This window comes from Ornithodoros turicata, chromosome 1 (genome assembly GCF_037126465.1).
Source record: "Ornithodoros turicata isolate Travis chromosome 1, ASM3712646v1, whole genome shotgun sequence".
Taxonomy (NCBI): Eukaryota; Metazoa; Arthropoda; class Arachnida; order Ixodida; family Argasidae; genus Ornithodoros; species Ornithodoros turicata.
Window position 1 is genome coordinate 119,658,067 of NC_088201.1, and position 72,089 is coordinate 119,730,155.

Here is a 72,089-nt window from a genome sequence, read left to right on the forward strand (position 1 = left end):
CTATCTTCGAAGCAGGAGTCGCTGCGAGAGGATGGCGCCAACCCTGCATGTCTATGAAGGCCTGTGTTAGGGCTGAGTACGTTCTGAGGCGGTGGATTGTCGCGGCTTCTTTCCTTCTCAGGCATGGTCTTGGGAGCGGATGCTCAAAATGTTGTGTTTCCGGGAAGGCGGCAAGCCGGATCTCGTAAATATACCTTGCGAGGCGTAGTCTGTTGGCCTCCTGTCAGGTGGTGGATAGCCACTTCCAGGGCTAAGCTGTGGGCTTCTTTGGCGAGGGCGTCTGTTTTTTTTTTTGTTGTTGTTGTTGTTCCCTGCGATTCCAACGTGGAGTGGGATCCATTACAGGGCAATCCGGAAACCCCTGTTGCTAAGGTCCTTCAGGGTGGCCTTGATCTGCTCCGTGAGGGGTTCCTCGGGATGGGGTCTTTCGATGCGTTGATGTGCGCACCTGGAATCAGTGGAGATGGCTGTTTCTTGTGCTAGTTAGGTGGCCAGGCGTTTGAGGGTCTTGTATATGGCCACAAGTTACGCCAGGGTGGACGACGCTGCATGATACAGTCCGCCCCTCTAGCCATGATTAAACTCCGAAATCCAGAATGCCGCCGTGCTCCTTTCAGCCTATGGGTTGATTGGCCCGTCCGTGTAGATGTGCAGAACGCCTCCGTGTTTGAGGTATACGACCTCTGACGCAATCTGTTTGGCCTCCAGATCCGACGTGTCCTGATTCCGCTTTAGGCCCTAGAGTGTGCAGGCGATTTCCGTGCCGTCTATGCTGAATGGAGCTCGGGTGGTCTGAGGGCTCGGCTTTGGCAACGCTAGAAGCCCTTATCTCCCTTTGTCCATTTCTTAGAACAGGGATTTGTTGTGGGTATGAACCTGCTGACTGTTTCCCTCCCAGTTTCGTCGTCGGCGTAGATGGATAGGGAGGTGGGTGGCTTGATCGGTGGAAGGTGGGCTAGAAGGGATGACAGGGCTGCATTGAAATCGACCGGGCTCAGTACAGGCCTCCTATGGGTCGTCGGGTGCTTAGGATCGAGCCAAGTCTCACTCGTGCTGTGCGGTCTGTCAGTAGGTTGGCCACAAAACGGAGGGTCCGTCCTATCACTCTGGTGGTTGGGAGACTGGGCTGCTACCTTGGAGTACATGTTGTCGAAAACCTACCGTAAATCCAGGAATAAGGTCAGGGTTTGGGCGTTCTGTTTTTGGCGTCGTCGACGGCTGAGCAGAACTCGAGAATGTTGTAGGCAGAGCTGAGACCTCTTTTAAACCCAGTCATGCAGGATGACAGGATGCTCTTGGTGTCCAGGATCCAGTGCAGCCTAGCCTGCACCGGTCGCTCCATCAGGTTAGTCATGCGCTATGTGAATTACACCGGGTTGTAGGACAAGATTCCCTCCTTGAGCTTGGGTACAGGTACGACGTGGGAACGCCTCCTGACTTCTGGATGTTGTTGAGCAGCTCCAAAAGCCGGATTTGGCAAGGTTCCCCATGTTTTTGAGGGCCTTATAGCACACCATGTCTATGCCAGATGAGCTTCTCAGCCGCTAGCTTTGGACGGTGAAGTTAAGTTCCGCGCAGGTGAAACAGGCGTCCAGCACGTGTTTTGTTTTCGTCACACCGTCAGTTGGGTGTCGCATCGGTACTTGCGATACCGCCTTCGTGCTTGCCGTCGTGCTGCCAGCTGATTGAGTAGCTTTAGTTCCGCGGCCGGGTCGCTACGCCTGGTGTTGACCACTTTCGTTGCTGAGGCTATGCATTGTGAGATGGCGTACACGAATGGGATGGCGGAGGTGCTGATGAGCTTTCTGTACATGTCCGAGGCCACAACTATGTGCTGAGTCATGCGGCTAATTGGTGGCAGGTTTCCCCAACCGTTGATAGCAATAAGGGCTGGGAAGTGGTCTCTGCCCTATGTATCTGGTTCGGCGCGCCAGGAGAGTGGCCTGTCTTGTGAATGAACGCATAGATATAGGGCGCTGTAGGTGTCCGGCTACCGGAAAAACGTCGGAGAGCCGTCCTTTGCAATGAGTAGGTTCAGGTATTCGATCTCGTGCATCAGCTCTTTCCCTCGTCTATCGCTGCGGCGGCTGCCCCATGCCGACCTGTGGCTATTAAAATCCCGGAAGACGACGAGTTGTCCGGTGCAGATGCTGCGGACGTGGCGTAGACATGCGGCGACGTCGACTGGTGAGGTCGGCTGTATGTAGCAGGAGACAATGTCCATGGCTGGATAGTTGTGGCATATCTGTGCTCCGACGAATTCCACGTGAGGACCGCAGGCTGTTGTCAGGTTGAGTTGGCGGTGCATGATGTCCTTTCCTACAAAGAGAGCTGCGTTTCCGGTTGGGAAGGTGGCAATGCTTGGCCATGTGGGCTTCGTATATCTGGTGACACCTGCGCTGGTGGCTATTCCACATTCACAAAGGACGACGAAAGGGATGGGGTGGGGTTTCAGCCTGAGCTGGGGTTCAGCCAGCTTGCCGCGGCGCCGTTACAGTTCCACTCCAGCAAACTGGGGAGACGTTGTGCTGGTTTGGTCCTGGCCATGGCGATGCTAGGCCTGCATGGGAGTCTGGTCTTACTCAAGCTGGGAACATGGCCCAGAGAGTGTCTTCAACGGGAGTAAAGGGATTAGGAAATTTCGTAGAGCCACGGGAATCCAAGCGCAGCTGACCAGGGTCCTTAGTGTCAGGATGGCGACTCTGACGAACGTACGAAGTGTGGACGCGGAAACCGGGTTTGTGGCCTGTCTCTTGTGGCTGGTTGAGCGGCTGGTTGGTCGGCATGTGGTTTCTAGTTGTACTGGGGGAGCAGTCCGTCTTCCTACCGGGCCGCGGGCGGTAACGTGGGCTGTTTTGCAGTAGGGGCAGCATGACTCGGCGCTGAGTCGCTTGAGACCTCAGTGTATGTGTACTTACACCCAAGCGTTTGGTCCTCGCTGTTAGGTTTGGCTGATTGTTCCCATTGCGGAGCGGTATCACCAGCCTTGGCGGGTACGTCTTTGCGTTGTGGTGGCTTGGGGGACAGTGCGCGGATGGCTCTCTTCGCCTCCTTGGCATGCACGTTGTTTTTTTGGTTGCACCTAAATACCGCCGTGGCTTCTTGCTTCACACGGCACACGTCGTCTTTTGCTGTGTGTTGTTGTCTGCAGTTCGAGCACTTCCATGTGGCGGGTTCCGTGCAGGACTGAGTGCTATGACTTCCGGCGCAGGTGAGGCAGACCTTCCTGTGGCTGCTGGAGGCAGTAATATGGCCAAAGCGACCGCATTTGAGGCAGTGTACGGGACGGTCCTTGTAGGCTGTGGCAAGAAGTTTCACTTTGCCGACATGTACAAACGGGGGTAGAGGGCTACGGGTGAAGCACATTTTGACAATCATTCCTTGAATGCCTAGTCGGCGCACATTTCACACGATAACCAATGAACGGATGAGCTGTGTCAGGTCCTTATTGCTGAGTGAGGTACCCCTGCCCCGTGATCACTCCAGTGGAAGCGTCGGGCGGAAGGGGGAGGAAAGTCCTGACGTTGGTGCTGCATAAGCGGGAAATTCCGAGCAGTTTGTTCAATCCGCCGGTTGCCATGACGTCAACGACGATAACGTCCGTGGATCACTTTACACGAACCTCTGAGATTTCGATTGGGGCTTTTGATTCTAGGCGCATTTCCAGCTTACGCAGCTGAATGTTGCCCACTGTGTCACCCTTCTCAGAAGGGCGGAATAGGACGGTGCTGGTCGACGTTGTCGTGAGGTATCCCGCGTTGCTCTTCACGGTTTCCGTGCTGGAGGACCTGAGCAGCCGCTCGCAGTTGCGCCGGCACTTTCCTTGGTGGGCCATGACGAAGCCCTCAGTACCGCTTCCAGCGTCAGACATTGCGTCGTCGCCAGTGAATGAGTCCGAGTCGTTGTTGCTCTATGAATACGTACACACATCCGCAAAAGAACAAGATCACCCGTTCACAGCCCTGTCAAATCAACTCAACCAACTGCTCCAACAGCTCGCCGATGATTTGTCCAAGCAGTTAACAACAAATGACAGCCCTCCGAGACCGCCAACCTGCATGACATATGGCGCTGACTACTAGGAGGATCTCTTCACGCTCAACCAGTTGACAGATGTCCCGGACTCTTGCCCTACAGCGTCGTCGCCCGGTCCTGACGACATCAGCTACCAAATCCTGAGAAATCTTGGAGAAAACACTTTGGCCAATCTGCTACAGCTGTTCAACGACATCTGGAATTCCGGCGAAACCATCAAGGAATAGAAACCTCCCTGTCCCCCCCCCCCCCCCCCCCGTATTAGGTCGGTTCTCAAGCCCGGGACGGAGTCCAACATGCATTCGATCGCGCTGAGGAGCTTCATTTCAAAGCTGCTTGAGACGATGAGACCCGACGTCTGGACTGGTACCTTGAAAGCCACCAGCTGCTCCCGGATTGCATGGCCAGTCTTCGCAGACATCCCAGCGCAATCGACGCCACCGCGGACCTAATAACCGAAGTCGAAAACAACAAATACGTGGGTCTCACCACTGCCTCCCTGTTCCTGGATATCCAAGGGGCGTTTGGCAACGTATCCCATGCTGTCATTATCACTGCCCTGTTGGATATTGGCATCCGCTGACGACTCCTGGAGTGTGTCCGAATAGTTCGAAAGGCGTCACCGCGCACCGCACACCGGAAGTGCCACCAAATGATGTGATGTGTCATCCGAATTCTCACCACAATGAGACGAGGATCATCCCCCATCGCAGCCTCGGGCTGGCCGTTCTCTCCTGGCAGTTTATCGTTACCCTCTCCAGCGTCAACATATCAAGTCGCGGAAAAGCTAGAATTAGCAAGTGAAAGAAATAGATCCATGAAGGGAGTGCACGAGTTCGCCCTCGGTGGTTCTCATCGCGTCTACCCACGGGCAATTTTGCCCATCTTCTGGGAGCAGGCGCCCGGGTTTACTTCGTAGCCGTGCTCAAATTCCTGGCTTCTGACGTGCTCCTGTCATAGGGCAACGCCGCTGCCTATAATGAGACGAGGATCATCCCCCATCGCAGCCTCGGGCTGGCCGTTCTCTCCTGGCAGTTTATCGTTACCCTCTCCAGCGTCAACATATCAAGTCGCGGAAAAGCTAGAATTAGCAAGTGAAAGAAATAGATCCATGAAGGGAGTGCACGAGTTCGCCCTCGGTGGTTCTCATCGCGTCTACCCACGGGCAATTTTGCCCATCTTCTGGGAGCAGGCGCCCGGGTTTACTTCGTAGCCGTGCTCAAATTCCTGGCTTCTGACGTGCTCCTGTCATAGGGCAACGCCGCTGCCTATAATGAGACGAGGATCATCCCCCATCGCAGCCTCGGGCTGGCCGTTCTCTCCTGGCAGTTTATCGTTACCCTCTCCAGCGTCAACATATCAAGTCGCGGAAAAGCTAGAATTAGCAAGTGAAAGAAATAGATCCATGAAGGGAGTGCACGAGTTCGCCCTCGGTGGTTCTCATCGCGTCTACCCACGGGCAATTTTGCCCATCTTCTGGGAGCAGGCGCCCGGGTTTACTTCGTAGCCGTGCTCAAATTCCTGGCTTCTGACGTGCTCCTGTCATAGGGCAACGCCGCTGCCTATAATGAGACGAGGATCATCCCCCATCGCAGCCTCGGGCTGGCCGTTCTCTCCTGGCAGTTTATCGTTACCCTCTCCAGCGTCAACATATCAAGTCGCGGAAAAGCTAGAATTAGCAAGTGAAAGAAATAGATCCATGAAGGGAGTGCACGAGTTCGCCCTCGGTGGTTCTCATCGCGTCTACCCACGGGCAATTTTGCCCAATTTCTGGGAGCAGGCGCCCGGGTTTACTTCGTAGCCGTGCTCAAATTCCTGGCTTCTGACGTGCTCCTGTCATAGGGCAACGCCGCTGCCTATAATGAGATGAGGATCATCCCCCATCGCAGCCTCGGGCTGGCCGTTCTCTCCTAGCAGTTTATCGTCAACCTCTCCAGCGTCAACCCAAGAAGCACGCCAATATTGGTCCAATATTGGACCCATATGGGCTGCCAAGATTGCCAATATTGGTCGAATATAGGCTGCCAATATTGGACCAATATGGGAGCGCAGCCAGGCTCCATATTGGACCAATATGGGCTGCCCATATTGCCAAGCCCATTTTGCGCAAATATTGCCAATATTTCTGTGATAACACCAACGGGGAGTCCGTGTAATAATTAAGCATTATTCTGGATAATATTCACCACTGACATTACTTTTGTCTGATTTTTGCTTTTTTATTTCTGCGGATCTAATTGATTCACGTTCACATCACTGCAAAAAAAAAAAAAAAAAAGGAAATGAAACACGGCATTGCCAAAAAAAAAAAAAAAACGAAGAACAGGTGCTACGACCGCCTTGCTGAAGGACACAAGCAGTCCCACAGAACTGCCAATGCCAAAGATCCCACAGAACCCTTCATTGCGATCGCTATATTCTGTGGACTAACAATATCCAACCCGCTCCGAGAATACAAAGCAGCGAAACACTTTCGTGGAGGTGACGGACAGACGCCAGAGCAATTTACACTGCTTGCAGCAACTTGAAATCATTTAACTTTACAGAATAGCCGTCACTTCCTATCAAACATTGTGTTTTTTTACTTGACCTGCAGCAATTTCGTTATCATTACAGCACCCAGTGGCATTTCAGCCGTATGAAACGTCCGTTCAGGCTGTCGCGCATGCGCATTAGTTGTAGGACCGTGATTACGCTCAAACAACTTGCTTGCTCTGAGTCGGCTCGACCGATTGGCATTGGCATCGCGAAGGAAGATGGCGGCGACAATCAAGTTTCAAGACGTGGAATGTTGAGGTGTCGAATTCTAGCGAATTTCACGTTGGGAATGCCAAGTACGTTGACTGTTTCGAACAATGTGTATCATCTGCGGGAAGTTGTTGAATGTAACGATGTAGTGAATTGGGTATTTCACACGCTTCAACGTTCAATCTTGCCGTGCTGCTTGGGCATTTGTGCAACACGGCTACGTACCCTGTTCAGTCAATATGGGGTGTACGCGTGCAATATGGGGCTCATATTCCCAAGATTTTCCCAATATTGGCTCAAAGTGGGCAATATGGGGCCCATATTGCCAGGATTTTCCCCATATTGGCTGAAACTGGGAAATATAGGGCCCATATTGCCCATTTTCAGCCAATATGGGGAAAATCTTGGCGAAACGGGTCCCATATTCGACCCGTATCGCCAATGGCCAGCCAAAATGGGCCCAATATTGTGTTCTGCTTGGGAACATATCAAATCGTGGAAAAGCTAGAATTAGCAAGTGAAAGAAATAGATTCACGAAAGGAGTGCTCGTGTACGCCCTCGGTCGTTCTTATCGCGTCTACCTAAGGGCAATTTTGCCCAATTTCTGGGAGCAGACGCCCAGGTTTACGTTGTAGCCGTGCTCGAATTCCTGGCTTCTGACGTGCTCCTGTCATAGGGAAACGCCGCTGCCTATAATGAGACGAGGATCATCCCGCATCGCTGCCTCGGGCTGGCCGTTCTCTCCTGGCAGTTTATCGTTAACCTCTCCAGCGTCACCATATCAAATCGTGGAAAACCTAGATTTAGCAAGTGAAAGAAATAGATTCACGAAAGGAGTGCTCGAGTTCGCCCTCGGTCGTTCTGATCGCGTCTACCCAAGGGCAATTTTGCCCAATTTCTGGGAGCAGGCACTCAGGTTTACGTCGTAGCCGTGCTCAAATTAATGGCTTCTGACGTGGTCCTGTCATAGGGCAACGCCGCTGCCTATAATGAGACGAGGATCATCCCCCATCGCAGCCTCGGGCTGGCCGTTCTCTCCTGGCAGGTTATCGTTAACCTCTCCGGTCTCAACATATCAAGTCGTGGAAAAGTTAGAATTAGCAAGGGCAAGAAGAAGACCCGGTCCATGAAAGGAGTGCTTGAGTTCGTCCTCGGTCGTTCTTATCGCGTCCTACCCAAGGGCAATTTTGCCGAACGTCTGGGAGCAGGCGCCCGGGTTTACGTCGTACCCGTGCTCAAATTCCTGGTTTCTGATGTCCTCCTGTCGGCGGGCAACGCCGCTGTCTGTAATGAGACGAGGATCATCCCCCATCGTCGCCTCGGGCTGGCCGTTCTCTCATGGCAGTTATCGTTAACCTCTCCTGCGTCAACATATTGCCACGTTTCGTCTTTGGGACGACCACACGCAACATCAACAACAGGCATGGAGGTGTCGAACGACGGGCTGTGGCCCGCGACACGTCGCGCTACATGGCAACCCATCCTTCTGGAAGCCATTTGCTCCTTCGCTCACATGAATCTCAAGGACGGGCCGACGACCTTGGAGAGGCTTCTGTATTTCCTTCTCTGCACCGACGCGCGCTTTCTACAATGTTGGCCGCTGTGCATAAAAGCTTGTGAGCTCCCAGTCGGAGCATTATTCCTTTACCTTAGTACTGTCCAAGAGCTAGCCCTCTTGTGTTAACCAGCAAAGCAACTGAATAAAGTGTTCGCCGATTATTCGCGGTCTCGCTCGTCTGTTTTTCATCCGTGACAATATCAAGTCGCGGAAAAGCTAGAATAAGCAAGTGAAAGAAGACCCGGCCCATGGAAGGAGTGCTGGAGTTCGCCCTCGGTGGTTATTATCGCGTCCTACCCAAGGGCAATTTTGCCGAACGTCTGGGGGCAGGCGCCTGGGTTTACGTCGTAGCCGTGCTCAAATTTCTGGCTTCTCATGTGCTCGTGTCGGCGGGCAACGCCGCTGCCTATAATGAGACGAGGATCATCCCCCATCGCCGCTTCGGGCTGGCCGTTCTCTCCTGGCAGTTTATCATCCTCAACAACACACTGTTGTCCTAGGGACATCCGACGATTGTCTCACTGGGACGACGAGGGTATCCCCAGGATGGCGAAATCAATCCCCAAGGTGTCCCGGAAATGTCAAAGTGGGACTCTGAAGCGTCCCCACAGGGCTGGCCGTTCTCTCCTGGCAGTTTATCATCCTCAACAACACACTGTTGTCCTAGGGACATCCGACGATTGTCTGACTGGGACGACGAGGGTATCCCCAGGATGGCGAAATCAATCCCCAAGGTGTCCCTGAAATGTCAAAGTGGGACTCTGAAGCGTCCCCACAGGCACCCGAAGAACGTTCAGTGGGCGTCCCAAAGGACACGTTTGGGAGGCTGCGAGGATGAACCCAGGGTGATCCTTCTCTGTCCCAAATGGGTCTTGAAGGACAGGTCTGGGAGGTCATAAGGCTGACTATACACCGTCGTCTCAGTTTTACTGTTCCTGCTTTGTACCATGTGGAATCATCTGACTTCAGTATCATAAGGCTTGAATGACCACAACATAAATCTGAAGGCGCATGTGGAACCTTTATTGCATGAACTCCGCACAGTTTTTTTGCATGTACACTGCATGGCTTTGGTTATGCATGACTTATCAAAAGAAATTTTAGCAAAAACTGAAAATGCCTGTAACAAAGGAATTTTATGCTGAGTATAGAGGAATATTGTAAAGATAGCACATAGTGCCCCAGTTAAAAGATACAGTACGTGCTGTCTGCAACATTTACATATTCTTGATGACAATAAGTATATACTAATATGTAATAACATATATTAATGAATTTATAGCATGTTGCTAGCAGGCTTTAACCCTTACTCATTCTTAGTGTGCGAGAAGTCTTGGGCACAGTTTGAGAAAGCTATAAAAATTGTATGAAACACGAACAAAACTTTGGCACGAAAATTTTAGCAAACATCTTTTGGTGTGCGAGACTCGTTTCGATGACGTAAACTGCTGTAAATATGGCATAACATGATGCCGTTTCATATTCTGCCATGCTTTAAAAATAGTGCAACTTTTAATGCAGCCCGTGGTAACACATAATGGAGCGTGAAGAAGCGTGCTCAGTCTCGTCCCATCAAATGCCTTTTCTCTTACCTTCTCCAACCTGCAGCTTCAAGGTTGTGTGCCGAAACATGGTGCCATTAATAAAGACACTATACATATGACTAGAATCATCCAGCAAACAGTGCTCTGCATTATCATTCATTGCACATTCTAGTCAGTGTTCGTCTTCTCTTTCTTGTCCGCCCGCTCCCGTGCGTGCCGGAGCCAAGTTTGAATTGCCTTTTCAGTGTCTGCATCTGTGCCACTAGAAGTCTGGCGAACAGCACCTGTGTGAATGCATCAAGAGTCCATTAACTGCAAGCACTTGAACAGTGGAGGTTACTTCAAAGAAATTCTCTGATGTACATTAGATTGTAAATTTGTGCAACGCGTAGTGCTGAACACCTCAGCGCAGAATATTACATGATGCTAGAACATTGCAGGAGCTTGACCCCTATGTAAATTTGAAATTACACCATCAAAATGAAAACACCTGTGTAAAAGATAACTAGAGAACCATTCATATAGAACTGCTGATTGCATGTGACCCTTTTTGTAGGGAACAGTTTCGTCCCAATGGCCTCTGCATGTAAATCCTGTTAGTCATTATGACATTTTGTTTAAACAATGACCGGGATTCTCTACACAAACAGGGGTGAACACGTGTATTTGGCTCCCGTTACTATGACTATCAGTAACTGAACCAGTGGTCCTGCTGACCGCATAGCGACGAACCCGCGACCCTCATGGTGACTCACGATGCCTTTTCTGACACACCTAAAAGGATGCTGTCGTTATAGTCATAGTCCCACGCAGCTTGCCAGTGCGTCTTACATGCGCACATAACAGCATCATTCCAGTCACTGCACAGGTTCAAGATGTACTCGCCATCGACAGTCATGCGGTTGGGGAAAAAGAGTACAGGATAAGAATTCTACTACGTAAACATATTTCACAGGCTTTCTACGGAGGTAGAGTGCAACATTCTTTTAAAATGCTTCATTGATCGTGCTCTGTATCGCAGCTTGACCTTACATTCTGCGGTTAATAGGGATGTGCGAATAGTAGATTTTTTGAATACGAATCAAACATGAACAATTGGGGCTGAATATGAATCGAATCATCTGCATACAGCGTGTGGATACACACTGTATGCTGATCCTGTATGTGAATACTGGATGAACATAGTGAAGTAGAAGCATAGTTTATTGAGTCTATTGTATAAGCTAGCCTGCACATACAAAAACTTCCGTTCGCAGTGAAGTACCTTGTGTGCGTGGCCCCTTGTCCCAAAAAGTAGGGCTAGGAGGCGGTGAACAATCCTGCTCAGACAGGTCCTGAATCACACGGCGCTTCTTTTGCGCCTGCCCTACAATTGCCGCATTTACTTTCAGGGTAACGAAATTAAGCATTTTGAATATTAAATCGGCATCTTGAAGAAAAGGAGATAGGGATGCTGCTGACAATTATGGGTGTACACATACAACACTTAATTTGCACCTGAATCTATGCTTCACTAGTGCCAGCCCTGCCACGTCCCAAGACACTCACAATCAATAAAGTTGCTTACGCCTCGGTTGTGATTGACTGGGAGGAGTCACAGGGGAAGAACTGTCATCTTCTTCATCAGACAGATGTTGAAAATGTACATGAAGACGACGAGGTGGTAATCGACATGGTGATGCGCGTTGGACAATTTGGTTTTGTTTTTCTTCTTCACTTGTACCTAGCTTTGCTCATGTACGGACATACGTATGAGTTTAGTAAAAGCTTTCTGGGAGTTCAGCGCTGTTAGCTTTTCTCCTCCTGTTGGGCTGGCCTAGGTCTGTCAGTTGCTCCATTGCCGGTTAAAAGTTTACCGTTCAACATGTGGTGCCGAAACCCGGGATTCCTCCGCTCTTTTCATTTCTTCATCAACCAAACAACCGGATTGTCGGTTTTCCGGCTTCCGCATTCGCAATTGTAGCAGTCGTCGATCCGTCTTCGTTCTGCCCTCGGAGGTACGCTACAGCACCGTAACCCTCCGGGCTGGCGTCGCAGAAGATATGGAGTTGAGGGTTTCTGCAACCACTGGGGAACATACAGCGATCCACGATGACCTCAGCAAGTTCCGGTAGCTCCCTGCACCATTGACTCCACTGGTCCTGCTTGTCTCTCGGCATCTCCGCATCCCAGCCAACCTCCTCAACCCACAAGGCCTGAAAAATGCTCGAACCGTGAAAGGGTGTAGAAAGCCAAGAGGGTCGTAAATTCTAGCCGATGCTTGGAGTACGTTTCGCTTGGTGCCTGCAACATGATGCACCGATTTAACAATTGAGTCCAAGCTGCACGCAAGTGTGTCGTTCCTTTTGTCCCAAACAACTCCAAGCACTTTTGTAACTGGATTGTTGTTCGTACCGCTCTCCTCTTCATATCTGAAAACGCCTTCAAGCGCTGAACAGTTAGACGTCCATTTCCGCAGACGCATGTGGGCCGTTTCCATGACCTCGTTGGCGTCGTTGTAAACCTTCACTGCTGACTCCAAGTCTTGTGCTCCAGTCAGCAAGTCGACCACGTAGAATGAAGACGCCAAGACGTCTGCAGTGTCCTTTAAGTCGCCGGTGACTTTACGAAAATGATGCTCCAGAGTCGCTGCTAGCAGGAACGGACTGGCCGATGTCCCAAAAGGCACCCGCCGCATGCGTCATTCCACCATTTTGGCGCTGTATGTAATGGTTTTTCGAAGTGGCACCCGATCAAACCACAAAAAACCTAACGCATCTCTGTCGCGTTCGTCCACACTTATTTGCAGAAACGCTTTTTCGATGTCTGCAGTGATTCCAACCGGATGCGTTCTGAAACGGAGTAGCGTATCTAACAAGTCAGGTTGAACCTTCGGCTCTTTTTCCAAGTGATCGTTGAGCGAAGCACAGTTGCTAGAATGCGATAAAGCATCGAACACGACCCGCATTTTCGTAATCGTAGACTCGGGACGGATGACCTCACGATGAGGCATGTAGTAGATGCGTACCGGTGTCTTTGCCTCTGAGATAGGTACTGGTTCCGCGTGGTCGTTCAACAAATACGCGCGAATGTTCTTGTCGTATTCTCTTACCAAGGCGTCGTTCACGGCGAGCCGTTTCAGCATTCGATTCAGTCTCCTTTCTGCGACAGCACGGTTACCGTGCAGTGGGACGTCGACGTTGTTCCATGGGAGGCGCACCTCATAACTGTCGTTTGCCATCTTTACAGTGCGCTGGAACTCTGCTAGCACGTTACTCCTCAATGCCGTCGGTGGGGCGCCTTCGTTGATGCCTGTATTTTCGATTTCCCACATCTGCCTTATTTCTTCATCGTGCAGGAGCACGCAGTTCACGTTTGTTCTCAGCACGCATATGAGGCTGTCTGCTTGTTGCGCGACGAGAGCTTTCACTTGGCTTGGGCCTTGGAACGTCCATCCGAATATCGTTTCGATGGCAACGAGCTCTTCCTGCTTCCCGTAGCGGCGAATTTCGCCGAGATCAGCTTTCAAACTTGATCGGATCCAATAAGCAGACTGATGCCATTTTACTTGCCGCATACCAGGAAAAGCCACAACATCGGCGATTAGTTCACCACAGTACTGAAGTGCAAGTACGTGTTCGTTGTCCACCGGCGATTCCTGGATATCTCTGCATATCACTGGTATGACGATGGCTGCTAGCTTGACGTCTTCGTGGGTGTACTGGCTTCGCACAGTCACTTCCACAACGCTTCATTTTGCGGGCCGACACTCCGAGTCTGAGCGAACGTGTTAATTCCGATCCAAACTTGGGCTACCTCCTTCAAACCGAGCTCCCTTGCTAGATCTTCCCGGATGAACGTTCGTGAACTTCCACCGTCAACTATCCCTCTAATATACTGGCACCTGGTACCCGACACAGTCCAGGCACGAAACCACAGGGGTGGCATCCAATGTATTGCTCCGTAGACGAAAGCGTGCTGGGCGAACGCAATGCATCCTGGACAGGTCCTGGTCGCACGTCACAGCAAACGTCAAGGCACACGTGACCTTAAAGATGGCGGCGCCTGTGATCGGCGGCCAAACCGTTTGTAAACAATGCGGTTGTTGTTTCTGGACGACGTTTTGGATGTTTTTCGATCACGGTAATTATTTTTATCCGATAATCTCGCAGTAAAACGCGCAATTTTACTCATAAAGCCTCGTATTGTTGACAACTTCCAAAGATGTGATGACGACCGCGCGTTAAGACTTACCGAGCCGATGCGATGTACCAATGGGCTACCATGTTGCGGAAGAAGCACCGCATAGTTTACACTGGCAAAATACGGTCATCTCTTGGTGTTATGACGGCGAAAATATGTCGGTAAGCGGCAAAACGACATGTAAACAAAGTCACATGACCTCAAAATGACGTTTTCTATGACGTGCGACCAGGACAAGATGGCAGTTTTGCCAAAAGCACCCGCTTGAGGGTAGTTACAACAATGGCGGGTTTGTGTCACCCCTGTGCACGAAACGTTTGGAGGAGCACAGTGCTCATACTGGTCGCGGAAGACATCAGGACTGAAGTTTCTGTCGTTTCGATGGCGTTTTTGTCTTGAGATTCCTTCGCGTGCGCGGCCGTCCAGTTGGGGTCGCACATTGTGGCAACGTGTCTTCCTCTGCATTTTGAGCACCTTCCCTTGTAACGGCATTCCTTTGAATTGTGGAACGCCTTCGTGCACCGAAAACAGCGCCTGTACTTGACCAACGTCTTCTTTTTGTCTTCCTGCGACATGTCCGCGTTGCAGTTCTCAGTGGCGTGAGACTCCACCTTGCAAAAGAGACAGTTCGTCGGGACAGTTTGGTTGTGCAACGCGAAAGCCGAGTGTGCACTGGCATGACCTTTTGCTCCCGTCTTCCGTTGGCCGGACGGTTTCTGATCCTGACGGTCGCAAAGTCCACTCCTTTCGCTGCTTTCAACTTCCGCCTTCAGGAAAGCCAACACCTTGTTCAGTTCTGCGGAAGCTGCGGAGGCAGCGCCTTCATCTTGTAACGTGGCGACTTCGTGTTCTGCTGGTATTGCGGCGTCTCTCTGTATGCTCCGGAGGTTCAAACGATGGTACTCGAGCACTATGTCGGACGGTATTGCGGCCAGTATGATTTGCGTCATCATCGAACAGTAAGTCACTGTTGGTATTCCTAAAGAGCGTAAACCGCATATGTTCGTCTGCACGTAGTCGTGGAGTTTTCGCAAACCGCACGTGTCCGTTGAGGACTTAACATGTGGAAGCGTTCTAAGCTTCCCTAGGTACTGTTCCTCAAGCCTTCCGCGGTCTCCGAACCGTTGAGTGAGCAAAACGATAGCGTCGTCGTACGCCGCTTCGTTCGTCTGCAGTCCTGATATGGCTGCCTCCGCTGTTCCGAGCAACAACGATCGAAGGTAATGGAATTTATCCGACTTGGTTAAATTCCTGTTGTCGTGCACGTTGGCCTTGAACTGATCCCAGAACGGCTGCCATTCTGTAAAATCTCCGCGGAACGTCCTCAGTTGAAGGCGTTGCAGCCTGACTCCGGTACTACGGTCAGGGATCTGTGCCATCGGAGAACTTCTAGTTGTGACTGCTGGCGTGACGCGCACGAATAGATTAACGTTGTGTGTGCTTCGACTCTGAAGAATCCAGCCACATCGGACTATTTCCTCAACCATCCAAGGGAATGCTGGTGATTTTCGAGGACAAGAACACCTCAGGCACTTGAAGTACGTGAAATTCCACTATAAAATCCTGCTATTTCCCTAAAATAAGCAATTTCTCGGATCAACTTGACTAGGCCTACTCCTAGCGTGGTCGCGATCTGATTTTGAAACTGCCGCCAAATAACGTCCTAATTTTATTACACGTTGATAGATCTCAACCTCCGATTCCCGAAAATATAAAAATTTCGAAAATCGGCCCAGTGAATCTCGAGAAATAGCCATAAACGTCACTGTAAACAAAACCCATGGAGGACGCCATCTTGTATCGGAAGTGGTAGTGGAAGTGGTAGACAGAGTACGGCCCACTCTGGGACAACTCCACGAGGAAGAAAACCGAAACTGAAACTAAGATTTCAATGGTTATCTCTTCCACAACAGAGCAACCTTATATAATGAATATCTGGAGAACGGCTCCAGATATTGAAATTCGGTAAAAACTCACCAATAGTAGAGAGAAAGAGGACGATAAACAAAAAGGAAAGTAGACGGAAGAAAGTGAAAACGCCGAAATCCTACGGGAAATCCGTGAAAATCCACTTTTCCACTTTCCATCCACTCTTCGGACAAACCCCCTAAGGAAGATACACAGACTCAAGAAGGTAACAATAAAGAGAACGAATGGATCCCTCAAATGGAGCAGGCCATCTCGGAATTGGAAGATAGATACATGGACGCCGATCCACAAGTTCCCAAAGAACTTAGGCCAACATTACGACAAACCTTCCATGCCTACGGGGGAATCATCCGAGAGCTCGAGATGATGGTGATGGAGGAAAGAGGAAGAAGGAAAGAGCTGCGGAAACAGAACCAGCGCCTCCAAGAAGAGAACCTTCAATTTAGAAGACAACCAGCCCAGGGGCCCTATTCCGAGCCGCTGTCGAGCGGCAGCGACGGTGTCGATAGAGGAGTATCGGTAGAAGACGATAACGAGCACCGGGAACGACACCTGCCACTTTTGGCATTCCCATGTAGCTTTTAACGACAGTGCGCTTGGTTTGTTGACTGTCGGTAGAGGTTAAGACGTCTGGGAACGAGACATCGCACTCTGAGCCAATAGTGTAGCAGGAGGAGAATCACGCGGAATGCCTTATTTTGGAAGCAGACGACGACGACGACGCGTTGACGATGGAGAAGTCTCGCGCTTCTCGCTCAACGCACGAATAATATGAAATTGTGTCGCTGTTCGTGATAGAGCACCGCAGTTTAGTCACGGACATCTTGCTGACGACCTACACGCAATTAGAATCAGTCGCGATATTAAATTCCCAGAGAAGGAGCTGTCAGAACAGTTAACAAGTGGAGAAATGTAAGCATTAGGCAGACCTTTGTGTATTGTTTGATATGTATGATAGTGGAGAATTGTCTCTGTGGCAAAGTGGTTTCAATAAAGACGTTTCATCTGATACAAACCCGTTGTCGCCCGATCTAAACACCGGCGCCAACCGTGATCGTGTTTAGCCACGCGACTTGCAGCCGTCTTGACAGCTCTCGCTCCGCTTAACGACAGTATCATCCACCATATCGACAGGGTGGAGGCTGTCGTTCCCGTGAGCGACGCGTTGGGAGAGCAGGGAGTACCAAATTCTCTTCGATAGCGTTACGTTGCGTCACATACCACGTGTTCTCGCTCCCGAACGACACGTTCGCGCTACCGACATAGATCGGAATAGGCCCCCAGACCCTCCCGGAGACGACGTACGCGGAGGCGGTGCTGACAGATCGGCGCGAGGAGCATCAACATCGGGTACCCAACACAAAATAAACCCTAATAATAGAAAACTTAAAGAAAGAGGAAAAACACAAACCCCCTAAAGGGCTTATCAAATCAAGATATTCCCCCAACCAGTTGGGCCTATCGGACCCAGAAATATTTTCCACCCGAAGAGGCGATACAGTTGTCAAATCCTCATCGAAAGAGGGGATTCAACGGCTAGAACAGGCCATCAATGAAAACAGAGCATTGCAAGGAAAGCTGAAGGCAAAGAAAGAACCCAAATATAGACCTCGCCTAAGAATCACGGATGCGGACCCTGAAATAGGAGCCGAAGACCTACTACAGCAACTAAATGTTCAAAACGACCTGGAAATAAAAGAAGAAAACTTCAAAGTAATTACAAGCTTTAAATCCCGCAACGGACGGGGTTGGATCGTGGAGGTCAACGGGCCTGTTTTCCGGTAGCTGGCACGTAGAGGGCAGGTATACGTAGGCTGGTACAGAGCCAGGGTGGACGGTGCCCTCACTGTCCGACGCTGCTTGCGGTGCATTACATATGACCACGATGGTAGGAGGTGTGAAAGGCAGATCTCTGGAACCTGTGCCCGCTGCGCCCGTCTACACCCAGGCCCCTGCAATCCAACAGAGAAACCACATTGTCTGGCGTGCCAGCAACATAACCTCAAGTTCAAGATGAGGCTGCGACTGATTCACGAATTTGGCACCCTGGAGTGCCCTCTATTTCAGCGCTCCCTCAACTTTTTACAAAGTCGGATAGATTATGCTAACTAACTATCCAATTTTATGCACACAAATCAACCTCGGCCGGTCAAAGGCGGCGGCACTGACTCTGATTAATCATATCTCGAAAGAAAATAGCGGCCTTCTTCTAATACAGGAGCCGTATCACGGGGACCTATATGCCCTCGGTCTCCCCAGATCGTACCATATCATCGCGGGAAAAAGCCAACCGCGGACTATGATCTTATTTAATGACAAGTCATACAACCTTTTCCCATTACATACTTCTCGAGATAGCCTAGTCATGAAAATAACCAGTAACAAAGGAAGCCTGAAAATTATTAATATTTATGCGCCACCCGACCCCAATGATTTTACCATCTTAGATCAGATCACTCCTCACCTAACCCATACTACAGAACACCTATTGATTTGTGGAGACTTCAATGCAAGAAATGAATTATGGGATCCGCAGGAAAGTGACCATAGAGGAAACGAAATAGTAGATTTTATTCTGGCAAATTATCTCTGAATGCAAAACACTCCAAACACCCCTGCCACCTTTAAGACCACGAACGGGCAATCGTGGATAGATCTAACTATAACTTCCCAGTCACTATATTCACAATGTCAAAACTGGAACGTCTCAGACGAATACACAGCAAGTGACCACAAATATATTACATTCAATCTTTACGGAGACCACAAGAATGTTAGATATATGATCACTAAAAAATCGCAGCTTCTAATAAAAAAAGTATCGCTACAGACAATACATTTAGCAAAATAAGAAGCTCATTCACCGCCAATACTCTTCCTATAAATAGATGCGTTTCGCTTATTGAAGATAAAATACATAATTTACTTAAGACATATACAAGGCGAGTGAAAATGAATAGATATAACGCCTCATGGTGGGACACCCAACTGGACGACCTACGAAAAGACGCCAGAAGAGCAAGGAGAAACTTACAAAATCACAGAAGTACATCTCAAGAACCAACATTGAGAACAATCTACTCCAAAGCTGCAGCCAGATACAAAAAAGAGATTATCGCAGCAAAAGAAAATTACTGGAATACAATAGGCTAACAAATATCCCCTTCAAATCCCTTTGGTCCACCATACAATCTCATAAAACCCAAGAAGAAAGGAGAAACAATCATACCACCAATTCAAAAAGAAAACGGATCTAAAACCACCTCAACAGAGGAATCAATTTGGGAAACCATAAAAAAAGATATTTCCACACCGAAACAAAACACAAAACACAGAAGAATCAGATCCCATAAGCAAAGAACAATTAACGAACTCAGACATACCCATAACAGACTATGAAATACATAAGGCATTTTCCACAATAAAAGCGGACACTGCAACGGGATTAGATAAAATAAACTACCGCATAGCACGAACCCTAATCGAAAACCAAACGCCACTTATTAATCTACTATACAATGCAAGTTTACAACAAGGAATATTTCCTACGAAATGGAAAAAAGGACGAATAACATTAATACAAAAAGAGGGGAAAGACCCACACGACCGCAATTCATATCGACCAATTTGTATCCTTCCTATCCTAAGTCGCGTTTTTGAAAAAATCATTTTTAATCGACTATATCATCATTGTCACAAGCATCAACTCTTCAGTCACAACCAATGGGGCTTCCGACACGGCGAATCTACGACGCTAGCCTTAAACCACATCACAAAAAAAATCAGGCAAGCTAAACTCAATAAATTAAGCTCCCTCATGATCTCACTGGACGTTGAGGGAGCCTTCAATTCAGTATTCACCATATTAAACGCCTTATTAAACATCAAATGCCCCAAAAATATTTTCCACCTAATCAAAGACTACCTAAAAAACAGACTGGCAATTATACCCTCACCAGCTGAAAAATAACCCTAAACATGCCAGGGGGATGCCCCCAGGGATCCCCCCTAAGTCCACTTCTGTGGAACATAGCGATCAACCCGATCCTCACTCTACCAACACATACAACCACGGAACTTATAGCATATGCAGATGACCTAATTTTATTAATAGAGGGAACATCTAGAGTCGCACTGGAAAAGCAAGGACAAACGGCATTAGACGGTATAATACAATGGGCAGCAACCCATGACCTCACCTTCAACGTTAATAAATGTAACATGCTCACAATACCATACGGGGACAAGTTTAAATCACACGGCCCCATACTCAAAATAGGTAATAAAACAATTAAGAACGTGAAGGAACTAAAAATCCTAGGCTTAATGTACGATAACAAGCTCAGTTTCCTTCCACATTTAGCAAACATAAAAAAAGAAAAGAATTGCTACTACAATGGAAATTTCTAAGCTCTCCACCTCATCATCCACATCCTCCCAACAAGTTCTAAAACAACTATACCTCTCAGTCATAGAAAACATTATTTTATACTCTACACCAGCTTGATGGAAAAAAACAGACAATGTAGCCATGAAACGAAAGCTAACTTCATTACAACGTATACCTTTGATGAAAATGTGCAAAGCTTACCACACCACAGCTAATGTAGATTTACCAGCCTTATGTAATATCTTACCAATACATCTTAAAGCCACTCAGGAAAAAATAATGTTTGAATTATTCGAGGATCACCTCCCAGTTGAATATGGAACGACACATATCAGCCCAGAAGAAACAGAAACACCAGTAGACTAGTGGATGCAACACCCCGCAGAACAAATATCCTTCAAATACACAGAAACAAAGACAACATACTACACAAACTACAAAATATTTACAGACGGCTCAAAATGTGGACCATCGGTGGGAGCAGCGTTCATCGCCCTTTGGAACAAAGAGCTAATAGCCAGTAAAAAATACCAACTACCTCATTATGCAACGATTTTCGATGCGGAATTATGCGCTCTAACAGAAGCAGTACAATATATTAAGACTTTACCCACGACAACTCCAATAGCCATATACAGAGATAGCTTGTCAGTCTTAAAGGCAATAACAAACATACACCACAAAAGCCCTCGGATAACTTATTTAAGACAAATCATCCTAACTATAAACCTACAATACGACATAACCTACCATTTCGTACACTCCCACACGGACCTAGAAGGAAATGACCTGGCAGACATGGAAGCAAATAAAGCTAGGTTAGAAGGAATCCCCAAGAATTTCCCCGAATCGAAGAAATATATAAAAAATCATACAACACAACACCTAAAAATCCTATGGCAACAGGAATGGCAAAGCCTCCAGACTAGAAAATCCACCACTATAATATTCCTACCCTCAGTAATAAGGCTACCAAAAACCTTCCCTGCTAACCATACCTTAAGCCAAATAATCACAGGACATGGGAAATTTCCAAGTTATTTTGAAATATTTAATATTAACTCTAAAAAACAATGTAAATACCAACACCAATTCCTAGATCTACTGAGACAACTACAACATATCAAAAATACATCTACTGACATCAAATGAGGCTGCCCTCCCCATATTACAAGACCTAGCGACATATGTATGTAATCAACTTTTAGCAGACTACTAAAACCCAGGGAAAGGTGGAGCGATAGCCACAAGAAGCCAAAAACTCTCTTGGTGAGGATTCACCTCCTCAGTGGTTATAGTCCCCGACCTTCCCAACGAACATCAGTTAAGACATTCATAAGCAATAAAACAAGAACACAACACAATCCGGCATAAGCTAGACGATCAAGCCAACTCTCTATCAAATGTTGCCAAGCTCCCAACTCTTTAGAAAGTTTTTACAGGACAAAACAACCACCAGACCAACACGGACAACCGGAGGAAATACTCCTGAATCACACTCCTAGATAAAGCAGCACAACACCCTCAAGGACAAATCAAGACCTCCAGGGGGAAAGGACTTGGAAGACGAGACACAACTCCAAGAAGAGCTCCCGGAGAAAATAAAGACAGGAAGAAACAAGAATAAAACAAACGTTCCTATGTATAACCTATTTACAGGGTGTTACCCTATAAAAGTCTACCCGCGTCGGCATGCCGTGCTCGCCAATTACTCAATGCAGGCGGTACAATGTGCTGTCTACGTATAAACCTCATAAGGACATTCATCCATGGCAAATATCGAAGTGATTGAGCACCGTTACGCAAAGTTATAGCACAAAACGTGAGGTTCCCGTAGGCAAAACAGCCAAGATGGCGCCTCTCAGTAAGCAGACGACATCCCTTTTCGGTGTCGTCTGCTGAGTACGTCGGCATTTTTCGTACCTCACGTTGCTTACTTCTGAGCAAAATACGACAGTTACACGAAAGCGAAATGAAAGCTGCAGTTCCATCCGGCTGGCAGGATATGCGACACGTCGTCGTCTGGGGAGCAGCATGGCAAGTGCTCTTCTCAACGCCGCCATCTTGATTGTTTTGACTACGGGAATTTCACGTTTTGAGTTATAACTTCGTGTTGCGTCGCTTAATCACTTCGAAATTCACCAAGATTAAATGTCCTTATGAGCTTTATATGAAGATCGCACAATGTGCCACCTGCATTGAGTAATTGGCGAGTACGGCATGGCGGCACGGGTAGACTTTTATAGGGTAACACCCTGTATATTATGTACTCATTCTCGTTTTTTTTTTTGAAAAAATAAATGCCGCTATTGCAAGGTCCCTCTTCTTTGCTGTGGTTTAGCTAGACTAGTAACTTCATCTACTATCTCCTATTATCTTTCACTTTCCCCCACTCTTAATGTCCACCTTTCCAAATACGGGATCCCCGCGATACCTTCGGGTGGTATGGGGACCCCCCTAGTTCACTTCCTTCCTGCCCCACTCCCTATCACCCACAAAACCTTTCTCTTTCTAATGTTGGCGTAGGCGTCGATGTAGTCGGTGGCAGTCGTTCGAAGGTGAGTCGTAGCCTTGCGATGCACTCCTGTGATCCTTTCTTCATACTGCAGAACAGAGTCATACTCACTTCTGAACGCTTCAGGAGCGATGCTGTCATCCACTTCCCGATCCAAAACGTAAAGCTACTTGCTGCATGTCGTGAGCTTCTCCAGTAGGGCTGTGATATTCTCTGCTGTGGCACTCTGGTCCTGAGGCGCAGCGGTAGCTTCGTTAATAATCTTCGTTGCTTGCGTTCTTCTCGTTGTCGGCTTGGCCTGAAGCTTCTCTGGAACGTTGCTGTTAGGCATGGCGAAGCGTTCGAACGTCGTTGCAGCTGCCGTCTTGGTCCCGGGTTTCGGCACCAAATGTTGAACGGTAAACTTTAAACCGGGAATGGAGCAACTGCCAGACCTAGGAGACCCCAACAGGAGGAGAAAAGCTAACAGCGCTGAACTCCCACAAAGCTTTTACTAAACTCATACGTGCGTCCGTACATGGGCAAAGCTAGGTACAAGTGAAGAAGAAGTTGTCCCCACTGATCTCGATTGTAAAAGGCTGGATCGCGGATAGGGAGCGCGAGCGTGAAGAAACCGGCCGCCATCTTACGGTGCCCACAACAGCCGCCGCAGCGATCATGGCAACTTCTTGCAATTACGGTCGTACCAACCGTACTGGCAAGGTTACAGGGCCTAAACTTATACAGGTGGGTCACTCTTCATCAAGGAATAAATAGGCGTCCATTCTGTACATTTATTTGACCATTATGAAGTGTTTTTTTGCCCAAAACGAGGACTGGATGCAGGTTGCTTGATCGCTCTTCCGACGTTCAATCGAGCACACTTGCATTTTACCCGGCGGCAAATACAGTTTGAGTGCATAATATGCTTGAAAGAACATGTTACACTACACAGGTAATGTTGTCATCAATATATGTGCGAACACTCGAGTGCTTTTTTGCATGCATTGCTAGCATGGTACACGGTGTTCCCTGCGGAAGCAAGTGCCACATTCATTTCTTTGAATTACCTTCGCGCACAAGTTCGGTATTACGTCATAATAAGACCACGATTGTCACATTTTTTCATGTATTGGTATTGTTTTGTGCCTTGGTTTGATTTGTGACAAAGAATCCTACGTAACGGTGGTGTGGCGCGACTTGAATAACGCCTTTGTGTCTGAGCTGTATCGTCAGCTTGTTATGATAGTAATAATTTGTAGCGTGTCGTGCTATTTGTAGCAGTTTTAAGGCAAAAGTGGTCTCTCAATACAGGTTTCATCATGAGGGCTGCCCAGTGAATAATCTGTGCAGTGTGATACGGCTGGGTGTACAGGTAAGTATCACGTTCCTCATCCACTGGTTTCTACTTTACAGGAAGGAACAACCTCAGTGCACGCACTGTGGTTAGCCTCTCTCAGTTTTGCATATTTTCTTACATGTTCACATCAGAAACACACCTTACACTTTAGGTTCCTTAACCCAGCAATATAATAATTAGAGATTATAATTCTTTTTAGAAGAGTTCCCCATGTTCTTGTTAGAATAGTTTTTAATCTTTTTAATTATTAGAAGATACAGGGATTGTAAACCATGTTTTAAACTGATGTTTTAACATTTGTCCAATGCATTTATTAAACAACATATTCATTTTTAACTGGTTGCACCCAAACCAATGTTCTGATGTATTATTTCCTTTGTTATCGATGCACCATAAAAATTGGAATAATCATCATCAATGCAGGTTACTTCACAGCTGCCTCGATATACTCAAGAAATGGGTGCAGAACCTGCGTAATGTCCACAAACTTTGACTACCACAGCACCTCCAGAAAGTAAAGGCATATGTGTCACATGGGATTTTTAAACGCATTCACAGTATATAATACCTTGTATGAACTGTTGTAGATCTAAGCAGCCTCTACAGTACACTCTCAGAAATTAAAACTTGTCAGGGAACTGTGATAATTGTTTCAGTTAATAGGCATGCACATATACGCTATAAGAAGACAATTATTTATTGAGAATGCACTTCTCTGGCTACTCATGTTGTTTACATGTACTGTTGATCACATTCATTTATCACATATTATATTCTTATATATTATTATTATATTATCACATATTCGATCACATTAAATTTAAAATTTAGCATATATGAGAAAATATCAGTGGGGAAGTTGCTATTCATTGCTCATTCCAACCTAAAATTGAGTGCTACAAATTTAGAGAGCGTACCTGACCATTGTCATTCCTAAAATATATATTGCCATTGTAGCAAGGTCACAAAACAATAAATGTAGCCTTTTGCGACCTCCCTGCACGTTGATTGTATCCTGAAACGCATAAGTGCAAGAAATAAATCTTGAACTTGAACAAACTTGATGTTGTATAAACTTGACATAAAATGTTGAATAATATAATGAATGATATAAAATATTGAATAAACTTGAACTCGTATATTCTCTTTACTCATCATCAGTGATCTTCATTACAAAAGCATATCGTGTTAGACTTTTTTTGTTTGCGTTTCAGAGACTGGGTACACGAGGGCCAAAATGACAAAATCACAACTGTTTCAACCTCCAAGTAGTCCTGTTGCAATTTGAAGACCATACGTTGAGCTGCATTATTTGGAACATGCTCCACATAACAAGCATGACAAAGTCAGCACTGGATAGCAGGACCCCGTCCCCAAGCAGCTTTTCTCACTCTGCAGTTGTATTCAACAAAAGCATGTGAGTGCTGGAGAAGGACATTCGGTTTGGTACAACCGCGCCTGCAAATAATCAGAACAAATAAAGGAAGAAGCAAACAAACATAGAAGGGCTGTACTTCAAAAAGAGATAAGTCCTGTGTCTCAAGGAGGTGTTACCACTTTCTAAGTAACTTAATTGATTAAGCTTACATCACTACCTGATAAACTGTCCTAACGAGCGTGATCTAATTGCGTGAAGTATTTAGGGCTGCTTCGGTGTGTCCATATTTGCGAGGCAAAGCACCGCTGTCGTTCACTAAAAGACTGTTTCTGCGGCGATGCTTGATATAAATCATACTAAACCCATACACGACTAAGACAACGGCTGTGATTCTACAGTACGATCTCTTTCTGCCATGCGAGTATATATCATCCCGGACCGTTCTTTATGGAACAATTTTTGTCCAGAACGCAGCACGGGATATTACATACATGGTTGTTGTTAACCTCACATCGTTTCTTATTGAAATATTGGCTGGGAAACGTACTGTAGTACAATCCCCAGCGCTGCACTGCCGTGTAGGTCTAGTTTCGGAATGCAAAACATAACGTAATTAAGAATCGAACGACAGGACACCTGTGAAAAACTGTTAGGATACATCAGTATACTGGCAACTTACAAAATTGTGTGATGACAAACAACGATCAACGCCTGCAGCGCAATAAATACTCACAATCTCCCTTACCTGCCATTGTTTTCTATGGGCACACACTGCGTTTTAGGGCCTCCCAACATGGCGGCCCGAATGCACGCCTCTCCCCCACGAGCCCCTCTCCCATGCGCGATCCAGCCTTTATACATCACTGATCTCTATGTATAAAGACTGGATAGCGGATGGGTGAGGGTATCGCGGGAAAGGGTACGACAACCGGCCGCCATATTGCGGTGCTCAAAAGAGTGATTACAGCCCATTGGAATGCATGTAAGCTGTGACAAGTTTTGCTGTTTGTGAGCGCTTCCCTTGCTTCTTCGCTAAAATTTTGCCACGGATCGCTGCAGAAATCCCTCGTGATTGGATTCCTTGCGTTTTTTGTGTGAAATCCCGTCACATACATGTTATTTCCTGTCTATTTTGTACTCGTGTGAGGTCGTGTCGTCCCAATTTTGTACTTTGAACTTCGATTATGTGATTTGCTGGTTTTGTGTGGTGGTGTATTTGTTGTGTTACGTTTCCTTTGTCGTCTGTCAGTGTGTGCAGCGTGTTGCTTCCCGTGTTTCTCCCATTTCCTTTCTGCTCGGGAGTGTGGAATGCCAGGGAATGTTTGTTTATGTAACCACCTTAATGCTGGGGTATAAACATTATGCTTTGCACAGGAAGTTTAGATATGACTAGTTATGACACGAAATGCCGAACGGCACTAAAGCACTTCCAAAGGACTAGAATGATATGTGATATAAAGGCTATATGACGGTAAAAACATATCGACTAGAAATATGTGCACTGGGGAAATGAATGGCGGTAAAGACAGTTCAAAATGACTAGAGGTAGAGTGAATAAGTCATAAAAAGGCTAAGTAGCAAGGTCTTGTGCTGAAAGTTCCAACATCAAAGTATCACAAGTCCAGTTGCAACAGCAAGTTTGAAGCAGTCAAACAGGTAAGTGGGCAGAGTGCATTACTGGTTGTTGAATATGATCAACCTTGACAATTTCTTTCGCAGCTGAGGCCTGGCTGTCACCTTCTCTGTATATTCCTTGGCAAGGTGGTACAGTCTGATACCGCCGTAGCACTGGGAAACTTCTTTGATCAGACTGATCGCAGATACATTGATCAGATGGGCTGCATTCAAACATGTGTTGTCGCAAGCTTAAGCAGCGAGAATAAAGAGTAGACATTCGAGGTTGAAAAATTATTTATTGTCTCTAAGTAAAGTAAACATGCTGGAACGCACCAAAGAGACATGTGGCTGGTGTGTTTGTATGTCCCACTAATACGAGTTTGTACGTTAGGCAACATTTTCATGCAATACTTTTGTCTTTATATGCTTTTGCCCATCTTAGTATTGTCCTATCCAATATGGAGTGGCTTTTACTGCATATGAATGCATAATTCAGGAGTGTTTTCATATATTGTACTAGCTGCAGCTTTAAGGTGCTCTTCGTGCAGTACTGATTCCAATCATCAACCATCGCTTGAAACTCTTAGCTAGGGAACTTGATTCATAGAGGCTAGATTTTCATGCAAATACACACTTTTTAACCAGAGTTCGAGGTAACTCGTTACTGTAACTAAGTTCCTTTTCTTGGTAACTATATAACTTAACTCGCTACTTTTGCGCCGTGGTAATTTTCAGAGGAACTCCTTTTTCAGGTAACTTTGCCAAAGTAACTTAAGCTACATTCCAAGTTACTAATTCGTTTTCACTCACGTCCACTTATTTCCTTGCTTTCTTTACGGTTCTTCCACAGCATTTTATGTCATAAAACGTGATGTCCAGTCAATGACAGTATTGTGTTCAGAAAGTAAGAACTGCTGCTATTGAAATGAAGCTGAACCATCATGTGCCCACAGGGAATAAGATGTAACGCGTTCGAATTGTTGGACATAAACGAAAACTCAACGCAGGCAACTCAGGGCCGAACTCAACTGCACCTGTGTAGTGTTATTTTGTGTCCAAAGTAACTTGGGAGTAACTCGTTCTTTTTTTAATAACTCTGTAACGTTTCAAGGTACGTTTCGGGCTGAATAACTTAGTTCTTAACTTGGTTGCATTTTTCACACGGTAACTTTGTAACGAGTTCCTTTTGACGGGCAACTTCTCGATCTATGCTTTCAACTCTGCATGCTTTTTGTACACTACATAAAGTAAGATACTTTTGCCCCAGTGAATTTGTTGTGTATTTTAAATGCATGGAAGTGAATTCCTAGAGGTGCATATTTTGAGCAAGAGAAATGAATTTTTCATGCATGTGTGTTCAACCAGCTTTTAGTGCATATAAATCCGGCCTCTACATATGTCGCATGCATTATTACTTTCTGGAGGTGTTCTGGGAAGTCGAACTTGTTGGGAACAGCGTCTGTCGAAGCATTTGTTTTTCAAATGTTTGCTGCAGACCAGTGATGTCGTCGACGGCGTCCAGTCCTTTCGCCTGACATTTACGGCACATTTTGTTTAAATGTTCTGGGTGGCCGTGAGGGAACCTGCATTGAACAATTTATGCCATCAATTACGGAAGGGATAACAAGGCTAATCCAAGCAAGCAATCGTCGATACCGTGACCAACAAACTGAGCCGTAGATACCACAGCTGACAAGCGCACTTCAACGCCTGCTGCGTGCCGAGACCATACCCGTGAACTGCAGGAAGGCTAGACTATCACAATGACTCTATCCAGATAACGTACGGCTTAAAGTTTAACGCCTAGATCTTGAGATACGATTCACAAAGTGCCGCGCACATGCATCAACAGCAACGTTTTGTCACCCCGCTCGTGGACTAATAAATCGCATTTATTTGTAAAACCAAGTCACTTACTTGTGAAATGTCGTCCCCGGTGCCTTGCCAGTACGGTCAGCGCACCCATAACCACAGCAGGCGGGCATGACACCACAAAAATGCTACGCAAAGGCGCATGCACATAATGCAGCTGAGTGGCGGACGGCAATGTTTTGAGCTTCCCAAGATGGCGGCCGGTGACCGTACGGTTGCACCCTCAATCCGCTATCCAACCTATTACTATAGAGATCAGTGTTATACATAGAGATCAGTGGTTGTCCCACGCGCATCACCATGTGGATTACCACTTCGTCGTCTTCATGTACATTTTCAACACAGCATCCTCTTTGTCCTGCGCCGTTTTCCACGTCCGTACTCCACCTCACCATTGAGATTTGATGTGTTGGTGGCAAGAGGCAGCACCTGCCTTGCTTCGTCATATCTTTCTGTGAAGTAACCGAAACATTTAGCTCACATCAGATATAATTTTCATCAGCTGGTGACCATTAGTAGTGGCACAAAAGCAGAGAAGACTGAGTGTCGTGCATCGAGGGACAAAAAGCAGCATCGAATGGAGCGCGAAGCATGAGAGAAAGAGCATGTCGATCGATGCACTTTGACCGCAGCAACAAAATTTAGTGCCGAGCTGGAGTAGCAATGTGGCATTGGCTGACAGCAGCTTCCAGGCTGGTTTCGGCGGAGTCATCATATGCGGTTGGAGCTCCACTTATATGCAACGAGATCCCTCCCCTTAGCTATCACCACAGAGGCTCCTTGCACTCAGATTGCAGACACCGCCTTACTGGCATGAGTGTCCTTAGCTGCCAGTTCTACTTTCATTCTGAATCCCGTCACACACACCACTCTCTTAGGACCTCTTGGCACGCCCTTTGATTTCCTGACACACTAAACATTGCTCCAACCTACAATTTAAATTTGGCTAGCACAGTAGCAGTTAAAACCACATACCGTACGTTTCCATCTCTTCACAATCGACAGACTTCCAGTCTGCTCCTGGTGATTTGTTCTTTCGAACGTATAGTCCAACTTCCTTCTTCTCCTCCTTTTCTGGAGGCCACAAGCAGGAGCCCCCAACGATCCACGATGATGGCACAACGGCCACCTGGTCCTGTTCGCCAGGGAAGTTGATAATGCTGTACCTGACAGGAGCTGTTAGAAAAGTCATTTCAATGAGGCAATTCGCTTATATGTAGCTGCCCTTGAATGATAAGTGCACTGAAAGGCGTATGATAGCACGCCTGCTACATTAATACAGTCACAGGCTCAATATAAGCCAAAAGAACACTGGAGCACATGCCCATAAACGCACCAAATGCAACAACACCACATGAATCCTTTGAAAGACAGCTCACATATGATGTTAATAACCACAATACACAGGGTGCCCAAAAAATGTGTGCATAAACAAGAAACAAGTGCCTTTGACTAAGTGGTTCTAGGTGTCGTAGTGTCAGTAGTCTAAGTACGCGGTTTTGAGGGCACCCTGTATTGTACTGCACAGCATTGAAAAATAGTACTTTGAACAAGTGTTCCGCAGTAACTGGCATTCATGGCTCACAAAGTTATTGGACAAAATCCAAGCACACGTAACACAGATAACAAAAAAAAACACCTATGGTACAGCACTGAAGTAGTGTCTCAATGTGGCGATATCGTTAACCAGTGTGAGGCAAGGGAAGCACAACGTGGCAGTTAGCCCTGTATGGTAAAAGCATGCACTTCATAACAATGGATGTCAGTGGCCAGACTTGCAATTCTGAAGGATGGGACACGACGTGAATGCCAAGATACGAAGAAGCACAGGGGTACAGATACAGATCTTCTGTGCGCCTGCATTTTCTTCCTATGATGCACATCTCTCCTGTAAAAGCAAGGTGTGCCACAACTGTGATTTTCACAAAACTACCATCGTGCAACGAGCACGTGCTGTCACTGCTGTTATTCCGCAATTCAAAGCACCTTGGAACAGTTACACGCCTGTAGAGAGGCGGAGTACATCTCATGGGGAGTGACGCATCTTTTATTTCAAGTGACACCCGTACGGCACTTGGAGGCGGAAGCTTTTCAGGAGGGATGCTTCTCTGCTCAAGTATCCTATTATGAAGCTGCTCAAGTGGCCTTTCAGGCTTTCGCAGGTACTTCTTCAGAGTCTGCATATAATTCTCGAACGGGAATGAGCTCCACCGATAGAGGGGCCCGTGGTTTCGCACGTCAGCACCGAGGTGGGTCAGTCCATGAACGTTGTGGGAAACGGACTCCTCTCCATAGATATCCGCGTGCGCTCTGACAAAGTGGCACAGCAGCTTATCGGCGTATTCTGTGTGCTCTTGGGAAAGGCTAAGGCCGGAGCTCACCAGTATGGAGATGGCAACATGAAGCTCTAGAAAGTGCTTATACTGGGCCCTAAGAAGAGAAGTCGCAAGGCACAGTGGACCCGTATACAGGAGGAACATTCTGAATTCTGTCGCCTCCCAACGATCTAATTCTGACATAGACCGCGGTTTTCTAGCAAAATCTGATGGAACAAATGCCGACAGTGAGGCATGCTTTACAGAGATTGTTTCACGAAGCGCTGGACTTAGGCGGTGGCCTCTAGTTCCTCTGAACCACAGGAAGAGCAGTCGCTTTTGCACCCTGAGGCATACCAAGCACATATAATGTAATGACACCTGTTTCCCATATTCATCGGGAGCTCCTCGAGTATGGATGTACCAAGGTGGTGCTGTTCTTGCTCTTGGCCACGGAAGCTCTCGTCAGTCCTCAATGGTGCACCTGTCTCTGCGAAGGAAACTCTATCACTGATGTATTCACCTTCGATAGTGCATTTTGTGCTGCTACAATAACCGGAATGACTCTTGATCGCTAGAATGTATGCTGGGGCATCACAAATCAACCCAGAAATTAATACTTGCACTTTTTTGCCATTGAGATTCATGCCATCATTTTGAATTTCGGAAAACTCGTCGACAAAAGGCCTCAAGAATGTATTCGCACACAATGCCTTTGATGTTCCATAGCAGACTCCAACAGGGAAGGGCGGCAGTCTCTCGTCACAGTTCGTTACTTTGCACAGGATCGGCCAAAATTGGTGTTTACTGCTTTTGGAAAGTGGGAGCCCGTCAACATTAACGTTGACAAAGATTGTTTCAGGAATGTCATCCGTCACAGAAAGTGTGTACTCCAAACAATTTTTAGACCAAAATGACAGTATTTCCCCTCGCACATTTCAGTGATGCTGTTGTACCTTGTGGTCTGCAACAAAGAACGGTGCGCTGCTTGGGAAATCCACGTGACAAGGATGCAACTTGAGTACTTTCAGTAAATCTGTCACATATGCTTTTGGTGGACACCTGAAAGTGCCCAGGTTCTCAAGTGCGCCAACACGTATTCGCTTTCGGTTTCGCCAGAATCATTATTCGTCATGTGGGAGGTTGTGCTTGGCACGGTTTCGGGAGACGCCGCAGTGATGCTGAGCAGCGGACTACACTCTAACCGAGGGCTTTCCGAAAGTTCCTGAACATCGTACTGCAAAACATCCTGCTCATTATCTCAGGCGTCTTGCAGGCGTTCGGGTTCGGGAACATGAATATGCTCTGATGTAGCGGAACAATGCTCTGATGGGACAATGCTTGAAGCACCAAACAAAAGGTGGCAGCTGTTTTCAGATTTTTTTTGTACCTTCCGGTAAAACGTGCTTTTGGGGGTTTTCGGCATTACGATCGAACCTATCAACGCACACGCACAACTTTGAGTTATTAACGAAAGAGGCAGCGTATGTCTTACGTGTGTCCGACATTCCTGCGGCAGCGAAGCGAAGGAGTGGATGTGTTGGAGGGACGATGGCTTTTCCACTTCAGTCCAAACAGTCAAATACACCGTCAAGAAGCCAACAATGGAGTGGACGCAGCCGCAACGCTACGAGCTGGAACTGGAACCACGAACCACCACAACGGCAAAAAACCGCCAAAGCCAAACGCAAACGGAAGTGCTAAAATTCTCGTCCCCACTACACCACCAATAATTGCTACCACCAGGATCAGGTCCCCCAAACTAACCTCGCAAAAGCGTGCAACGAAGAAGGCCGCCACTGTTGCCGTTCTGGATCACTTCAGCGCGCTAAGTTTAGCGGCAAAATGTTTTTGTTGTTTTTGCGAATGAATCTAGTCTTTATATGTCAAAATAAAACGCGTATGACAACTTTCTGTGTCGTGTTTCACTTTTTGGTCCCGTTTTTAAACGTGTTGAGCGATCGGAAGGATCTAGTGCACGGCTGCGTGCATCACATGGCGTACCTGTCGTACCAGGCGCCGCAGGCGCAGTCGTCCATTTCTCCTTCGGTGACTTGGCCTGGCTTGGATTGTGCTTCAACTGGACCTTTAGCGCGCTACAATCAAACGCAACCCAACGTCTGGTAACAATGGGGTATATAAGGGCGGCCTCCGGCATTGCACGCATCTGGATAGGAACAAATACATGGGAAAATGGCGACCTTGGGGGACCTGACCAGGATATTAAACTTGCAGCACACACATCAAACGCACACGGCGTGTATAAAAGACGTGTTTTTCTTCATGTTAAAGAAGGTGACATCAAAGAAAAATAAACTCACCTTTGTGTCGTCCGTCGTCGTCGGCTTCGAGGGCAAAACTGGATGTCTAGTTCGATCAAGCCAAGCTGAACCATTAGCTGCAATATGTAAACGAACGTGTACGTAACGTTGTTGCGAGTGTAGTGCTTCTATTTCGCAACAATATTTATGTGTACTGTATGTCTTCGTGGAGGTAAATTTCAAGTGCAGTGTGTGTATTGCGGCGTACGTTACACTACGCTGGTTGCGACCGGTTTGTGCTGTGCAAGGCTGGGCATTTGTTGGAAGTGCTTGTCATAGTGGACAGCAGCTGTGCAATGGCCGCGGACTCTGTCTTTTCCTTAAGAGCTAGTGAATTCCTCCTGTGCTTCCGCAGCGACCATCTCGTGAAGTGACGAGCTTGCGAAAGGTTCCTTAACACAGGCAGTGATGTGCATGGTGGATTCCGCGGGTTAATTTTCTGTGTTCATGTTTGCCGTTCGTCTTGCTGGTCGGGTAGCCATAGTCAGGGTTGTCCGTAAATTGCGCGTATATAAAATAAATTCACGCAAAATTGACACCGTCGTTTTTGTTCCTCTATTTCGGCAATGTCACCGAATACAAGGACGAACAAGTTAGGTCATGGTTACGGTCAGGCTCCGAAAAAAAGAAAAAAAGAAAGTCTTCTTTTCTTCATATGAATCTGTAGGTTCTTACTTCTGCGCCAAGAGAAATTCTCACATCTCCTTAACCCAGAAACAGTAGACACACAGTATGCTACGAAGCAACTCACCTAAATGGAGGTATTTTATTCTGGAACTGCCATGTTACATTTTCTCGTCCTTGCACCCAGATCTCTTATACACATTTCCTGTTTCCGATATTTCAAAACCGTAGAGAACCTGCCCTTTTTTTTTTTTTTCATTATGCCTGATTATCAGCTTGCGTGCACTGTATTCGCTGCGAGATCGACCTACAGAGGGCAACGCCGTCACCTTTTTAATGTAGATAACACACCAGCCGATGTACGAAGTTGATAGTTCTTTCTCGTAATCCTTGTGTATATTCACCGGAAGATAACTTGAGGCGCGATGGTACGATACTATTCGGTTCCTTTATGCACCACCTACTGCACTGAAGGCAAAAAAATAAACAAGTAAAAGCAGACTATGCGAGCAAGCTACCCACACTATGGTAGTTAATCGTTTCTCCGTAGTGTGCCAACACCATTCTATCTCAGGGCAAATCCTTTTTGTCTTTATGATGAAGTTTTGAGTCGCCCTAGGATCAGCTCATCATCCCGCTTTATATGCACGCTGCATATCAAGGGGTATAATTATAGGGTCTGACTTTTTAGGGTGTTACCCAATTGTCCTCTCTCCGTTTGTAAACAAATGATCTTAGAGTGTTCGACAGTGCTCCAATTTGGTACAGTTCAACTCCGCCCGAAGCTAGAGGGGAACAATGTCGCACTCAAAAGGCACGGTCGTGAGGGGATTAGGTGGTCCCTGAGGGGGACGCGACCTACAGTCCAATTTTTTTTGTTTTAATAGGAGGCAGCGATGAGTCATCAGCACCAATCAGTCTGTCTACCATGATGACGTTTCTCTGGTAGAGGCCTGGATACCTAAGAGATATCTGAATTCACATATATTTTTTATGTTTATATCCGTTTTAAATTGATCGTTTTCTTTTAACTGGTAAAGAGATCATATATCACAGTATTGGCGCATTACAGCCTTAGTTGCTCATGCGCCATAAAAATCCGAATCATCATCATCTGGTAGAGGCCTATTAGGACTGATATTTACCCCCTTCAGTAAATCTTTAATTTTCAGGTTTAACCCGGTTGCTCCCAAAAAACAGTTCCCATCGACTAGTTCTCAATGCGGTACCTCCACAACTAAGTGACAATGCGGTTCTAAGATGCTTAACTCTTCTATTTTTGAAACAATTGCTGCTATTCAGAGAGATTGAATAAGTATTGACATTACCGACCGCAGTTACACCTCCTAACACACAGTACTAAAATATTGCCCGTCATCGCTCTCTGTTGCGAAACGACCAGGTACATTTATTGCGCCTCGAGAAGAAACAGATTACGCCCTATCTCCAGAGTCTAGCAAAACCTACATTCTGAAAGGTTTACTATGAAACTATGCTACCACTAGATCTGTACTGAATTTATCAGTACCTTCGCAGGTGAACTTCACAAAGTTGAGTGATGAGCATATCTGAAGTGACATGAGTCTGTAAGGATGGTATAAAAAAAATACAGTGCGGTTACATCCGAATTGTGAAAGAAGAGCTTAACCCGATATTTACCCCAATTCTTCTGAAAATAAATCATGAAAACGCCAGCCATTAAGTATAAAGTGCAAAGTATTGCTTTTAAAGCGTGAGTGCTTGGATATGAACATTTGCAAGAGATGAACTGAATGCTGGAAAGAGTTAAAAAGTTTCCATTGATGAATATCTTCACAGAACAAGGTTACCAAATCACAAAATTCATTGAGATGGTTGGACAGTTCCTACCTATTAACTTGTCTTGAAGCAAATGGTAGCTACCAGCCAACCTTTAATAGATTTCTGGCGAAAGTTAACATGTTTCCTGTCGGGAGAAGTGAGATGACTAACCAAAATAAAAAGAAAGCTTGAGAGAGTGAGAGAACTGATGTTCTGAGGCTGGAACAACATAGAAGGGACAAATACGTACAAAGCCTCAATTTGCCTAAGAAATTAACGATGAAAGATGAAAGTCACTGAAAAGGTTAGCCAGCTGCAGGAGTCGAACCCACATCTTCTGGACGCACCCTGGAAGTCGCTGAGAAGGCGTGTTAGCTTAGCTCAATTGGTAGAGCCCTGGACCGGCAATCCAGAAGAAGTGCGTTCGACTCCTGCAGCTGGCTAACCTTTTCAGTGACTTTCATCTTTCATAAAAAAAAAAAAAAAAAGCTGTCACAAGGAAACAAACCCTACCCATTTATAGGATCCCAGTCTTTGGAATTGTGATGTTGGAGTCACATCAGAAACACCTAGTGACAAAGCTTTGGAAATTGAGATAGAATGGAAAAAACGAAATGCAGATATTGGCTACAGTAGAGTGCAGGCAGACAAATAAGAATGGTGGATATGTATTTAACCTGGGTGTTTCTTCACTCAATCTTGCAAGTGTTTTATTCTTTTTCTTCAGCTGGTCTAGCGTTGCCTATATCTCCCATTTATTTTCTCCTGAGCTGTCCACGTTTGTTTCGATTATGCAAAGAGTAAATATCCAAAGCAAGAAAATGATTGAAGTATTAGCTCTGCATAACTGTGAAATCGATGTTTCTTACTTATTATGGTTTTAGACACCCAGGCCTGTACTTCGAAAGTCAACAGCAGTGCTATAGAACAACCCGTTTCTGTCCTTTCCAGGAGAAATGCTCCATGCATGATAGACAGTCATTCTTTTTCAAGGCAGATAGTTTTACGCTCAATCAGGTCCTAGGATTAGCCCAAAAACAAAACAAATGTGTTTAGGGAGTCTAAACAGGTAAACTAAAAAAGTGATCTCTCTCGTCCCGCTAGCTACCCACAGGGACGGACACAGGACGTATGTGAATGACTCTCTACGGACAGTCCGCGAGTATCATCCTCAAAACGTTCTGCGGATACCCCTCGAAGGACAAGGACACGATGACACTGTGAGGACATCCTGAGGACCGTGTGTGTTCTTGGGGGTTAAACTCTCACAACCTCTCGCGTCAACATATCAAGTCGAGCTAGAAAAGCTAGAATTATCAACTGAAAGAAGAAGACCCGTTCCATCAAAGGAGTGCTCGAGTTCGCCCTCGGTCGTTCTTATCGAGTCCTACCCAAGGGCAATCTTACCGAACGTCTGGGAGCAGACGCCCGGGTTTATGTCGTAGCCGACCTCAAGTTCCTGGCTTCTGACATGCTCCTCTCGGCGGGCAACGCCGCTGCCTATAATGAGACGAGGATCATCCCCCATCACGGCCTCGGGCTGACCGTTCTCTCCTGGCAGTTTATCGTTAACCTCTCCAGCGTCAACACATGAAGTCGTGGAAAAGCTAGAATTAGCAAGTGAAAGAAGACCCGGTCCAATAAAGGAGTGCTCGAGTTCGCCTTCTGTCGTTCTTATCGCGTCCTACCCAAAGGCAATTTTGCCGAACGTCTGGGAGCAGGCGCCCGGGTTTACCTCGTAGCCGTGCTCAAATTCCTGGCCTCTGACGTGATCCTGTCGGCGGGCAAGGCCGCTGCCTATAATTAGACGAGGATCATCCCCCATCGCCGCCTCGGGCTGGCCGTGCTCTCCTGGTTTTTTAGTGTTAACCTCTCCAGCGTCAACATATAAAGTCGTGGAAAAGGTAGAATTAGCAAATGAAAGAGATAGATTCATGAAACGAGTACTCGAGTTCGCCCTCCGTCCTTCTTATCGCGTCCTGCCCAAGGCTAATTTTGCCCGTCTGGGAGCAGGCGGCCGGGTTTACCTCGTAGCCGTGCTCAAATTCCTGGCCTCTGACGTGCTCCTGTCATAGGGCAACGCCGCTGCCTATAATGAGACGGGGATCACCCCACATCGCAGCCTCGGGCTGGCCGTTCTCTCCTGGCAGTTTACCGTTAACCTCTCCAGCGTCAACATATCCAGTCGCGGAAAAGCGAAAAAAAAAAAAAAGGATTTGAAGGGAGACCAGAGCATATATCCTGGATTTTCTACATTCGTCGGTGCCCTATTTAAAACATGTGAGAGGCAAAGTGGTGAAGTCCTCTTTCTCTCTCTCTGTTTCTTTTCCTTTATTTGTTTTCTTTGTTTTTTTGTGTGTTTTTTTTGGGGTGGTGGTGGCTGGTCTGGGTCCGATCTGGACGCATGTTTTCTCTTTGAATTCAGTAATATAGCCTTACTCAAACAGGTTAGGCCTATCAAAAATTGTCTAGAAGCTCATTCTGCTGTCCCCCTCCACGGTGAGCTTTAGTAAATGTTTATTGAAAGAGCAAACAAAGATCTAAAGCCCAGAGTGAAAGCACATTACAGAGATACCAGAACCCTCATGCACAAAAGAACCACACATTGCGAAATAATATACAACAGACAGGCGCATGAATGCCTCCGGCTTAAAAATCAGGCAACTCTCGACAAGCGTCTCTGTACAACAATGCACTATACACTATAAAGAGACTATAGAATGCTATACACTACACCACCACACTACGCTACACGTTGTACGCTACACTATACCTTGCATTACACTACACGACACGACACACAACACGATACACACACACACACACGATACAGCACAGTATATTACACTATACAACGCTGTACAAAAGCTAGGTTAGTAGGCCTACTCATGAACAGGACAGCAAAACAGCAAAAGGCAGGTAAATGAGCAACCCCAAACACGAAAGGCGAAATAAGAAAATTTATTCCACCAGATGAGCATGGTGTGTACAGTGAGCATACATGAACTATATACAATACACTGCCGCAAGAAACTGTACTAAAACAGCGCTAGTCTAATTGGGAACTGGACAAAAGACTAAAACCCAAATAGGCAGAAGCAGCCCAACAATGAGCCAAGCAATGTAGTACAAGAACGAGAGGTATTAAGAAAACGTCTTCTACATTTCTGTTTGTGCTGGAAGAAAATAAGACATTTCTTAACTACGAAAACATCTTCACGTGGAGGAAAAAGCCTCCGGTTCGCAATTCTTCAATCAGAAAGTTGCGTACCGCGTCACAATATTTGGCGACTTCTCCACGGATTAGGAGGAGCCTCCTGTGCTTTACGAGCGCCCTATTGCGCGCTCGCCATAGAACGTGAAAACCAAAAAAGGTTGCTAATCTGGAGAGGCGGTGGGTTTGAGTCCGCGGTGCAACACGCAGCGCCTCCCACTGTAAGGGGCAACGTAAAGAAACACAGAGCGCTACTTGCGACCAAAAAGACTTTGACACCGGGCACTGGTAGAATACGTGGTGAAGGGTTTCCGTTTAACGACAGAAGCAACACAACGAGGCCGCTGTGACAGCCATTCGACGAAGTCGCTCGAGGGTAGGCAGCGCATTCCACCAAGCTTGCCACATGAAATCCTGCGTTTCTCCTGTAAGGTCACTGAACGTGCCACTACGAAAAGGAATGTGTATGTTTCGAGGTCGATCTCGTGCCTCGTCATTGCCGAGGGCCACACGCTCTGATATACGCACCGCGGGAACTTCTAGGATATCCTTGCCACTGAGAAAGAGCTCAACTTTGCGAAAGAGGGTGACGAGCGAGCTGTGCAGCTGAAGAGGTTGCCCACCACGAACACAGTTTGTGAATGAAGGGAGGCCCGGCAAAAAACACACCAGTGTGGAGGAAAAGTAAACAGCTAAAGCGTGTGCTGGACACTCTGTATCCCGGAGCACCCGAAGGAGGAGCTTCAGTGCTAGGCACTCGCAGACGAACGAAAGATCTGGGATAGTCCAGCCACCCAGCGACACCGGAAGCCGCAGTGTTGAGCGATTAATAACGGCCTGCTTTCCGGACCAGAAAAAAAGGATACAGAATCGTGTTTAGTCGCATGACGACTCTGGAAGGGGGAGGGAGAACCTGTCCCAAGTGCCAGAGACGGGCGCAAAGAATCGACCTGATGAAGTAACTCCGTTCACAGAAGCTGAAGGAAAAGAACTGTGCTGACGGCACCTTTGCTGGGACTGCTACTATGCCATTGTCCCAGGTGGACACCTGCACCCCTCGGCTGTCGAAAACGACACCAAGAATGGGTATGGAAGAACACACGGTGAAGGGGACTGCAGCTGGTACGGTGAAGGAGCCTAAAGTCATCAACCTGCTCTTGAATTCGTTTAGCTGGGCACCCGAAAGCAGCGAATAAGATCGGAACACTTCGCAGACATTGGGAATGGACGTTGCGTCACTCAAGAACTGTGTGACATCATCCGCGTAGACAGACACTTTCATTGATCCACTACCGCGGGATCCACTACCGCGGGATCCACTACATTCGGAGGCCGCGAGTGCCACCGTGTGCGAGGACATGCCGCACAAACACATGTATCGTTAGGGCAAACAGCAAAGAAGACATTGGGCATCCCTGACGAACGCCACAAGCTATTTTGAAAGGAGGTCCTTCCCGTCTGTTAATGAAAAGGCTGCTGGTGTGGGAGTTGTAGACATTCCGAACAGCAGAAGACAACTCTGAGGGGAAACCGTATCTGTCTAGGAGGGAGAATAAGAAGGAGTGAAGGACCCTGTCGAAAGCTTTGCTTTGGTCCAGTGAAAGGACACATCCGCTCACCCTTCTCAAGGTGGAATACGCCAGCAGGTCCAGAAGGTACGGACGAAGAACGGGCCAAAAAGTGCGATAAAACTCAACAGGCAACCCGTCTGGTCCAGGAGCGGTTCCATGACGCATTGCACGGAGGGCAGCATCTAGCTCATCTTCTGATATAGGGACACGTAACATTTCGCAGTCGTACTCATCCAAGTGCGGGAGAATGTCAAAGAAACTATCTGACGCACTACACGGGGGACAACCAGCAGAGAGGTCGCGGAAGTGATACTGATGGAATGTATCAAAAATCTCCGCAGGGTCACTCGTCATGGAACCGTCCTGTTTTTGGCAGGAATTAACAACGAACCTGTTTTGTTGTTCTCGCTCCCGAAGGAACTTGTACGTGCGTATTCCAGATACTGACTGGCTGCGTGCCCGTTCTATCTGAGCTATACCAGCTGAACATCTAAGCAGTTGATCTCGTTTGGCGATCAAACTATCTAAATAGTCTTTCGACAGCCTCGTAAGGTAGTCACCCCTTCGAACAACACGGATTTTATCGCACAGTCGATTGAACTGTCACGTGCGCTCCTGAGCACGAAATTTTCCCAACTCAACAAAAAGAGCACGCAGTCGGTTCTGCCACTCTCTTAAGGAATAGGCAAGAGGCACAGATAGTAAAGCGCGGGCCGCGGTAACACAATCATTATCGGACAACAGTGTCCTGTCTAACAGCGAAAAAGAACGTTGTAGGGCTGGCGTCAGGAGCACAGCAGCGTGATCAAATATGTGCGTCGGTGTAGATGGAATGCCGTGGTGATCACACGCAATGATGATATCACGCAAGTTATCGGGAAGGTAAAAGCGGTCTCAGCGAGAGCCTGCTGTCACGTTACACTAACATAACTTGGGCCGCGGACCCCACGACAAGCATCTAGTAACTGGAACTGACGCAACAGACCTAACAGCTCACGAGCATTCGACACAGAACGCCCCTGACTTCGGCCTATTACATCGACACTCGAGTCCTCGACACAGTTAAAGCCCGCTATGGGGACGTTAGCACTTGATAACAGATTTGTGCTTAAAGAAGAAAAGAAACGATTCGTTTCACTCACATTCGCTGGGGCATAAATATTTACAATTCGGTACTTCACATCCTCGACATAAAAATAAAAAGTGACAACATGACCATCTGCATCCTATGTACAATAAAAACGGTTCAACAGCAAACGGTTAAAAACAACAACGGCAACACCGCACGTGTTAACTGAACCGAGGCTGGCATAAATCGGGTAGATTAAAACGAGACTTGAAGTGCAAAATATCTCTAGCACAGTAAAAGCGAGTCTCTTGTAGCTGTAGCATATCAACTCCCACACTTCGTCCAAAACTAATAACGTCTGCCTGCTTCTGTGGATTACGCAAGCCGTTTACGTTTAACGTCGCCAGCTTAACACTCATGGCGAGAAAAAAGAGGATGAAAACACAAATCAGGCAATTCATTGATCAAAACTAGGAATTTTAACTGGGCGCTAAGAGCTGTCGGAACCAGAGCCAAACAGTTACCTCACCCTGGGCGAGACGATTTTTCGCTTGTTGGCTGATGTGATCGGGCGCTTGGTTTCCGGGGTCTTCTATTGCTGCGTCGTCGGCCATTGGGTTGTCGGCCACTGGTCACCGTATCCTCGCTGTCGGAGCTCTTGCCAGCACTTGGATCACGTAGTCCAGGAAGGAGTGACGAAAAAGTAGACGCCTCATCGCTCGCTCGTTCCTCCATGGAAGCTTCAACTGCCGTTGATTCAGGCGCGCTGACGTCGGTGCCGTACCCGGTGATGAGCGGTGGCGACACAAGAGTTTCTTCGGGGTGTTCCGGGACACAGGAGACCGGGTCGGTGGAAGGAGGATCTACCGGCTTCTGTGCTGGAGGTAGGCTGGGAAACTCGGTAACCACACAGCCATAAGACACTGGGTTAGGACACGGACCCTGGGGATGCTTGGTGCGGCATCGACGGCACCGGGAGCCACATTCTTCCGTTGTGTGGCCGAAAGTTGAACAGCGTTCGCAGAATGGAACGTTGCAGGCAGACCGGAAGTGACCTTCCCGCTTGCAGCGCAGGCACACACGTTTGACGCCTGGGTGGTCACATTGTATTAGCGCAACCATCACCCGGACGAAGTTAGCGAGTGGTGTTCTTTCCCCCATCTCCATGACTATCCGCTTGTTTCCCGTGCGAAGTGTTCCTCGTCCCTTCCTGTCTTCGAATGTGATATCCTCCGTCTTGAGGACCTTCACGTATTTGCCGAGGGCCCTAAGCAGGTTTTCGTCCCGCATGTACGGCGGGACCATCTTACAAACGACGTTCAATGTGCGGGGACCGAAGAGCTCGATGGAGCATGTCTGCTCCGCGACTTTCAACCCAACTTCCAAGACACGGTCCAAGGCAGACCGCGTTGAAACTCCTACCTCGTAGAGGTTCTGTCCACTATAGCGGATGCCATAAAACTTCCCGGAGCCGACGACATCGAAGACGGCGTCGACCAGATCGTTGATGGTAGCGACGTCCGGAATGCGGACGCCAAAGCACCACTCCCACAGCGGTGGGTTGTTGTTCATCATCGCCAGGATACCCGCGGTATACGCGGCACCCTGGCGGGATCAAATTCAATCGCAAAAACGGTTAAAGACAGAAAACTTACAGCGGAGCGATGGAACAGAACACCTGCTCGTAGCTTCTTTTTCTTCGCAATACCAAAAAGGCGAAAGATCAATACGCGGATTTGAAGGGAGACCAGAGCATATATCTTGAATTTCCTACATTCGTCGATGCCCCATTTAAAACATATATGAGGTAAAGTGGTGAAGTCCTGCCTCTGTCTGTTTCTTTTCCTTTACTTGTTTTATTTGTTTTGGGGGTGGGGGTATGGCTGGGTTCGATCTGCCCTATTGAAAAATACTTCAGAAAATCTTTCAAAAGAAATCTCTCAGACCGCTGAAGGAATTTCTATGAGGTTATGAGACTAAATCTTACAAAATTTCTCTCAGACTGTCTTACAGGGATCCTGTAGGATTCCAGGGAGGCTTTCTTACAGGATTCCTCACAGGCAGTGGCAATGCCGCTTTCTTACAGGCCTTCTTACAGGGTGGCCTGTGAGGCTTTCTCACAGGATTTCTCGAGGCCCGCAAGCAAGCCTGTGAGAAAGGGTAATGGGCCACCCTGCAAGAAACACCCTAAGAAAGCTGCACTGCCACATAAAAATTTAAAGATCCCAGACTTACTTGCTGAGAAGTACTGAGAGTAAGTCGCATGCCGTTGCCGTAAGGAATGTTGCTGAACATTTGTGGCCTAGCCAATAAATTCAGAAAGACATGACCCAACGCATTGTACACGTACTTGAAATGTGCAATGCGACGACCAAAAAATTTATTCATGTGATTATGCCATGTTTTTGTTTTGCACCTTGGGAACGCGTAGGCTTTCTTGCGTAAAGGCACCATCCAACTTTCTCGAGACGAGAATGGCTTACAACCACGAACTCGGATCCAATGCGTTAATTCCCGGTGCCTGCCGCTTCTTACGAGTTTGACCTAGAAGAAATAGCATTTCAAAAAGCACGGTTACAACAACACGTGTGTGTGTGAGAGATATGCATAGAAATATGTAACATACCTTTGCCCAAAGCACTCTTTGCTATAACCATCTCACTGCATTCTACCTTCCGATCCACATAATACCTGCAAACAGGGGTATAGACGCATAAAGAATGGGAATGCATAGCACGGACGATTATGTACCACACGCACACGTGCTATATACCTCAAACGCGACGAAAATCCAGAATGCCGGGCGATATTTGCTTGAGATGCGTAGCTGCGTCCATGCGCTTCCTCGTTTCAAAGCAGAGTAACTAACTTGCTGGCAATTGGAATAAACGCCTCCACTAATGTACGATGGAATGTCATAGCAGGTTATATAAGTAATAGTTTCAAGAGGAACGACAAAGCGGAGCAACCATGACACATTTACCTAAGAGGGATTATTCACAAACATACGAAATCGCACGAACTACTTTCCAACACGGACGACATATCACTCTCTGCGGCCCGTCAATTCTTGCTTCATGTTCATCCGACAGGGAAATATCCTTCAAAATTTCTCCTAATACTGAAGAGAAGTTCGTGAGAAAGTCAGTCCTGCATGAATCACGCTGTTTTCTCATAGAAATCACAAGGCCAGAACCTGAATTATACCACAGGATATTTTCTCATTGGTGTGCCTGTGAGGATATGTATACGAATCTGCATCCTCTGTAGGAAATTCTGAGATAAGAAGGCGCTTCTGTAAGGAATTCTGAGAGAATGCTATGTTTCTATGAGATTTTCTGAAGTATTTTTCAATAGGGTGGACGCATGGTTTCTCTTTGAATTGAATAATATAGCCTTACCCAAACGGGTTAGGCCTATCAAAAATTGTCTAGAAGCTCGTTCTGCTGTCCCCCTCCACGGTGATCTCTAGTAAATATTTATTGAGGTGCATAAACAGAACAGCTCAACGGGACGTAACATATCCCACCACTGACAAACGCGCCGACATTCCAAAACCACAACTTGTCCCAAGAATCACACACTACCCGTCATTGCCTAGCGTCATTTGGTAAATGTGTATTTATAAGCGTAAACAAACAAAACACAAACACTCAAGCCATTCTACAAACACTCCGATTACAGGGTGGCACTAAAGCCAGAAGAGAGAATACATAAAAGAGGAGGCACATGTAGCAGCACTAGCTGCACCAACATCGCCTTTGGCCACATGACCCTGTTTGTGCCCTGCCATCTCGCGCTCACGAGACGCGAGCTAGTTACTTCTTTTTCTACTCGAGCGACCGGCCCGAACGGTCAATAAAATAGTTTGGTCCGACTTGACGCCTTTTGTCTCCTGGCCTCACTCAACCCCCCCGCCCGCGCGTCGTCGGCGGCCCGTTTGGGCCGCCGATCCCGTCGTATGGTTCGGGCAAGCTGAGGCCCAATTCGCCCTTCGTCTCATCAGTGACCAACTGACGAAGTTCTACCACGTCGTTGCCGCACTTTCCCCTACTGATGCTTCCGAGGTGCGCGACTTGGTTGCCTCCCCACCGACACAATCACCATATGACGTGCTCAAGACTGAATTAATTCGCCGGACGTCTATGTCGGAGCAAAAGCGATTCCAGCGCCTGCTGACCCAAGAAGAACTCGGAGATCGCGCGCCTTCTCAGCTCTTACGGCGTATGCGCCAACTGCTCGGCGACCGTCCCGACAGCGCCGTAATCGACGATTCCCTGCTCCGCCAACTCTTCCTCCAGCGGTTGCCGGCCAATGTCTGCATGGTTTTAGCCGCTGCTGGCACCATGAGCCTGAACGACCTGGCCAACCTTGCCGACAAGATCATGGAAATGGCACCACCGCAGATCGCAGCTGTGGCCTCGCACCCCCCTTCTCCGCCTACGGCTACTGGTTCCAGCTCGCCGCAAGCAGTGGACCTTTCTCAGCTCGTGGAACAGATCTCCAACCTGCAGCTGGAGGTTGCAGCCCTCCGCCACTGCAGTCCTTCTCCGTCTCCACGCCGATCCCGCTTCGCGCATCGACGTTCCCCATCTCCAGCTGGAATTTGCTGGTATCATCGCCGTTTCCGCACCAAGGCTCGCAACTGTACACCACCATGCACCTTCCAGGGAAACTCCCGAGCCAGTCACTAGATATGGCGGCTGGTGACTCTGGCACTCGTCCATCCCGCCTCTTCTTTGTTCTTGACAACAATTCCGGACTAAAGTTTCTTGTTGACACCGGCGCTGACGTCAGTGTACTTCCGTCCTCTCTTTTTCGTTCACCACGCAAGCCAACGTCCCGCACCCTGCAAGCTGTTAATTCCACGCCGATTGCGACGTACGGAGAGCATTCCCTCACTCTCGACTTGGGCCTCCGCCGCTCCTTCGCATGGATTTTCCTTGTGGCTGACTTGCAGTACCCTATTCTGGGAGCAGACTTTCTGAGCCATTTCGGTCTCATGGTGAACATGAAAAAACGCTTGCTCTGGGATGCAGAAACCCGGTTTCGCGTCAACGGCATTCCCTGTCGCCATTCAGTGTGCAGCCGCATCGCCCGCTTCAAGGCTGGAAACTGTCCATACTCCGCCATCCTGCAGGAGTTCCCATCCCTCTTGAAGCCATGTAACACCGAGCGGCCCGTGATGCACACAGTGACTCACCACGTTGTCACTACAGGTCCTCCCGTGCATGCCCGTCCTCGTCGCCTGGCCCCCGAGCGCCTCGCCATTGCGAAAAAGGAATTCCAACACATGCTCCAGCTTGGAATCGTCCGGCCTTCTTCCAGCAGTTGGTCATCGGCCTTGCACATGGTACCGAAGAAGACCGGAGATTGGAGGCCGTGCGGCGACTACAGAGCCCTTAACAAGGTTACTGTGCCAGATCGCTATCCCATCCCGCATGTTCACGATTTCGCCTCCAATCTCCACGGCATGACCATGTTCTCCAAGGTCGATTTGGTAAAAGCTTACCATCACATTCCAGTAGAACCCTCCGACGTTTCCAAGACTGCCATCGTTACACCATTCGGCATGTTCGAATATCTCAGGATGCCCTTTGGTCTGCGAAACGCCGCCCAGACCTTCCAACGGTTTATGGATCAAGTGCTGCGCGGCCTTCCCTTTGCGTTTGCCTACATAGATGACATCCTCGTTGCCAGCGGGTCCCCCGAGGAGCACGAAGACCACCTTCGCGAGCTTTTCCAGCGTCTCCAAGAGTTCGGCATTCTTGTGAACGCCGAAAAATGCGAGTTCGGCAAGCCATCGCTGGAGTTCCTCGGGCACCTAATCAGCAGCGACGGCATCCGCCCTCTCGACCACAAAGTTCTTGCCATACGCAACTTCCCAACGCCAACGTCACTGCGTAAGCTGCGAGAGTTTTTGGGAATGGTGAACTTTTATCGACGATTTATTCCCTGCTGTGCGCGCATTTTGCGACCTCTGACAGACATGCTGCGCGGCACGCCATCTTCAACGCCGTTTTCGTGGACGGAAGAAGCGAACACCGCTTTCCTCGCTGCCAGACAAGCCCTTGCACACGCTACTGTCCTCGTCTACCCGAAACACGGCGCGCCAACTAACATCATGGTTGACGCCTCTGACCATGCTGTTGGCGGTGTCTTACAGCAGTTCATCGACGGGCAGTGGAGACCTTTGTCTTTCTTCTCGCAGAAGCTCTCTCCAGCGCAGTCCCGCTACAGCGCGTTTGGCCGTGAGCTGCTCGCTGCCTATTTAGCCATCCGCCACTTCCGGTATTTCGTCGAAGGAAGAACGTTCTACATCCTGTCAGATCACAAGCCTTTGACTTACGCGTTCCTCTCCAAGGCTGCCGACAGTTACACTCCCCGTGAAGCCCGGCAGCTGGCCTTCATAAGTGAGTTCACCGTCGACATTCGCCACGTCAACGGAACCGACAACCCTGTAGCGGATGCTCTGTCCAGGATGCACGTCGATGCTGTCACCTTTCCGAAGTTGACGATGGACTATTCCAAGATCGCCGAGGCACAGCAGTCAGACGAAGAGCTTCGGAAACTGCGAGATTCTGCCACCACTCTTTCTTTCGAAGAGGTGCCTCTGCCCGGATCGCTCCTCAAGTTAACTTGCGACATCTCCACGGGCAGACCCAGACCGTTCATTCCGCAAGTTTTCCGTCGCCTTGTCTTTGATAGCGTGCATGCCCTAGCCCACCCTGGTATCCGCGCCACGCAGAAGCTGCTCACCACCCGCTTTATATGGCCATCGATGAACGCCGACGTTCGGGCATGGACCCGCGCTTGCCTCGTCTGCCAACGTGTGAAAGTCAACCGGCACAACAAGGCACCTTTAGCAGCATTCCCGCTCCCTGACGCCCGATTTTCGCACGTGCACATCGATCTCGTGGGCCCGCTTCCCCCGTCGCATGGTCATTCATACCTGTTAACATGCGTTGACAGATTTACGAGGTGGCCAGAAGCAATTCCCATCGCCGATTCCACCGCCGAGACCGTTGCCGAAGCCTTTTTGCACGGCTGGATAGCCCGTTTTGGTGTGCCTGCTACCCTTACCACAGATCGCGGCCGCCAGTTTGAAGCCAGGCTGTTCACCCAGCTCTTGGAGACCCTCGGCACACATCGTATAAGAACCACCTCATACCACCCCCAAGCAAACGGGCTCGTTGAGCGTTTTCACCGTCACCTTAAGGCCTCCCTCTCCTGCGCGCGTGAGCGTACCCAGTGGTTCGCCGCTCTTCCTACAGTGCTGCTCGGTATTCGGACAGCCCTCAAGCAAGACATCGGCGCCTCCAGCGCAGAACTCGTCTACGGGACGTCACTACGTTTGCCGTCAGAATTCTTCCATCCTGTGCGCCCCGAAGCAGCCGAGCCATCGTCATTCCTTCACCAACTCCGTTTGACAATGTCCCAGCTCTGCCCTTCCCCAACCCGACGAAGCCTTCGTAGCCATCCCTTCATCAGCCCAGAGCTTGAAAGCTGTACACATGTTTTTATTCGCCGGGATGCCGTTCGTAAGCCTCTTCAGCCTCATTTCGACGGCCCCTTTCAAGTTCTGCACCGATACGCCAAGTTCTACCGTGTACAGCTTAATGGCCGCGAGGACAACATTTCCATCGATAGGCTGCAGCCCGCTCACCTAGACCCCTCATCTCTGGCGCATTTCACCCAGCTGGAAGTTTCTTCAGATTCAAACAAGTCTGACACACAGCATGACGATCGTACCGCCCCCTCAGCCATATCTCGATCTTTCCCACTGCGCCCAGCTTCAAGCAAGCACGTATCGTGGGATCTGCACCGCACTATCCAGCCTGCAGCTTCAGCATCATCTTTCTCCAGGGGAGGGAGGATGATGTAGCAGCACTAGCTGCACCAACATCGCCTTTGGCCACATGACCCTGTTTGTGCCCTGCCATCTCGCGCTCACGAGACGCGAGCTAGTTACTTCTTTTTCTACTCGAGCGACCGGCCCGAACGGTCAATAAAATAGTTTGGTCCGACTTGACGCCTTTTGTCTCCTGGCCTCACTCAACACGCGACACACACAACAAAGAACCCTGCAACTGAGTGGGCCCACTCACCTAAAATCCGCAGAACTATACTGTATTACATGGGAGGACAATTCATATACAGAGGCGATAATATACAAATATACATACAAATATAATATACAGACAAACTGTACAGAAAAAAAAAGGCGAAAGATCAATACGCGGATTTGAAGGGAGACCAGAGCATGTATCCTGAATTTCCTACATTCGTCGATGCCCTATTTAAAACATATGAGAAGCAAAGTGGTGAAGTCCTGCCTCTCTCTGTTTCTTTTCCTTTACTTGTATTATTTGTTTTGGGGTGGGGGTGTGGCTGGACACGTCTGTGGTGTGTGTGTGGTGGGCGTGTCTGGAGAGTGCCGCGCCAAGATGGCCCCAGAAGCGCAGAAAAAATTCCACAGGAAGACCATCAGGCCCCGGGGTCTTGCCCTTCGGCATGGCCTTGGCCGCTTGAAAAACTTCAGGAATGGTGATATCCAGCTCCAAGTCTGCGGACTGTGCAGGCGAGCGGCTTGGGAGGTTCGAGCAAACTTCTTCCCACAGAGAAAAGTCCACGGGCCTTTCGGAGAAAAGGCGGGAGTAATAAGCGCGACACGTGCAGAGAAGTTCTTCAAGCGTGGTCGCGGTTGTGCCAACTTCCTTAGTCAATTCGTCAAGCCTCACACGGGGTGAGTTGTGGTCATCCGTGAGGGCCGTCCGCACATGCCCGGGAGTACGTAATCATCGCCCAGGTTGCACATTCGTCGCTGGCCAGCCTTGCGCGGTTTGCCACAGGACAGCCGAAAGCTCAGCCTGCAATTCCTTGTATGCTGAGATCTCCTCTTGACTGGCTAGGTCACCTTCAAGTAGTGCTCGAAGACCGACCTGAAGAACGCGGATGTCCCTCCGTCGCTGAGCTGCTTTCCTCTTCCCCCATGCGAGGAATATGTCCTTCACGCCATCCTTTACACTGTCCCACAACTGAAGCGACCGGTCTTCTTGTAGTCTTCCCTCCAGGTACAGCTCGACATCGGTGATAACCTGCTCATCTTCCAAGAGGGAGACGTTGAGGCGCCACGGCGACGGCTGACGACCGAAGCCTTCGGAATCGCTGCACTCCAGGACAACGGCCCTATGATCCGAAAAGAACTGCGCTGAGGTTCCGACTTGTACAATCGCACAGTCCGTGACCGAAGCAAGCACGCTCGCCGCAAGATAAAAGCGGTCCAGACGGACGTGGCGGTCTCCAGCACTGAACGTGAATCGTGAGACTTTAGTAAATGCTGTATTTATGGATAATAGGAAACATTTGAAGCATTGCACATGAGGCACTGTGCTTTAGTAAAAGGCGAAGTTTATTAAGAAAAGAACAACGCTTGTTCACACAGGTCAAATCAGGTCAAAAACAGTCATCCAAACCAGGTCAATGCACATCACGTCATCGCAAATCACAAATCACAGTACAAAGCCATAGAGCTATACTTACAACATAGAGTCGCTAGCTATACAGTGTGGGCATTTAGCAAGTACAATCAGTCATCCCGTACAGCACAAGAACGAGACCGGTGCGCAAGCCCCTTGATCCACTGACGTGGCGTCCCTTGTGGCTCAAAACTTACTCGTTATTCGCCCCTGCTGCCGCAGAAACACCTTCCAGTGCCCCCGCCAGCGGTTTTTGAAGGCAACCTCGCCCAAGACATCCAACTCGCTTTGGAGTTTTCTTCCCAAAGATAGTCTAACATGAAACGTGACTACCCTTAGGGATTCATCTGTCCCCCCATACAGTTTAAGGTTGCGTCAAGCGCACAGCTGGAATTTAATCTCTGTCAGCAGCAAGCAAAAAGATCGAATCTAGCCTCCCCGCACTGGCATTGGGTCACACACCTGCACTGTACTATATTCTATTTTGGGCAAGCCAAACAATGCTGCCATCTTGCGCCACATTGCCACAGCCAATACACAGTCATAAAATATATGTTTATGGTTTTCCATGCCCCCGCAGGTAGCACAGCACTGGATGCTCGAAAGCGAAACCTTACAAGTCGGGTAGCCACGGGCAACACAATATGAAACATTTCCCAAGCCACGTCCACCCGGTCTTCGTCTAAATATGATGACAACAATAACCCTCTTGTGGCGGCTATGTCAGTTGTTACCTCATCTCGTTTACATGCATAAAACAAGCTCTCATATACTTGCTTTGTCGTCATGAAGTGGACACTTTCTCCCTGCAGGACACGCTGAAGTTCCCGCACGTACTTAGTTCCCGCACATTCTACACACACGAGTTTGATGTTAAATATACCCAAACCACCGCACTCTGCCGTGGCCTGAACAACGATCCTCTTTACTTTTTCCGGCCTTCCCTGCCAAAGGGCAGACATAACTGTACGGGTGAGCCTCTTTTCCACCTCCCTGAAGGAAGACTACATGTTCCCGCATACCACATGACGGAGCACATTTCCGCCCTTATCATATTCCGCCTTCCCCCGTAACCCGTTTCGATATTTATGTATTCTTCCTTTATGCTCTGTAGTTTTTGTTCGGTGTCCGTCCACGTTCTGGGTGCCACACCTTGCGGACTGAACACAACGCCCAGTACTTTGAGCTGTTCCACTACCGGTATGCCAGCTATGTGACGGTGAATTCCTGGGTAGCCGACGTACATGACCGCTGACTTTGCTTTATTCATCTTGGCTCCTGCCCCAGCAGCATACATTTCCATCAGCTTCAGGGCTTCTCCGACGGCGTTTGGGTTTGTGGTACATATAGTCACGTCATCAGCATAGGCGAATGTTGTCGGCTGACCGTCACTGCCCGGTGTAAACACCCTTGGAATGGCGTCACTGCTGACAAGCATCCGAACAAAAGGCTCGAGCGTAAGGACGTACAGCAGGGGCGACAACGGACACCCTTGACGCACTCCAGAAAACACCGGGAAACGTCGGCTTAGCTTTCCGTTAACCTCAATTACGCTGCTTATGTAGTTGTACAAGAGGGCAATGTATCGTCGAAACATTAGAGGAAGCTCTATTTTTTTCAAGCAACTGAAACATGTATTCGTGCGAGACCCGGTGGCCAACGGGCCTCTCCTGGTGAAGTGTATGCCTAGAATCGGGCTTGTATCGTTCACGGGCACACCACACACATCCGAGTAGTGCAAGTCCGTTCCAAGCGGCAAGACAGATGACTTCCTCCTGTTCACTGCGGCTCCGGAGGCACGTCCATACATTTCGAGGCCGACTAAGACCTGCCGCATGCTGTCCACCGACGAGAGACAAACGGTCAGACCGTCGGCGTAAGCAAACATCGTTGGAAATCGTTGACTACCAGGCACGGGAAGACGAGGGAGGTAGCTTTCATTGGACAGGTAGCGTATGGCCACTTCAAATACGAGGACATACAATAGAGGGGAAAGTGGACACCCCTGGCGTACTCCTCTCTCCACTGTGACAGGAGCAGATGGTCTACCGTTGACCAGGACGCAACTCTTCACCGAGGTGTAGAGCAGTTTGACGTAGCGTCGAAACTCCTCACCGAATCCAGTCCTCTGTACGACAAAATGCATAAACTCGTGGCTAACCCTATCGAATGCTTTCTCTTGGTCTGCCAAGAATAGCAATGTCGTAGCATTGCGGTCCGCTGCCCAGTAACAAATGTCGCGCAATGCAAACAAATGATGGTGCAAACTCCGGCCGGGCACCGAGGAAGCTCGAACGGGCGATATCAGGAGATCAAGCACGCGGCTCAAACGCAGCTGGAGTACCTTCGCGAACAACTTGTAATCAGTGTTCAGCAGTGATATGGGACGCCATGCAGAAAGGTAGTGTTTGCTATTAACGTCCTTGCAAAGCAACTTAATCAGGCCACACCTCGACGACGCAGGGAGCAGGCCATCCTCGAAGCATGCGCGCAACACGTGGCACAAAGCAACGCCCAGGACATCCCAAAAGGGAAGGTAAAACTCCACAGGAAGTCCATCCAAACCAGGAGTTTTTCCTTTCGGTATACACTTCGCAGCCTGGAGCAGTTGGCTGACTGTCACATCCAAGTCAAGGTCCGCAGACTGACCAGGAGTGAGCGAGGGTAACTCCTCACAGAGTGCAGGCCAGGTGTCCCTGTCTACGTCGTTGCTCTTGGAAAGGTCCTCATAGAAGTCTCGACATGTCTCCACCAGGTCATCGATCTCGCTCACAACTGTCCCATCTTGTTTGACAAGCTGGTCAAGGCGGACGGGCGGCGAACGATGTTCATCTTCTAATACTGTGCGTTGAAACGGAAAAGACCCCCGCCGATGGCACTGGCGAGAAGTAGGATACCAGCCTTGCGCACGACGAGCAAGGGGACCTGAAAGCTCAGCCTGCAACTCCGCGTATGCGATTCGCTCCTCTTGTGTACTCAGCCCCTCGGCCAGAAGACCACGTAGACCAGTCTGAAGGAGGCGGATTTCGTAACGCCGATCCGAGGCAATTCTCTTTCCCCATTTCTGAAGGATCTCGTTGGAGCTAGCCTTGACGGAGTCCCACCATTCCGGCGATCGAACGTCTTCAGCAGTCCTCTGGCGAAGATACATACGAACTGCCTCCACAACACGATTGTCGTCCAATAGCGAGATATTTAGTCGCCATGGCGCAGGCTGGCGACCAAATCCTCTATCGACACGCAGATTCAGCAAGGCAGCCTTGTGATCAGAGAAATATTGCGCTGAGGTGCCCACTTGCACGACGTCGCAGCTCTCCACCGCGTCTGAGATTCTCCTGGACACGTAAAAACGGTCTAAGCGAACTTGACGATCACGGTGAGAGAAAGTGAATCCAGGAGCTGTTCCATGTACGTGAACCCATGTGTCCACAAAATCACATACACTGACCAACCGCCGCAATTCTTTTGCTTGCCACGGTTGATGTCTTTGGGTGCCTCCGACTCTGTCGCGGCTATCGTCAATGACGCAGTTGAAGTCGCCCCCTAGCACTAAATTCCTTCTTCCAAGTAGGTAAGGGTCAACGCATCGGAAAAATTCATTTCGGTCCTGATAATCGGTCGGGGCATACACCGACGCTAAGCGATAGACTTGTCCTTGAAGCGTGACGTCCACAGTGATAATTCTACCCTGTCGAATGAGCGTTGCTCCACGCTGCCTCGGAAGCGATTCGTAAACAGAACTGCCACTCCGCAAGACCGAGTAGTTCCAAAGCTGAAGAAATCCTTCGTGGCCGTTCTTTCTTGAAACGCTCTAGCTTCCTGCAGGCTACCGAAGTGTGTTTCCTGCAGGAAGGCGACGTCCACTTGTAACGCTTCAAGGAGAGATCCTAGCATCCTTTGTTTTCTGTGCTGACGAAGTCCTCTAACGTTAAGAGATATTATCTTCATAATTTTGTCTTTGTAATGGGGCTACATCAACTACGCCTAGGCGTCCGGCTTGGGCTTCTTTCACTCGAGAGGCTGACTACTCAGTTCCTCCAAAGAATCGACTTGCCCTGGCAGCTGGTGACACGCAGAAACTGGCTGGACGTTGTCAGAACTGCCAGACGAGTGCGGCCTCTTGATTTGTTGACACACGCGCGCTGTTTTGGGCCGAGCACCTCCACTTGTTGAAGGAGCATCTTCGTCCGATCCTCTCTCATGCACAGCACGGAGTCCTTCACGATTGTCCTGCTGTGACTCATGTTGCTCGTTGCTGCATTCAGCCACGCTTGTGGCTGCTCCATCTTCCATGCTTTTACTGACACCATCAGTCGGCACTATCTCCTCTTCACACGACGGCACATTTGCTGTCGCCTCTGGTCCTGCAATGGCATCGACCGTAACTGAAGTCCCCAACGTTGTGCAGGTTTCTGCGTCCTGAGCTCCAGTTTCCCGAAGCTGGTTCTCTAATTCATTCCCCTCGCTCAAGGCAGTCTCCATGGAGTCTTCGGTTGGTGCTCGCAAAACTTCCTGCAGAGCTCCTTCCAAAGCCTCCTGCTCATCGTCCTTGGCTTCATCTCTGGCAGCGGGGCCTTCCTGATAAGCAACGCTAGGGTACGTGCTCACACGACATCGAGTGCTCCAATGTTCTCCACCGGATTTCTTGTATCTTTCGGTGCACGTCAGGGTGTCGTGACCGTACTCGCCGCACCTTCTGCACCTCGGTGTCGAGCAGTCGGCCGCAAAGTGTCCCTGGAGACCACAGCGCCGACATTGCTTCTTCATTCCGGAGTACAGACACATTGCCTGAAATCCACGGACGGAGACGAAGTTGGGTATTTCCTTTTGCACTTCAATCAGAGCCTTCCGACTTCCAGATTCAACCGTGGGATAGTCCTGATACTTCTCACGATGTACTTTGAGCACTCTCCCATACAGAGAAAATACTGAATAACGTCGTCGTCCGGGAGCTCCGTAGGTAAGTTAAGCAGAGTTACCACCTTTGTCCTCGAAGCCAACGAAACAAGAGGGTAAGTCTTGCCTGCCAGGGTGAGAGCACCAAGAGCCCATAATATATCGACAGCACCCATGGTGTGAGCGGTCACGAAGAACCGCCCATATCCAGCTGGGCGCACAGAGCTCAGATTCCTCAGAGTGACTGCAGCTGCCACGGCATCCAGCACATGTTTCGTCCTAACACTCTCCGACGCGTGAACGCAGAAGGTCATGTCTTGCCGCAGTGTCGTCGCCAAATCCCTAGGCTTCCCAGGGGTACCCATATCGGGGCTTGGGACTTAAAAGTCCACAATAAACTCGAAATTTACTTAAACTCGAACACGAGCAGAATAACAACACGTCCGTTCAGATCGTCGTCGTCTTAAGTAAAAAAAAAAAATATTTAGTAAAAGTCGAAAGATCAATACGCGGATTTGAAGGGAGACCAGAGCATATATCCTGGATTTTCTACATTCGTCGAGGCCCTATTTAAAACATATGAGAGGCAAAGTGGTGAAGTCTTGTCTCTGTCTGTTTCTTTTCCTTTACGTGTTTTATTTGTTTGGGGGTCGGGGTGAATTGAATAATGCAGCCTTACCCGATGGGGTTAGACCTATCTATTGTCTAGAAGCTCATTGTGCTGTCCCCCTCCACCCCTCCACGGTGATCTTTAGCAAATATTTATTGATAATAGGAAACATTTAAAGCATTGCATATGAGGCACTGTGCAGAACCCATCAAAGCACACCCCAAAGCCACAGCGGAAGTATTAGGGCCATTACCCACACCTGCGCAATGCACCACACTTCTCACACATACTCTCACTGATCGGCCGTATGTACGCCAGTACTTACAAACAATTATTTGCAAGTGAGCTACAAGGTATTTACAGGTTACAGGTGTGTATAAAACGGCATACAAGCCGAAAAGCGACCACAAACCCAAAAACTCAAAGGAACCCAAAACTGGTACCCCCCCCCCCCCCCAAAAAAAAAAACCAGCGAGCGAATACACAATGCATTAATAGTGCTCACACGAGTTCAAGAATTGATGCGTTCATGAATGTCATATCTTTAGGGTCACCTGGCCGTTCACAAGCACAAACAACTTGTAGTGGCTTCGCCACCGCCGCCGAAACAACTCAATGCCGAGTGTACGAAGTTCCCCCTGCAGGTGCACTTTTATGGCCACGTGACATGCGAACAGAAGGTCCACCAGGGTGGATTGTTGGGCACCATACACGCACCGGGTCCTGACACACCACAGCTGGTATATCCCCTCGGCTACAAGAAGGACGTGTAGTGTTGTTGTGTTAAGAAAGACGACGACAGAGGATACGAAGAGAGGGAAAAGGAAGTAGAAGTGACCGAGTGCGTGAAAAACGTAGAATGTAGTTTTTGGTCGGGAAAATAAACAACGTGGTTGCAGTGTTTCTACGTCGTTAGTCCAAGACACCACACGAAAAGCTGGCGACGAGGTATTTTCCATCAACAACCCACGAGGATAGCAAGAACAGGGAACCGAACAAGTAAGGAATATGGAAACCCTTCTATCCTTCTACCCCAAGTTCGATCCACACACGGACGCGTCGTCACTCGCACAGCGTTGGACTAAATGGCACGCCCGTTTCGAAAAACTTCCTTTTGGCCGCCAACGTCACAGATCCCACTAGAAAGCGTACTATGCTGCTTCATTACGCCGGAGAGGAGGTGTGCGACAGTTTTCAAACCCTCCCGGATACGCAGTCGGACTACGACACAGCTGTCGCCCGTTTGAAAGCGCACTTCGCCCCTAAGAAAAATACCGTGTACGAGAAACACGGATTTCGCCAAGCAAAGCAAGATACTGGAGAAGCGCTGAACCAATTTCAACTCCGACTGAGAAGGTTTGCAGCAACATGCGAATTCGCGAATATTGACAAAGAGTTGGTATCCCAAATAATCGAGGGATACTGCGTCACACAGATTACGCTGCGCCGCACTCCGTGAAACGGATATCACCCTAGACAAACTACTGGGAATTTGCCGTAGCCTTGATATTGCAGAGCTACAGGCTTCCAACATCAGACTTCACAAAGTCCTTCACAACATCAGACAATTCAAAAAATGGCATCGAAGAAGCCCTGGCTAGGAGGCGCCACTCGAAAGGAGAATCGCTCCAACCACAGAAGCTCACAAAAATGCTTCGGATGCGGGGGAAACTGGCCCCACAAGAATGGAAAAGCGAGCTGCCCAGCGTGGGGAGCCACATGTCATAAGTGCCAAAAGAAGAACCACTTCGCCAACTGGTGCAATAGCACTCCGAGGAACAAAGAAGCTGTTCGGTCTCTGGTTTCGTCAGCTGCCATTTCGGCAAGAGAGACTCAGCACAACTGCAGTTCAGACGAGTCTGTGTTCCACATACACAACCCAGCAACCAAGCTCCCGGTAGTTACAGTAAGCATAAATCAAACGCCGCTGGAGTTCTTTCTGGATACTGGGGCTGGCGTCAACGTGGTCGGAGAGCGGACCTGGAGAAAGCTCCTTCGGACACCCCTGAAGGCAACGACGACAGGACTGGTACCTTACGGGGTTACTCAAGAAATCCCTCTTATGGGAGCATTCACGGCTTCGTTCAGCTTCAAAGACAGCAACGTGGAGGCACCGGTATACGTCGTGAGGGGACCACAGGCATCACTGTTGAGCTACAGGACTGCCATGGAGCTGAGACTCATCAATATTGTGCAGACGATAGCCCAGGAGACATCTGTAAGCATACGAAAGGAATTTCCAAAGTTGTTTGGAGGTCTCGGTCGACTCAAGAACTTCCAAGTGAGCTTGGAAATCTCGAAAGAAGTGAGACCAGTTGCTCGTCAGCATCGCCGCATTCCCTTCCGGATGCGGAAGGCATTGGAAGCTGAGTTGACCAGACTAGAGAACCTCGACATCATCCAGTGTGTAACCGGCCCAACCCCATGGGTCTCTCCTATTGTCCTGGTGCCCAAGCCACACACGGAAGGCGCCGTGAGGATGTGCATAGACATGAGGGAAGCAAACGTGGCCATTGCGAGAACACGGCATGTGATGCCGACTGTCTAGGTCATTCTCAGCATCTTAAATGGCGCAGCGTACTTCTCTAAGCTAGACCTCAACGAGGGTTACCACCAGCTGGAGCTGAGGGAAGAGTCTCGAGCTATAACGACATTCTCCACGCACTGCGGCCTGAGGAGATACAAGAGACTGCTGTTCGGGGTGAATGCCGCAGCTGAGATCTTCCAAGATGCCATACGACAGATCTTGCCAGACGAAGATGGCATCATCAACGTGAGCGATGACATTTTGGTGTCAGGACGCACAGTCGAAGAACACGACCCGACATTACGTTTGGTGTTAAAGCATCTCGAAGAGGCAGGGATCACACTGAACGAGAAGAATTGCGTCGTAGGTGTCCGAAGTGTGAAGTTCTTCGGTCATGTATTTGCAGCCGGAGGGGTCACTGTCGATCCTGAGAAGGTAGAAGCAGTAGTGGAAATGTCAGCGCCTAGAGACGCAACAGAAGTCAGAAGCCGTTTAGGCATGCTTACCTACTGCACTCGGTTCATTCCACGCTTAGCAGAGATGGTGGAGCCTCTGAGAGGCCTCACACACAACGGTGCTGAATTCATTTGGACGGAGCGGCATCAGAAAGTCTTCGAGAGAATAAAGCAAGAAATGTCCCAAGTGCGCACATTAGCGTATTTGGACGATAGCAAGGAGACCTACATAATAGCGGATGCAGGGCCAGATGGAGTAGGTGGAGTTTTGGCCCAAGAGTCTAAAGACAAGGAAAATCTCAGCATCCTCGCGTACTACAGCAGAGCACTGACGTCAACAGAAAAACGGTATCTCCAGATTGACAAAGAGATGTTGGCGATCGTGTCGACGGCGGAACGTTTTCGTGCGTACTTGGCAGGAGCCAAGTTCACTATAAGAACGGATCATCTGCCACTGGTGTCCATTCTCAAGAACCCAAGCGCCAAGCTGTCAGCGAGATTGGAGCGGCTGAGCCTTAGACTACAGCACATCCCCGGAAAGGAAAATCCTGCTGAGTACTTATCCAGGCACCCAGTACCAAATCGAGATGTCGGGCCAGCTCGGGAAACCGTCGCAGTCGAAGAATACATCTCCTTCGCTCTGAGAGCAGCTACACCCAAGGCATTACCGGTACAAGATGTGGAAAAAGCATACAAAGAGGACCCGCAGATAAGCCTACTTGTCAAGGCACTACGGGAAGGTCACACACTACGAAGGTCACATGAGCGCCTCTGGAAGGACGAAAGGCTGAAGCCCTTCCTCCAGATTCGGGACGAGCTGACAGTGACCGAGGACAACGTCGTCCTAAGAGGAACACGACTGGTGATTCCAGAAAACGTACAAGACCAGGCTATCCACTTAGCGCACCAAAGCACCAAGGCATCGTGAAGACGAAACAGCTCATCAGGGAAAAGATTTGGTTCCCAGGAATCGACAAGAAAGTAGAGGCAGCAATCAGGCATTGCTAAGCGTGCCAAAGAACAGTTCAGGAGAAGAAGACATCGCCGCTTGTGAAACATCGTCTCCCCCGAGGATCACGTCTTCCTCTCAGATAGGGGTCGAGCCGCGTGAAAAAGTCGTTCCTCTCTCGGTAGTCCGTCGCAGCGTACACAGTGACAAGCCGCGAGTCGCTTCCACGGAGAGACACGTCGACGGAGACGATTCTCCCCTCATAGTCAAAGGAGTGCCGCAGTACCTGCGCACGAAATCGTCCCGTCAACAGGATTGCAACTCCCTTCGACCTTCAGGAACCAAAACTGAAGAACCCCTTGAGACCAGTCCTACTCTCAAAATCCTTGGCTTCCTGGAAGCACATAAAATGGGTTTCCTGAAGGAACGCTACATCCACTTGCAGAGAGACCAAAAGCGATCCAAGCATCCGCTGTTTCCGATGTTGTTGCAAACCTCGTACGTTAAGAGATACCACTTTCATTATTCAGGTTTGGGGGAAATGGGGGAGGCAGGACGAATTTCACCCTGCCTAACCTTCTTGCCGACAGTCTTCTTGCGGACCTCTCTTCTACCGACTTTCTGCCAGGGCTCCTACAGACTCAGGAGAGACGAATCGTGCGACTCGCTTGAAGTGTGTGGACGCTTCGTGGACAAAAAGGCCCCGTCACTCATCACTAGATCGGAGTCGGGAGGCCTGTCAGGCAAAGTCTCCTTCGTGGCCTCTTCATCAATGACCAATGGGACATCGGAGCCCTCGCTAGTGTTGTCTGAAGAATCGGGATCCTGGACAGGATCCTGCGGGCGGTCTTCGATGAAAGAAGATGGCTCGGAGAGATGATCCGATGAGCAAGCCTCCACCTGGAGCACCGCAATGGCAGGCTCTCCTTCTTGACATACCTCAGAGGACGCTGTGGCGACCTCGCTGTAAGGGGGCTCACCTACTTAAGAGGTCGCATTGGCTACCCCTTGGATTTCTCGTTCGTGCTGCTGAAACGACGCAATGGCGACTCCGGCGCGGGACTTTTGAGTCCCATCTTGTGCGGCTTGCGGTGCAGTATCCTCGTCCGTGGTGAGGGCCACTATCTCACGTGGATCTACTGGTGGCTCTGCCTCGCCGGCCACATCCATTGCAGCAACTCCTGCAATGCTCGCGTAGCGTCGTAGGTCGTGGCGCGGCATCTGGTGGCCCAATGGTCGGCGCCACACTTGTGACACATCTCTTTGCAGCTGGAGACTTCGTGCCCCCAGCCCCCACAGCGCTGGCATGTCGGTGTACAGCAGTCGACCACAAAGTGCCCTTCCTGTCCGCACCGGCGGCACAGCCTCCTCATGCCGCTATAAAGGCACATTCCCTGGAATCCTCTGACGGAAATGAAATTCGAGACTTCCTTCGTCATGTCCAGGAGGACCTTCCAGGTGCCCGTCTCCACTGAGGGGAAGTCCCGGTACTTCTCGCGGTGTATCTCCACCACCTGGCCGTACCGCGCCAAACCAGCCTCCATCTCTTCGTCCGGCATCTCAGCCGGCAGTTTCAAAACGGAGATGACCTTCATAGATGATGCAAGAGGCACCATCGGAAACGCCTTGTTCCCCACAGAGAGTGAGCCTTTGGCACGTAGCATGTCGACTGCCCGTACTGAGTGTACACTGATGAAGAAACGTCCACGGCCCGCCGGGCGCACCGTTTGCAGTTCCCATAGGGAAACTAGATCGGCGGCTGCCGCCAGAACCTGCCTATAGCGGACACTGCTATCCACATACACGCAGAGCGTCAGGTCTTGTCGTAGCTGCGTCGCCAGCTCCCTAGGGAACCCTTCGGTGCCCATCTCGGGGTGCTATGGCGACACAAAGCTGTTAAATTATCGAAAAACCTTAAACCTACTTGGGATCGTTCGGAAAACACGTCCGCTTCGCAACTTCGTCGTGTTCTTGAAGGGAGACGAGAGCATATATCCTACATTCTCTTGGCGCGAGCTCACTATATACCGCGCATATCAGAAGCAAAGAGGTGCGGTCACGTACTCCTCCCTCTCGCACTGTCTTCTTTCTTCTTTTTTTTCCCTCCGGGGGGGGGGGGGTAAAAACGAGTGGTATCTCACCATGTTCTCTCTTTGAATTGAATAATATAGCCTTACCCAAACGGGTTAGGCCTAGCCTAGAAGCTCATTCTGCTGTCCCCCTCCACGGTGATCTTTAGTAAATATTTATTGAGGTGCATAAACAGAACAGCTCAACGGGACGTAACACATCCCATCACTGACAAACGCGCCGAAACTGTCCAAATCCACAACTAGTCCCAAGAATCACACACTACCCGTGAGTGTTTAGCACGTCAAATAGCACTGCCTTCACACCCGACACATACACGTCATGGTGCTCATTATAGCTTCTCAAGCACATCACCGTTGACGAGGACAAAGAGGTTGTGATGGTTCTTCCACCGACAACGAAAAGTGTCTAGGCCAAGGGCACGAAGGTCGTTCTAGAGCCTGCTCTTAATGGCGACCCTGCAGCTCCACATAATCTTTAATAGGGTCTCGTTCCGGGTACCATACACCGCTCTCGTCCGGGAGCACCATAGCTGGTACGCCACCTCCGTCACCAAGAGGACAAAAGTCGGCTCCTTCCGTGAAGACACCGGTAGGGGTCCAGGTACTGCATCGTCGCATAGGACACACCCACAAGTCCATACATGTCTGCCACCCTCCTCCACATGGCTACGGCATTCAGGCACCCGTAAAACACGTGGTGGTGATTCTCCACCGATGAACATACGGGAGAAACAATCGTACGCGAAAGGCCAAAACGTCGAAGCCTGGTCCTTACTGGCAGAACATTGTGCGAATGTTGCCAGGCGACATCCACACGGGAACCATCAACAATGCCCCAAGTGATACGTCTCCGGTTGTGCCCACATTCGTTGGAAGGGACCGGAATTCCTATTTCGTAGAGGGCCACGTAAAGCTCCCGCGAAGTCCATGTCGTGTTGTACTTCTCCCGGAACACCTTCACTACCTTCCCATAAGCCGAAAACACGTAGATGACATCATCATCCGACAGCTCACCGCGCAGGTTCAGCACGGTGACCACCTTAGTCGTTGAAGCGAGGGAAACAATGGGGTAACTTGTCCCTGCCAAGGTGATTTCACTTAAAGCCCGCAATGTCTCGACAGCGCCCATCGTGTGAACCGTCATGAAGAATCGACCGTATCCTGCTGGGCGTACAATGCACACATTCTTCAACGTTATGGCCGATGCCACAGCCTCCAGCACATGTCTCGTTCTGACGCTCTGAGGGGCATGAATGGAAACGTCATGTCTTGTCGAAGAGGGGTTGCCCAATCCCTAGGGTACCCAGGGGCACCCTTCTTGGGGATTTGGGACCGAAAACCACAGAAAACAGTGATAATCTAAAGCAAAATACCTTGAGCGAAAGTACAACACGTCTGCCTGGAACTTCGTCGTCGTCGTAGTCTTTAGTAAAAAGCGAAACTTTTTAATGATAATGTCTCCAAGAACGGTAACCATCAACCACACAGCTACATTATACAACACTATACACGCTGTCTATACAATATGCACATATACATGACCGAAGTCATATCGATACCTATTCACAGATGTACATGACAGAGGGTGGTATATACAAGTACGTATTCATATATTACATAGTGATAGGAGACAGGAAATACAGCATTAAAGCCAATATACAAGTAGTATAAGCACTTTAGTACAGGGTGCAGATATAATCAATGTACCACCAACATGACTAATATAATACACTGTACAGATATAGACATCTCGGGATACAGTGCAACCGACTGGGTTCACCCACACCTCACATCTCCGTCGTCGTACGACTCCGAGTCGTACGAATGCCAATATATAATTGCCAATAAAATAATTGCCAATGGGATTTCCACCTGCGCTTAAAAACATCAGGTCCAAGTGTGTCAAGTTCGTCCTGTAACTGGGATTGGAGGTCGAGCCTTACGTAACACAAAACCTTCCGTAAAGACTCAATCTGCTGACCCTACGTTCTCCTGTTTCTGGATTTCCACAGCTGATAGTTTACTTCTCCCATTGTCAGGGTGAAAGCAGGCATCTTATTCCTCTGGACAGGGACAGATACACTGTACAAGACAGTGGTGTATTCGATGCGGCCAATACCGAAGACTTCAGCAACCTTCCGCCACATGGCAGCGATGATGGCACAGTCATAGAAGGCGTGCTTGTGGTTCTCAATTTCTCCGCAAGCAGAACACTGGTTAGTGCACCCGAAAAACCGAAAACGTCTGGTGTTTACATGAAGGATACAATGGGAGAGCTCCCATCCCATGTCTGCCCTGTCACCTCGGAGAAGTCTTGACGTGACTAACCCTCGGAGTTCTGACACGTGGGTGTGTATTTCATCTCTTTTGCACCGGTGGAACAAAGTTCTATAAAGTTCTTTAGCCAACATGAATTTGCTTCGTTCTGTCTCAGGGAGCATACGCATATACCTTAGCACGTTCTTATAATATGAGGCCACGAGCTCTGATCTTGGTGTTGTCTGGTCCAGCCTAACTCCGAACTGTGTGGCCTGTGTGGCCAGCCAGTATAGAGCCAAAGACCTCGCTATGTGGTCCTCCTCATCTAAGACGCGAAATATGTGGGCTATTCTCAGCGCCATACACTTAATGATAACGTTTGGAATCTCCAGTCCTCCACATTCAACTGGAGCCTGGACGACGTCGCGTCTAACCCTTTCAGGCTTTCCTTCCCACAGGACGGACATCATTGATCGCGTCAGTGTCTTCGCCCTTTTCTTGGGAGGGGGAAAGCAGGTTCCACAATACCACACTTTTGAAGCCATTTCCGTAACAATAATATCCTTTTTATCGAGGTATGATAGTTCCGTGTCCTCATACCTTCGTTTTATTTCTTCCAAATCAGAGCCAATTCTTTTCCAAGTCTGGATCGACGCTCCCTGTGCAGTGAAATCAACCCCCAATATCCTAGCCGATTCCACCACAGGAACACCAGCCACATCTCTCTGAGTGAGAGAACCCCAAAGTACCAACACGGACGACTTTGCCTTATTAAGTTTTGCGCCCGACGCCCGTCCGTACTCGGACATCAACACAAGGGCCTGTTCCACACACGCGGGGTGAGTTGTACAGGAAAGGATCAAAAGCAACGCATAGAGCAGAGAGAAAGCGGACAGCCCTGCCGTACTCCGGAGCGAACGTCGAAGACATTGTTGAGAGTTCCATTGAGATCAATAGAACTTTTCGCTTCCGTGTACAGGAGTTGAACGAAGCGTCAAAAAGACGTAGGGAGACCCATTTTTCCCAGCAGAAAGAACAAAAACTTGTGTTTCGTCCGGTCAAATGCCTTCTCCTGGTCAAAACTGACCGTAAGGTACGGCAGCCACTTTACAGCCACTTTACGGCAGCCACGTACATACTCCGAAATATCTCTCAACGCGTTCAGGTGGCTGTGTATGTGGCGTACAGGCACAGCGCACACCTGAGCGGGACATACTAGCAAAGGCATGACCTGTACGAGTTTTTGTTCCAACGCTTTTGCTAATATTTTGTATTCGGTATTCAGCAATGTGATCGGTCGCCAAGCCTTTAGATCTGTCCGACGGCTTTCGTTTTTGCACGCGAGCTTTATTACTCCCGTCCGCCCAGAGAGAGGAAGTATGCCCTCCTCGGCGCACATGTTAACCAAACACGTCAAAGAACTCGCCAAGTATTTCCATGAGGTCCTGTAAAACTGGACAGGTAAACCATCTGAACCTGGTGCTTTTCCTGTGCTGAGGGCATCAAGCGCTTCTTTTAAATCGCGCACAGTGATTTTCCCTGTAAAGCCCAGAACACGTTCTTCAATATTTGGAATAACGTCATGGAAGCTGGTCCATGCTGCCTCGTCTATTTCTTTTTCGTGAAAGAGGTCTTTATAAAAATCAACGCATATATTTTCGATGTCATGCTGTGAAACGCAGAGATTTCCTTCTTTATCAACCAGTTGATCCTTTTCCTTTGATCAATGATGTGATGCTTTCGCCGATAGCGCTTAGAGTTAGGTTGGCGTATCGTCTCACGGCCCTGATTACTGTCCATCCAGGAGGACTGGACAAGCAAGAGCATCAAATCCTCCTGGAGCTCTCTGCATGCTTCCTGTTGGGGAACTGTTTCGAGTCCTAAACCGCGCAGGCATCGTAGTCCCCAACGGATGGAAAAGATAGCGTGCCTCCTTTCGTACGCCCGCCGTTTGCCCCAATTGATAAAAATGGTCCTAAAACTTTCCTATAGGTCCTCCCACCACGATAATGACACTATTGCGCCCTGTATTTGCGTCTCTAAATATTCTGACACTTCCTTGACAACCTCGGGTTCAGGCGCCACGTGTTTGGTCGTCTGCCAGGACCATGGTCAGTTTTGATTGTGAGCAGGACTATGTCATGATCACTGACATTATTATTATTTTATTTCCACGATATTGTGGGGGAGACAGGGACAAAAAGCTCCAATGGAGCTTGACGAAAGGTCCCTGTCACCTACAGCATGACAGCAATCACTTTATCATAAACACTAACTGATATGAGAAAGAACAAGTACAACTGAAAATCACATAATCAGATAGGCAAAAATGAAAAAGAAAAAGCATATGGTCACATAGGCAAAAAACACAGTAAGAAACGCCGCCGAAAAATCTCATAACCAGTTCATTAGAGTCCAGTTGTGGACGCCTAAAAAAATAATGCTTTTAGATACCGGTTTGATGGCACAACACTATCGCCGAGAAAACCATACTCATTTAGCAAACGGGGCAAAATGTGTGATACGCTTTGTGCCCCATAACATGTGCGCAGTCTCGGGTATGACCACATGGCATCTCTCCTGGTACAATAGGACCTCGTTTCCGCCGAGAGGTTCACGAGAGACAGGAATTCATTACTATAATTTTTAAGTGCATTCCTGTAACAACACAAACATTTATAATTTATAAAATTAGTGGCTGGAACTATTCCGTACTGCTCGAAGCAGGCTTTAGTTGATTGACGTGGGCCGAGGTCCCCTATGGCACGCATAAATCTATTTTGTATTGCTTGTAAGGTTCCTTGGTTTGAAATGATTGTGCTGCCCTAGACCAAATGACAGTAGTTCAGCGTTGACAGGAATAACGCATTATAGAGCATTACTTTCGCACGAGTTGGTAGCACGTGTCTGGACCTGAACACCCTTCCTGTAGCACCTGCAAGCTTACCACATATATGATGGATATGCATATCCCATGACAGCGACTCGTGGAAGTACACACCCAAAAACTTAGCACTACCAGTGATCTCAACATTTGACGACCCCAGTCTAAGAATGGGAACATTTTCAACACGTTTGTTTTTGGCCCTAAAGATGATTGCCTTAGTTTTATTGGGATTGATACGGAGCATGTTCTTTTCTGTCCAGCGACTTATATCGGTAAGCACGTTGTTTCCCTTGTGCACTAAACTTTCTATATCATGTCCAGTGATAAGTAATGTTGTATCATCCGCGTAGAGAATGAAATCTACGTTATTGGAAACAGTTACTATGTCATTTATATATATAATAAACAGGAGTGGCCCAAGGATACTTCCCTGGGGCACTCCGCAAGGAATTCTTCGTGGTTCTGATGTGTTTGCTCGTAGTGCTACCTTTTGACTCCTGTTATTCAGATATGAGGGAAAAAGCTTGTTTGGTAGCCCACGGATACCATATCCTTCTAACTTAGACAGGAGAATCTTATGGCTTAAAAGGTCGAATGCTATTGTGTAATCCAAAAATATGGCTAACGTAAGCAACCTATTTTCAATATTACATATAATTCTCTCCTTAGCACTCAAAAGTGCCAGTTCTGTTGAGCGCCCAACCCGAAATCCGAACTGTTCCTTTGCGATAATACCGTGTAGTATAAGGAACGACAGCAGCCTGTGATACATTATTTTTTCGAGTATCTTTGAAAACACAGGGAGTATTGAAATCGGTCTGTAGTTTGAAAATAAATTCTTGTCCCCACCTTTGTACAGTACAGTCACCCTTGCTACTTTCATGCGGCTAGGAAAGGTGCCAGTACTCAATGACATATTATAAATATGCGACAAATATGGCGATAGTATATCGATAGTATATTTCACAGGGGAAATTTGAATTCCATCAATATCAGGACTCTTGCTTCCTTTTAAGCCTCTAACTATTTCGACAACCTCAGATTCCTCTGTGGGCGAAAAAAAAGTATGTACTTGTATTGCAAGGAATTGTTATGTTCTCTTCAGTTCGATTTGTCGAAAAGGAAGTTAGGTACGTGTTAAAGGAATCAGCCAGTTCACTGCCACTGATGACTCTACCGTTTACAGACATGGTATCTGGAACATTACTTGTGTTTCTTCCATGGCGACCAAGTAGCCCATTTAGCTTCTGCCATATTATTCGCGAATCATTTGTGCCAGAGAATAGCTGACTGTAATAGTCCGCTTTAGCACGCCTCAGCTCATTGTTGACTGTGTTACGAAACAGTTTGAATGCATGCAGATGTTCATGTGATCTAGTTTGTAAGAATTTTTTATATTTTTGATTCCGTTTCCGAATCATCTTTAGAATCGCTTTGGTTACCCAAGGCTTCCTTATTTTTTTATTTGTGACACGTTTTTGTAATGGGAATATAGCATTATAACTATCTAGAAACTTAGACATAAATGTATTGTACGCTTTCTCGCTGTCATTCATGTGCAATATTTGCTCCCAATCTGTTGACTGTATAGCCTCCCTAAATATCGTAAGAGTGGCTGGTGTTATACTTCTGCTCCAGGTCTCTTTGTATTCGTTTTCAATACGCGTCGTTTTTGTAAACATGAATATGGGCATGTGATCACTAATGGCCGCATTAATGACTCCACTACCGGCAAGTAGTTCATGAGAGCAGTTTGTTATAAACAAGTCTAAGAGTGTTGAAGTTGTCGGAGTAATCCTTGTCGCAACATCAACCACATTATACATATCATGTACCTGCAGGGTGTGAGTGAACTCTCTTTGTAGTCTTGACGGCGTCAACATGTCAACATTGAAATCGCCACCCTGTACAAGTGTCAGCGCGTGATCATTTACAAAAGAATACAGTCTTTCAAGGATTAGCAGGAGAGGCGATGTGTCTGCTTGAGGCGGGCGATACACTACACTAAAGACGTATTTTTAGTACTTCAGGGTTAACATTTCATATTCGGGACATGTAACAGAAAACTCTTCCAGAATTTCACATTTTTTGTGTTTATCTAAAAGAATTGCAACCCCTCCGCCTCTTCTGCCCTTCCGATTTAGATAAAAATGCATATAAGCATCATGAGTAAAGTAATCACATTCCTTCTCGCACCATGTTTCTGAGATGAAGAGCACATCGATGCTATTCTGCAATTGAGCAAGGAGTGATTCAATTTCATCGAACTTGCCTCTTATCGATTGCGCATTGAAGTGAACACACCTCAGAGTTCTGGAGTCACGGAATGCCTCTAAGTCATCTGCAGAGAAGTATTTATTCGCATTCATTTAACCCAGGTGACAAAAAAGGAAATCAAAGGCGCGGAAACTCGGAAATCTCGGCGACTTCTTAGAAAAGAAAAACGTGCCTATCAGCTGATATCGTAGACAGGTATCCGTGAAACCGAGAAAGGTACCGATAGAGTATTAGCACAGCGTATGACTGCTGCCGACTGCGGAGTGCTTCGTCGATCGTCGTGCTTTTATCGAAGAGTAGCTGGCTTGATGTCGATATATACCTGTCCAATAGCGATAACATATACCTGTCCAATAGCGATCACCTCGCAATCTTGTATTGCACTTTTCAAACTCATTTCGGTATAAAAGCGATCTAACCTTACATCTCTGCCTTGCGCATGAAAAGTATATCCTGGCAAACTTCCATACAAATGCTCCCAGACGTCTATGTATCTGTGAGCGGCCACAAGACGACGAAGTTCTCTCGCTCTCCAAGGATGTGCTCTATCCGACCCACCCTTCTTATCAAACTCTTCCCTTAGAACACAATTAAAATCCCCGATCAAGATATGTTTTCCGCCCTCTAACATACAGGGTGTCCCAGAAAACGTGTCATTGAATTATAATAAAAAAACTACACCACCTAGAGTCATGCGGTCAACGGCATTTGTTTTTACTGGGTTTTTGCCACCTCCTCATGTGAATGTCGTGTGACGTAAGTTTAATTATGTAAATTTTTATGCGCTCAAGTCGGAAATTTACCTAGTAAAGGTCACTTTTTTACCCCACCAATGTGAAGAGCGTGTCTAATTTACTCAAATTAATGATAATTGACAGGGGTATTCAGAAGCTATCCCGTCGGAAAAAATAGCCGAACATCATGCTCTATGGAGGTCGCACAGAATAGCGCACGATGAATTTTTCAGCGCAATCTTTGTCAGTCCGACGAAAGGAGGTTGGAAACCCAGCCCACCCCGGCATCGCAGAAAGAGATAACGCAGGCATGGCTTATCACGTCCGACTTTCGCTGGGATAATGCTTTCCCTCTCCCAATTTTAGGAACTGTTACTTTTTCTACTATCACTCTGTGGGCTGGCTTCGGAACCTCCTTTCGTCGGACTGCGAGCGATTGCGCTCAAAAAGACATCGCGCGTTATGGTCCGCTGCTCCGAAAAGCATGATATTCGGCTATTTTTTCCGATGGGATAGCTTGTGAATATCACTGAGAATTATTATGAATTTGAGTGAATTCAGCACGCTCTTCATATTGGTGGGGTAAAAAAGTGACCTTCCCTTGGCAAATTTCTGAGTTCAGTTCGCAAATATTTGCATAATTAAACTTGGGGTACATGACATTAACTTTACAAGGTGGCAAAAACCTAATAAGAACAAATGCCGTTGACCGCATGATTTTAGGTGGCGTAGGTTTTTTATTATAATTCAATGACACGTTTTCTGGGACACCCTGTATATGGATCAAGGTTTCGGAAAAATGCAGTCCTCGCACTCTGTTCCACCGGTGCGTAAACGTTAATCACTTTGTACAATGTGCCTCGATGATAAATGTCTACAACTACTACCCTACCCTCATCAT

The 72,089-nt window shown here is 48.2% G+C and overlaps 3 protein-coding genes and 2 long non-coding RNA genes across 5 annotated transcripts; 1 reads left to right on the forward strand and 4 right to left on the reverse strand.

Annotated features, from left to right (window-relative positions):
* Positions 1-12,566: 12,566 nt before the first annotated feature.
* Positions 12,567-13,442, reverse strand: LOC135384387 (uncharacterized). Its single transcript, XM_064613594.1, has one exon. It carries the CDS (start codon positions 13,440-13,442, stop codon positions 12,567-12,569), a length of 876 nt encoding a protein of 291 aa, XP_064469664.1.
* Positions 13,443-14,364: 922 nt separating this feature from the next.
* LOC135384397 (uncharacterized) lies at positions 14,365-15,447 on the reverse strand. Its single transcript, XM_064613602.1, has one exon. The coding sequence runs from the start codon at positions 15,445-15,447 to the stop codon at positions 14,365-14,367; it is 1,083 nt and encodes a 360-aa protein (XP_064469672.1).
* Positions 15,448-17,740: 2,293 nt separating this feature from the next.
* On the reverse strand, positions 17,741-23,036 carry LOC135378560 (uncharacterized). Its single transcript, XR_010418470.1, has 3 exons — positions 23,014-23,036; positions 21,138-21,176; positions 17,741-17,949 (listed from the first exon to the last, which is right to left on the reverse strand). It is a non-coding gene; the product is annotated as an uncharacterized LOC135378560 (long non-coding RNA).
* A 22-nt stretch (positions 23,037-23,058) lies between these two features.
* Positions 23,059-30,141, reverse strand: LOC135378561 (uncharacterized). The gene is made up of 3 exons (XR_010418471.1): positions 30,084-30,141; positions 29,420-29,560; positions 23,059-23,336 (listed from the first exon to the last, which is right to left on the reverse strand). It is a non-coding gene; the product is annotated as an uncharacterized LOC135378561 (long non-coding RNA).
* Positions 30,142-46,167: 16,026 nt separating this feature from the next.
* LOC135384407 (uncharacterized) lies at positions 46,168-46,716 on the forward strand. Its single transcript, XM_064613611.1, has one exon. It carries the CDS (start codon positions 46,168-46,170, stop codon positions 46,714-46,716), a length of 549 nt encoding a protein of 182 aa, XP_064469681.1.
* Positions 46,717-72,089: the final 25,373 nt, after the last annotated feature.

What these genes read in the sequence shown, in the direction of transcription:
- LOC135384397 (XM_064613602.1), bottom strand. Translation starts at nt 15,447, where the DNA reads ATGGCACAGATCCCTGACCGTAGTACCGGAGTCAGGCTGCAACGCCTT.
- LOC135384387 (XM_064613594.1), bottom strand. Translation starts at nt 13,442, where the DNA reads ATGCGGCAAGTAAAATGGCATCAGTCTGCTTATTGGATCCGATCAAGT.
- LOC135384407 (XM_064613611.1), top strand. Translation starts at nt 46,168, where the DNA reads ATGTCGGAGCAAAAGCGATTCCAGCGCCTGCTGACCCAAGAAGAACTC.